Raw genomic sequence first — 65,720 nt, forward strand, 5'->3', positions numbered from 1 at the left:
TATCCACACGATCTGGATTTGTCTTTAATCTCATACTTTGGTTGAACAGGGTCTGAAAATATCGTGGACAATGGTTTCTGTAGTGGTGCAAGGTTACCTTCTGGAAATGGCCACTTGTATCCAGCGTTAGCGTTATTACTGAAGTTGAAGTTATTGGTCCTACCGGTGCCCCTGGGTAGATTATTTATCTTTTGATCTTGGGGTGTAACCGGTGCAATGACAATCTGGCCTATTGAGGTAGTAGTATTATTCTCTTTGTGATTGTTGTTATAATTGCCCTTTGGTTTAGTTTGTGATGGTACGACCACTGTCGAGTTCTCAAACTTTGCACTGACAGTGACGACCTTTGACCTTTCATAGAAAGCAACTTGATCTATCATCTATTGAAATTAGAAAGTTCACAAACCATGACTAAAGAAATTCATACACTCTGGTAGGGAATTCTCCATGCACATGCTCATTTGAGAGGTCTCAGGAAGTGCGCAATCAGTGACCTTTGATGCGGATTCCCGTAATCAATTAGCAAAGTCAAGGAATGACTCATCATTTTGTTTGGTCCCAACCAACTCCCCGAGGGTCATTGGTTGTTGTTTGGTCCCTTGATATTGTTCGACGAATTGCTGAAACAATTTGTTAAGAGTCTGTTTAGAGTACTTAGAGATTACTTCTCGAAACCACGTTAGAGGTGGCCCGGAGACAGTGTACTCATCGCTTTGAGATGGCGCGGTTTGTCTTCTAATGCTGGAACAGTCAACAAGGAAGCAGTGACGTCATTATCAAGGCCACCCACTGAACTTGTTTTCAAACTTTGGGAACATGAAACCAGAGGAAGGGGTTCGACATCCCTGAGAACATCCTTGACATAATATTATGGAGGGAGTACATTTGAAACTCCGATCTTAGCCAGGGTCTCTTTCAACGTGGCTAATTCGCCTTTTAGCTGAGTGAGCTCAACTGAATCAAGAGTCGGTTGGTTGCCCGGAGCTAATGGCATAATTTGTGGTGCAGGGATGCAATTGATATGAGTTGTACTATACTAGATGTAGGTTGGGAAAAATAAGTATGAGAAAGAAAAAGAAGCTTTTTTTAAGTCGAAAATACGTATATGAAGCTCAAGGTGGCCCACGGTGGGCACTAAACTGTTTACGCTTTGATCTGAGCCAATCTCTAGTATGAGATCTGCTAAAATCGTAACAAAAATTAATTTATTTTTAAAAAAAGGTAGATAAGTTGGAGTCGTTTGAATTATGGGCTTAGAAAACTCTCAAATCTTTACAAATCCGATCTTTTTCTTAGTCCACTAGCAGCGTCAGCTCCAAATCCATATTTTGACCTAAACAAATACTTCTAAATTTAATTAAATATAATAATACATTAATTTATGGAAAAAATAAAATAAACCATGGAACTAAATAAAGGAAAACAAACTAAATTAAGCAAAGACAGATATACTTACCTCTAGAGACCCAAAACCAAAGTTTCGGGCTTGAATCAGGCCGGTCCTCTAATTTACACCACCATCTCCTTTTTTGGATGTCTTTGCTTCTTAGAATTGGTGGATCTAGGGTTCCTCACACATGGCAAAAAGTTACGAATTTTAGGTATGGTCTACATAGGCTTTTCTAGAGATTGAAGAATAATTTCCTTAGTTTTCTAAGGGGTTTACGATCTTCTAAGGTTGAATATGAATTCTAGGATTTTATGTGATTTTTGGAGATTTGTTTAAAATTTGTTTCCTAAATTTTTAGAAATTTTCTCGGGATTTTTCCTATGTTTGGGCTATTTCCTTAATTTCAAAAATTTCTTAGGAATTTCTTGATCTCTTTTCTTCTCTTCTTTCTTTTGGGTTATGGAGGGGGTATTTAGAGAATTCAATTAGTGACTTTTGTTGATTGTTTTGGAATTTTTTCAAAATTTTTTGGATTTATCTTGAAGTTTTAGCCTTATATAATTATAAAAAATGCCTTTACTGCATCATAAAATGCTTTTTGCTGCATCATTAACCACCTCTACTACGTCATCGGACCACATCTAGACTTGCCGGGATGTGTCACAGCCCAGCTCGCGGCCCGATACTTGGGTCTCACAGGTCTTTTATCCATCAGTCCGATTCCGACGATTCTTGGACTGTTGAAAAAGCTCTCGGGCTTTACTTAAAATTAGGATAATTTTGGGCAGTTTTTAGGCAATTATATGGGATCTAGGTTTCCTATTGTCTACTAGAGTTTGTGTGGTCCTTTAAGCTCAAAATTAAGGTTTTTAAGAGCTCCCTTAGCTAGAATTTCGAGGGGGGTGTCTACAAGAGGGAAAGTGAGAAAAAGTTAGTGCTAAAAGAGAGAAAAAACCTCTCAGGCCCTAGATCGTGTGTCGCATGCTCCTCGAAGTGGAGACTAATAGCTCGAACAATCTTAGGAGTGAGAGGGGAAGTGAGAAAAAGAGAGTGATAGAAGAGAGAAGAAAAAGAGAGGAGAGAAGAAACTTCTCATGCCTAGAACCGTAGGTCGCATGCTCCTCGAAGTGGAGACTAATAGCTCAAACGATCTTGCGAGTAATTTGGTCTCAGATTGTTCTGGATGCAACGGAAGTAGTCTGGTTTTGTTTTGAAGCCCTCAGAATGGGACTATAGTTGTGAGGTATTTGTTTGATGGCATTTTTCAGCACCTTGGTCCCCAATGCAGAATAAAAGAGAAGCCGCTCAATAAAGTCATGACTTACAGTGGAATTTTTTATAGTCTCAAAATTGCCTCAAAACGAGTGAAAATATTTTGAAGGACTTCAAAAGGCCACCTGCCAAGTTTGGTTGCAATCTGACATGTCTAAGGCAGTGCAGACAAAGAAACTGTTTCGAAAAAATCGGTCTCTAGCACCCTAAAACGGACTCTATAACTGGAACCCCATTTTTAGAGCGTTAGATGGCTATAGGACTACCGCCATTGGATCTGACATTAACGAAAACCCCTAAGGGTCAAATTTTGGATTAAACAGATGTTTCAAGACAAAGTTACGGGTAAAAGACTGAAAAACGAGAGGCCGCATGCTATTCCCATGCGCCCTCCTTGCACCAGTCTCCATTAAAGGGGACTGGATTTCATAGTCACGACTAGTAACTTTTGAGGCTCATATCTCTGTCGTTACGAGTCAAATCACAATCAAATTTTGCGAGCGTGTTTGTCTCGTCAAGACGAGCATTTTTATATGTGGCACGTCTCGTGACGATATCCGAGCAGGGAGAAAAGCTAGAGAGAAGATGATGATTTGAGAATAAGAGTTGCAGAAAATCAGAAGTAGAGCATCTCACTCGAGCGGCCATATCACGGTGCTCGAGTATCCGATCGACACGAAATAAGTTGCACTACGTACATAAGATCTAGAGCTACATCTGATTTGAACCCTGCGCATGATGAACGGTTAGATTTGGTGTACGAAGGCTTTAAAATTGCTGTAGAATTCTGGCAACTGAAATCCAAATACCGACCAAAAACCCAAGGTGGTAAAATCTTCATTCGGGCACAAAATCGAGTTTTGTTTGTTACAACGCGATCGTGACGGCATGCTCAAGGTAATTCATCAAAGAAACCAAGGAAATACATCGAGAAACAAGCGCACTATCGATCGTAAGTTTTCAAGATTCATGCAAATTTAGAGTCGTATGATCGTGGCTTAAACACACGATCCATGGCTCGAAGTTAGTATCAAATTGATCGCCATGCCTAGCTCAACGAGAAAGTAATCATCTTTTGATCACTCGAGTGCTGGTGCAACCCCGAATCGGCCTAGGAGAATCGCACACGTTCCATGGATGCAGCAGGGATTGTTTTGGAATTTCACGTATTATTGGGCAAGAGCAAAACCGTAATTTTGCATCCATTTTTATGTTTTATTTTAATTCAAATAAATTGTAATTATCATCAATTAAGTTACATTTTAGGCATCTACCAATGTTTTGAGCCCAATTCTATAAATACCACGCTATATCTCATTGTAAAGGGCTTCGACTTCATGAATACAAATTGAGGGGTTCAATCTTGAGATTGTGGCACATCTTAGAGAGAGAGAGAGAGGAGAGTGAAGAAAAAGTTCGGTACCCCTCGATAAATGTAATTTTTTCTCTCCTCTCTTCTCTCTTGTTTTCTTTCTCTCTTCTCTCTCCTCTTCTTTCTTTCTCTCTCTTCTTCTTCTTCTTTCTTTCTCTCTCATCTTCTTCTTCTCCCTTTCTTTCTCTTCTCTCTCGACATGCACGGTAGTAAGTATTGGTGTGCACGTCTCACTCTGCTCTTCTTCTCTGCCTCTTGCTCCTCCTCTTCTTCTCTCTGTCTCTCTCTTCTCTACCTCAAACATGCGCAGCAGTACGCATCATTGTGCATGTCCCTCCCCTTATCTTTCTCTCTCTTCTTTATCTCTCCTTTTCTCTCTCCATCTTTTCTTCTCACTCTATTCTTTCCTTTCTCTCACCTCCCCAGTCATGCACAGTAATGCCCATCACTGAGCATGACATCCTCTTATCTCTTGGAACATGCACAGTGAGCCGTGCCTTAACTTGAGTGGAAAACCAAGCCTCTGTCTGAGTTCCTTCTCCCCAAGTTGTGCATGGCGATGCTTATCGCCACGTACAACGTTTCTTCTTCTATTCTCTGACAAGGACATTGAACCGGGCCCTTTCCCAAGTGGTGGGTCGAGTCGTGTCAGAGTCCCTTATGACATGCACGACAATGCCTATTGCCACGTGTGTCTTTTCTTTGCTCTCTCTTTTCTCTCTCCCTCTCATCTTGGACGGCGTAACCCATCGCGGTCCATGTTCTCTCTTATCCTCTCTCTCCTATCACGGACGGTGGAACCTATCGTTGTCCACGTTCTCTTACCCTCTCTCTCCTATCATGGACAGCAGAACCCATCACCATCTATGTTCTCTCTTACTCTCTCTCCTATCATAGATGGTGGAACCGATCACCATCCATGTTTTCTCTTACTTTCTCTTTCTTATCATGAATGATGGATCTTATCGTCGTCCATGTTCCCCCTCCCCTTTCTCTTTTCCCTCGCCTCTGTCATGGATGGGAGAACCCCAACGCCGTCCATGTTTCTTTTCTTTCTCTTCTTTATTCCTTCTTCTCTCTCGGTTTTACTCTCTCTTCTCTTCTTTCTTCTCTCTTTCTCTTCTTTCTTCTGTCTCCTCTTTTCTCTCCTGTCTCTTCTTTATTATTCATCTCTTTCTCATCTTTCTTCTCTTTCTTCTCTCTCTTCTTTCTTCTTTCTTCTCTCTCGTCTTTCTTCACTTCTTCGCTTCCTCTTCTTTTTTCTCTCTCTTCTCTCTTCTTTCCTCTCTCTTATCTTTCTTCTCTTTCTTCTCTCTTCTTTCTTCTTTCTATTTTCTTCTCTCTCGTCTTTTTTCTCTTCTTCTCTTCCTCTTCTTTCTTTCTTCTTTCTTCTCTCTTTTCTTTGTTCTCTCTTCTCTCCTCGCTCTCAACCTTCTTCGATCTCCTTTCATCTCTCCTTCTCTTGTCTCTCTTCTTCTTCTCTCTCTCCTCACTTCTCTCTCTTTCTTTTCTCCCCTCTTCTCTCTCTTCTTTCTCACCTATTCCTTCTTCTCTTTTCTCTCTTTTCTCTCTTTTCTTTCTTCTCTTTTCCCTCCCTTTTATCTTAACTCTTTTCTCTTCTCCTCTCCTTCTTCTTCTTCTCTCTTTTCTTCTCCTCTGTTTTTTCTTCTCTCTCCTCTTTCCTTCTCTTCTCTTCTTCTCTTCTTCTTCTCCCCCCTTCCCTTCTCTTCTTCTTTTCTCTCTTCTCTTCACTTCTCACTTATCTCTCCACTCTTCCTCTTCTTCTTCTCTTTTATCCACTCTCTTTTCTCTTCTCTTCTTCTTCTTTTCCTCTCGTATCTTCTCTCTCCTTCTCTCTCTTTTTCTTCCTTATTCTCTCTCACTATTCTTCTCTTATTCCATCCTCTCTTCTCTTTCTTCTCACTCTTCTTTCTTCTCCCTCTCTCGTTTGATCAAGGGACGGACTAAGTCTAGCACTATCATGGTAGTCTCGTCGTTGAGCAGTATTACCACCGTGTCAGTCTGAGTTTTGCCCATCTTGCTGTCATGACAAACTGGCCATCATGTCAGGCTGGTTGGTGTTGGTTCTTTCATCAAGTAGTATTGCTACTGTGCCTATCTTGCTACCACACATAATCAGTCACTGTACTGGTCTAGCCACTGTGTCAATCTAGCCGCTTTGTGATATTTCTCTTTTTTTTATTCTTGCCCTCTATTATATTCCTTTCTTCTCCTTTCATCACCCCAATCTCTATCCTCCTATTCTTCCCTTCCTTCTTTTGAATGTGCACATCTGTGTGCATTTCACCAATGACAAGGTGGGGTTCCTTGACCCACTTGTCTTGTAAATGAACCATGTGTGTGTGATCGTAGAAACATGAGAGTACATGTCAAAGGAGGTGATTTCGAACCAGTTGTAGGACTAGGGGACTTTCCGTCGTGATCTAAGAGGGCACCCGCCCGAGTTATTTCGAGTGAGTCACGGACCCTGATGAGGTGTGTCCCGCCTCACATTAAATTCCTCTCTCACCAGTTGGTGTACCTACCCTTGTTTCTTAATAAGGTTTCCGAGAGAGTGGTCCCAAGTCCCAGGTTCCCCTTGAAACCCGAGACAGGTGCCATCAAGTCATCTCGACCCGGGGGTGAGATCAAGGTATCTAACATTCTTAATCACTCCACTGGGGACACACTACCCTTTTGTCGGATTGTTTTCATTTGGCTTGTCTCTCCTCTCCTTTTCTGTATTGCACTCATATGGCTTCTGGCTTCCTTAACCCATTCATCTGGATCGGGGATTTTCTCATCCCCACATTCGCGAGCTTTCCCTGAGAATAAGTTCCTCGAACTTCGTTCTCAACTTTCCCTCTAAGTAATGACCTAGTGTCTAGAGTCTAGGTCTCGACCTAGATAGGTGTGAGAAGGGAATTAAAGGTCCCTAACTCCCCATCTCCGAGCTCTTGTGGAACCCCCACCACAACTCATAGCATGCACCCCGTCACCAGCAAGTCACTTGCTGGTCGTATTGCTGAGGTATGACGAAAGGCTACCGAATCCCTTTTTGTAAAACGCAAGAAAGTTGTTGTTGCTCTTATGGGTTGCCACAAGGCTACCCCCCACATTCTTGCACTACCTCGGGTCTCTATGCTTAGAGGTGGAGACCTAGAGCTTCCACCTCACGCACGCAACCTAAGGATTGTGGGTCATCCACTTGAGCCTCACCTCGGGGAAACCCTTGTGTTACCTCGAGTAAGTGTCCAGGGTTAGGCCTCCTTGGACCGAAAACTGTACGCATGTATGTGCATCCCACCACTTGGGGCAACATCGTTGTTGCGCCAACCTGATTACACGGGATACACCCCTCGTCCTCCCTCTAAGCACACAATTACTTACCCTATAAGGGGCAGGCTTCCACTTATTCACTTATAGACACCTGCTCGTACTTCTCAGCCTACTAAAGCCAGACCACTTGTTTGAGCCTGGGTCGAATCCCAAGTCACCCGTGACCCTTCTTCAAGAGGTGCACACGCGCCACCTTCATAGATCACCTCTCGCTCCCGACTCAGTCACCGTCGAGATTCGGTCCCTTTTCCCTCCGCCCTTTCTCTTCCCGATGGATACCTCAAGCCCTGGTACTCGAAAACCTTCCCCAAGAGTACCATTTTGAGCCAGCCCCATCAGCTCGAACATATGTCTAGAGCTCATAAGAGAGATCGGGGCAAAGACCCAATGGGAGATCTAATCCTTCATCCTCTCCGACCTAGGTTGGCCCTAGTCCTTGGCCCACACCCATTGCTTCATTTGATGAAGATGGCTCTTTCTTGTGCAAGGAAAGCCAGCCAGCCGTAGTCTCGATCGCAGTTTTGGCATGAGGTCCATCAAAGCCTCAAAGCCAAGCGCGACAGAGGAACCTAACGACAACCAAGACGAGCGCATGGACAGGTTCGAACACATAAAGCTTGTCATGATGGAGAAGATTGACCGCATGGAAAACATGCGATCCATAGCTAATTCGCCCCACTATGAGGCAAATTCCCATCCCCCGGTAGACGTAGCTCCGAAGCAGGCTTCCCCGTTGGCATCGCAAGACAGCTCTGCTCCTCGAATGTTTTCACAGGCAAACATCGATGTCATGGTAACCCACAGCTTAAAGAACAGGCAGATCCCCGAAATGCAGGGTACAAGACTACCAAAAGTCGTACCCCTCTTACATTGATCAGGTTTCGTTTCCCTCGGATTACTAAAAGGGGAAGCTTCCGTTGTTCAATGGTACAACATCCCCACATCAGCATATTGCACAGTTCCAAGCGACATGTCCAAAGACAGCAACTAATGGAAGACTCCTCCTTTGTCAGTTCGTTGAAACTCTTGATGGCCTGGCCTTTCAGTGGTATGCTCGGATTCCCCAAATTCAGTACATACTTGGGAGGAAATGGAGCGACTATTCTACCAGTGCTTCTATGAGGTCGAGAGAGAGGTCCAAACCATCGAGCTTCTCACCTTGACCCAAGAGCTAGAAGAGCCCGTGGAACAGTTCATAGAAAGATGGAGATATTTGGCTGCTTACTATTCCAAATCCATGGCTGAGAAGGAAGAAGTCCAGACTTGTATACGAAATATGCGACCCGAGATTTCCCTACATGTTGAGTTCTCTAATACAACCTCCATGTCAGAGCTGATCTCTAAGTCAACTCGCACAGAGAGCCTGTCGTGCCACCATGGTGGGTCACGTCAACAGTCTTCGAGCTCAAAAAACAACAGGGGCAATGGTAGTTCTCGGACCAATGCCCGGATCAATCAATAAAAAGGGGTAATCAGTGTCGCCGTCATCATTAGTGATCCGAAGAAGGCTGCCTCTCAAACTTTGGACCTCTCTAAAGGGGTATGCACAGCAAAGACACAGACAACGCCTCAGGGAGGCAAGCAACAGCAGTCATACAACCGGGTACTCCCCCTACGAACCTTAATCGAGACGATTATTGGGCCAAGCATAAGAAGAAGGTCTATCCTTTCGAAAAGGAATGGGTTCCCACACAACTCCGCTTATTACTGGAGTAGAATATGATTGAGCTACATGAGGCCAAGTTTCCAAATCGCGTTGGACTCAACACCCATGCAAAGTACTGTATTTATCATCAGAGAATAAGCCACCCCACAAAGGAATTCTACACACTCAAAGACTTCATCGAGGCTCTGATCCAGAAGGGCCAGATACAGCTCGAAAAACTTAAAAAGGCATTCGAGGCAGCTGAAGCCTCCCACGTGGTGACAGTACAAGAAGAACATGAAGGACTGTGCTCTTCTGATGAGCTGTCATCAAATCTCCTTCAAACTTTGTTCAATATGATATTCCAACAAGGACTCTTCACACCAAAGAAGGCGAGGCAGCCCACGCGCCTCGCTTAGGGAACTGAGAATCACTGGTGCTTGTACCATCAGATATGGGGCCACAAGTTGAACGAATGCTATGGGTTCGAAGCTGTGGTTACGAAGAAAGTGCAGAGAGGTCACATTGCTTATGTCGTTGCTAAAGAACACCCCCAAGATACTATTTCCATCTAGGAGGACATCTCAGCACAGGTCTCCCATGATGATACTTCTGATCTCGACTTACCAGCCATAGAGAGTCTATCACGGGTGGAGCAGACTTAAAAGCACCCCCTAATGGTCTAAGCAGGGGAAAAACCCAAAAGACCCCCTGTACACGTCCAATTCCGGTGTTGACATAAAAAGCTGCCCAAATCGATCCGATCAGAGGAATCACCTTAAAGGTCCCTCACATACTAAGCCCTCTCCTTCTTCTTCCTCTTCTTCTTCTTCTCCCTCTTCCTCTTTTATGTCTTCTGTAGGTACAACTCGGGAATGCCCAAACTTCAAGGCCCTTGACAGAGAACTCGAGGGAACCAATATAAGCAGGTCGCCTCGAAAGACACTAGCCCATGCGGCCAGATTCTTAACAGTTGCTGACGCAGTGGCGGCCTGGCCCAAAGCTGAGCCATCTTCTTCGACAAAGAGGTGCAAGAAGAGAAAGCCAAAGAAACCCCAGTGGCCCCCTGAGCCCAACTTTGAGCTGAGACTGAGAGAATCAAGAGGACAGAGCTTCTATTCTCAGGAAGCCAGTCATATGGTGCAGATCTTGGAAGCATCACCCAGCATGGGGCAGATGAGCCCGAGATCAAGGAAAACGCTGCAACCTCCACCTCAGAATCCAAAAGTCTTGAAGTTTCCTGGTCCACCACTCCTTCCTTGCCAAAATACCCCAAACAATCCAGCCATCCTCAAGTTCCCTGGGATGCCTCTGGTCCCATACACGTAACGACCTCCTAAGCCTCAACCTCAAACCTCCATTCCACTAAAACAAACTCTTCCGGCCCAATCCACCCAAACGTCCCAAGCCATGCTGACTGAACAGAAAAGTCAGCCAGCAACCCAAAACAAACCTCCTTCATCTAAACCTGACTCGCAACCTAACATAATACTTAAACCCATGGTGGATATCAGAGAATAGTGAGAAGGTCCTCATGAGGCACTGACTGTCTGCAAAATTACCGATTCGCAACCATCTCGGGTACCTCAAAATGAAATCCCTCGACCGAATACATCGACTAAGCTCGAAGTTGACCCTTTCATTGATAAACAAGACGAGGATGCAAGATCCATCTTTCATAGCAAAGCTTAGCTAGAAGAAGAAATGTCAGGAGTATGGGTGTCTTCACTAGAGGTTAACGAGAAGCCCTCTGAAGTCAATGATGAGGAGTTGTAGGATTTCCCAGAAGAATGGGAAGAAGGCGGTCAAGCCACAGCCAATGAACTCGAAGAGATAAATCTAGGGGATGAAGCTGACCCCAGGCCCACTTTCACTTACTGCATTCTTGCGAGAAAACCGAGATGCCTTTACTTGACATTACCATGAGATGCCTAGTTTAGATCCTCAAGTCGCAGTCCATCGTCTCGGCCTAGATCCATCCACCACGCCTGTCAAGCAGAAATCAAGGAGGTTCAGGCCTGATCTCGAAATGCACATCGATTCTGAGGTGACCAAACCCAGGCATGCAGGCTTCATTCATGAAGTCAAGTACCAAAAGTCGCTAACGAATGTTGTACCAGTCAAGAAGAAAAATGGCCAAATTAGGGTTTGCATAGATTTCTGTGCCCTGAATGCCGCTTGCCCGAAGGATGACTTCTCCTTACCATTTACAGAGACGCTCATTGACTCCACAACTCACTGTCAGATCTTATCCTTCATGGGTGGATACTCCGAGTACAATTAGATACAGATGACGTCAAAAGATGAGGAAGCCACTGGATTCTTCACTCCAAAAGGGGTCTTCTGCTACACGATGATGCCTTTCAAGTTGAGGAATGCTAGTGCCACATATGAGAGTGCAATGACGACCATCTTCAAAGACATGATGCACAAGGAGGTGGAATGTTACGTGGATGACTCGGTGGTGAAGTCTGAAAAGAAAGATGCTCATCTGCGAGACCTTGAAAAGGTGTTCAAACGATTACTCCTTCATCAGCTCAAGAAGAACCCACTAAAATACGCTTTTGGCGTGTGTTCAGGAAAGTTCTTGGGGTTCATTGTTAGACACCGAAGGCTGGAAATTGTGCCAATCAAGATCAAGGCAATCCAGGAAATGCGGCCATCAACTACATAGCGAGAGCTGCGATCCCTTCAAGGGCAGCTGGCTTATATGCGCAGGTTCATCTCGAATCTCTTATGTCGCTGTAAGCCTTTTACCCACCTGTTAAAGAAGGATACCCCATTTATCTAAGATGAAGCATGTTAGGCGGCGCTTAATGACATCAAGCAGTATTTACTCTATCCCCTAGTGCTCTCTACACCGGTGTTGGGAAAACCTCTCATTCAATATGTGACTACGCTTGACCAGTCACTCAAGGTATTATTGGCGCAAACAAATGATGAGGGGAAAGAGACAACGTTATACTATCTCAGCTGCAAAATGCAAGGAACTGAGAAGAATTATCCCCCTATTGAGAAGATGTGCTTGGCCTTAATCTTCACAGTACAAAAGCTCCGTTATTACTTGCTTGGTCATGAAGTAAATATTATATCAAAAGCAAACCCTATAAAGTTTCTCATGACATGCCCATGCTTGTCGGAACGCCTTGCTAAGTGAGCATTATTGCTAATGGAATTCAACATCACAGATTTACCACAAAAGGTTGTCAAGGGTCAAGCCCTGGCTGATTTTCTCACAGCACATCCAATATCGGTAGAATCTCGTTTGTCAAGCGACCTCCCTGACGAAGAAGTATTCTATGCAGAACTTGCTCACGCGTGGGAGATGTACTTCGACGCAGCCTTCCAATCTGATCGAGGAGGCGCTCGAGTCGTATTCATGACTTCGAAAGGAGGGGTACTTCCTTTATCCTTCTCTCTCACCGAAGCTAGTTCCCATAACAAGGTAGAGTATCAGGCCCTTATCATTGGGTTAGAGATAACCTACGATTTAGACTTGGAGCAACTCAATATCTATGGTGATTTTGAGTTGGTTATTCGGTAGCTTAAGGGGATCTATGACTTGAGAAAGGACACTCTTAAGCCCTATCATGATACTGTAAAATCGTATATGGCTCAATTTGATGATGTGTCCTTAAGTCATATCCCCAGGTGGTTAAACTCACAGGCTGATGCACTCGCAAAGCTCGGAGCTACCATTCAGTTATCCTCACCATGGCCCACTTCCATCTAGGTAGCAAAGTGGAGACAGATTGAATTGAGAACTGAAGTGGACACGGATGATGAGAAATCTCTTCATTATCAAGAATTAGATGTGCTCGATGAAAAAAGGTTAGAAGCTCAGCAGAATCTTGAACTCAACCAGGGGAGAATGAAAAGGGCCTTTGACAAGTCAATCAAAGTTCGTTCATTGGCTTGTGGGGATCTGGTTCTAGCTATCAAAAGGCCGATTGTTATGTATGAGCGGCACTAAGGGAAGTTTGAATCTAAGTGGCAGGTTCCCGTCATAGTCAAGAAAGTCTCGCCAAATGGGGCTTACATACTGGCACATCCTGCTGGAGAGGAGGCGATGCCCCCCATCAATGGGCGATACCTAAATAAGTAATATCCTTGATACGCTTTCAAAAGACTAAATATGCAGCACAAAGGAAGTAAGAATAAAAAGAAGGGAAAAAAGAGGAAAAGAAAAGAAGCAAGATAGTTCAGACAAAGTTTAACTCTTTTTATTTTATTAGAAGGAATTACAAGTCAAAAAGCCCATTATAAGGGAGGTCACATGCAGTATTGCCCTCGCATCAGAAGGAAAGAGAGTAGCTCAGCGAAGTGTTGCTCTTGCATTAGAAGAAAGGAGAACAGTTGACCCCCAGCACTGCTCTTGCTTTTGAGGAAAAAAGGACAATTACAGGATAAAAAGCGCTCTCGCATCAGTGGAAGGTAGAAGGGTTTTAGATTGAGTTTATCAGACATACAAAGTGGACTCTTCTGCCAAGGAACTGGCCGACGATGGAGAGCATGCCCTCTTCACAATGAATACCCTTCCACAGAACAACATGGAGTTCACATTTGTGCTGGAGGACTTGACTTCTAACAGACTTCATAAGCTACGCCTTACCATTGGTCACCGCCCTTTGCCAACCCAAGTCATCGTTGTGCATGATATCGTCGCGCATGACATAGTCTTGCACAAGACTCAGCACTGTGCGTGATCATCGTCGTGCATAACTCAGCACCGTGCGCGATAATCGTCGCGCGCAACTCATCGCCAAGCATGACCACAGTCAGGCACGACTTGCTACCGTCCATCAAGGGATCACCAAGAGGGCATGGGGGCATATTTACCATTGTTCATGACAAGCTCCATGTGCAACCTATCGCCGCACATGGTGGCCTGCGACTGTTCAAATTCCCTGAGGCCCTTCATCTCCCCAGTGACTATCCAGCTGCTCGCGACCCTTTGGTTCATGTGACCATTTGGTTCATGTGACCCTTCGGTTCCTGTGACCTTTTGGTTCCTCTTCGGTTCATGTGACCCTTCAGTTACTTGTGACCATACACCTCCCTGAGACCCTTTGTCTCCCCTTTTGCGGTTGTTCACTATCCCACGCCCCTTCGGCTTCTCGCCTGGAAAATATCACCCTTCACTATAATCCAACTGCTGGACCTTCCCTCTCCTTTCCAGGTGAAAGAAAACTACCTAAAAATCCTCAAAAAAGGGGGACCCTGTTGAGTTCTCAACCCCTTTCCCTCTCTTTTTTGATGTCCTAGAACCACTACCAAAACCCAACAAACCCCATGTTTTCTTCTCCTTGGCAACAGAGACTCACCTGGCCACTAAAAACCCCTACGAGTGTTCTTCCGGAGTTTCTCGCTGCTTGCCAAACTTCCAGCAATTGCGTTCTAGCAGGAATCTCACTGGAAAGCATAGTCACAGTCAAGAAGTCTCTAAGCATTTTACCTTCTGTAAAATGATGAAAAGGGGGTTTTACCTTCTGTAAAACGGTGAAAAGCATCGTTCCCTTGAAGTGCCTCAAACAAATTGGAAATGCCAATTAGGTCCTCAAAGGCCAAACAACAATGGGCCTGCAGCCAGACCGGAAGCCCGAACACAGGTCACCGCCTCCCATGTAGTGTCGAGCATCCAGCGTCAAATGGATCAGGACCAGGTCGAGCTCAGGCCCGTAGCTCGAACACAGACCAACACTACACGCCACTAACGTCGTGTGTGAAAGTCAACCAACACCGTGCACGGCCAACGCCGTCTGCGATGAATGTTGAGCGTCATTTGTGCAACTATCGCTTAGGTTAGTGCTACGCGTGTTACTGCCGCCCACGCTAGCACCATGTGTGTCCAAGCCTGGCTATTGCTTTGAGTGTTTTTTCACTACCTCCAGTAGGGTTACACAGGTGCCCTAGCCTATCAATCCCCACCAGAGCTACAAGCATATCACAGCCCTTCACCCCCAGGGAGTCACAATCACCCCCTAATCCCCAATGAAGTCCGCTTCCACTTCCCATCCCTCGCCGGGCTACCATCTCCATATGAGCCTTCTGCTTGTGTATGGCTATAACCATTTCAGCCCCTGAGAGTCGGATTGCCATCCACAGACTTATTCCCCATGGAATTTCACCTACATGACGACCCACACAATGGTCTAGATGCACGACCCTAAACTGCATGGTCCAAACTATATGACCTTAAACTGTTGCAAAGATCTAGTTGCACGACTTTAAACTGCATGATCTTAATTGCATGACTTTAAACTGCATAGCTATGGTCCAAACTACACGACCTTAAACTATAGCGGAGGTCTAGTTGCGCGACCTTAAACTGCATGGTCTTAGTTGCATGACTCTAAAACTGCACAGCCATGGTCTGTGCTGCATGAACATAAATTGCACAGCCACAGTCTAAATGCACAACCCTAAACTGCATGGTCCAAACTATATGACCTTAAACTATAGTAGAGGTCTAGTTGCATGACCTTAAACTGCACGGCTCTAGCTGCATAACTTTAAACTTCATAGCCAGGGTCCAAGATATAAAACCTTAAAACTGTAGTGTATGTCTTACCGGCACCACGTTAAACTACTTCGCACAGGTCTCGAAAGCAGGACTTTAAACATGCCTCCATATACGTGCACACACCTTTTGCACGTACTACCCCCATAACCCCCCCAGTAAATCCATTCTTCTTCATCACCAACCATCATTCCCCAGTGCATCTTACCCACGCTCATAAAATAACGGTAAGCCATCCCACTATCCATACTTGCCGTCGGTGGATCACCAGTTTCTACTTTCCATCCATACACCATCCATCTTTCATAGGCAGTCTCATGTCATCTCCCCAAAGTCAGTCGAACCACCATCATACTAACTCCATGGCCTCCACAGACTGCCATATATCTCCACAATTGTCTAGCTGTATGACCTTAAACTATAGCACACGTCCTTGCCGCATAACGTTAAAAGGCTTTGCACAGGTCCCGGAGGCATGACCTTAAACATGCCCTCACAAAACAAGAATAACGGGCATGGTGTATACCTGAACAAGGGAACGCCATGAGTAAAAATGACGGATGGTCATGGCCATTAAACCATGAGTAAGAGAGTTCACGAAAATAAACCCCTGGCACGGTGAAAACCCGAAAGGGCACCGTGAGTAAAAATGGAAGAATAAGGTTGGACATAGCCTTAAGGTCGTGGGTAAAAGAGCCCCGAATAAAAGGAGGTAGGTGAAAACCATCTCTATGGCGCCACTTCCCAAGTCCAAGTGAAAAGGCACTTAGACCAAGAAATCAGGATGATGCAGTGCTCACTTCCGTAGGCAGCTTCAGTCAGCACTCCCTTCAACATAAAAAATATCGTCTAACAAGTTGAGCAGACTTAAAAAGCATTCCTCAATATCTCTCTTCGGAACTGGGCGAACACATAGCCCAGTCGCCATTCCTTGTTCAATGCTGGGTGAACACGTAGCCTAGTCAACATCCTCCTTCGGTATTGGGTGAACATGTAGCCCAGTCGTTATCCCTTCTTTAGTGCTACGTGAACACGTAGCCCAGTCGACATCCAACAGGTGTTGGGTGAACACATAGCCCAATCATCATCCTTCTTCGATGCTGGGTGAAAACATAGCCCAGTCACATCCTTCTTTAATGCTGGTTGAACATGTTGCGCAATCATTCTCACAAGGCCGTCACAGGTACCGTCTGACAGGGTGAGGACTTAAAATACTAATCCGTCCAAACAAACAAAATAGTCAACATGAGCATGAGGACTTCAACAGGATACCTCAAGACTTTTTATCTCTCTTCCTCTTTATCTCTTTCTCTATTTCTCTATCTCTTTTTATATTTCTCAATCTCTTTCTCTTCTCTTTCTATTTCTCTATCTCTTTCTCTATTTCTCTATATCTTCCTCTATCTCTCTTTCTATTCATCTCTCTTTCTCTCCTTATTCCTCAATCTCTTTCTCTCTCTTTCTCTATCTCCCTATCTCTTTCTTTTTTTCTCTCTATTCTATCGCTTTATTTCTCTTTCTCTATCCCTCATCTCTTTCTCTTCTTCTCTTCTTCTCGCTCTTAACATGCACGGAAGTGGCAACACTGTGCATGACTTTCTTTCTCTCTCCTTTCTACCGCTTTGATCTCTCTCTTTTCTCCGCCTTCGTCTCTTTCTCCCTTCTTCAGTGTTGGGTGAACACGTAGCCCAGTCATTCTCTTCTTCTCTTCCTCTCTCTCCTGACATGCATGGTAGTGGCAGCGTCATGCATGCCTCTCTTCCTTTCTTTCTCTCTCTTTCTCTCTCCTTTTTATCTCTTATATCTCTATCTTTTCTCCTCCTTCGTCTTTCTCCCTTCTTCAGTGCTAGGTGAAAACCTAACCCATTCATTTTCTTCTTCTCTTCCTCTCTCCTGACATGCACGGTAGTGGCAATGTCATGTCGTGCATTCCACTCTTCCTCTCTTTTTTCTCTCTTTTCTATCACTCTCTTTTCTTCTCCTTCATCTAGGTGAACATGTAGCCCAGTAATCCCTTCTTTGGTCTTGGTGAACACGTTGCTGAGTCATCATTGCAAGGCCGTCAGGTACCGTCCGACAGGGTGAGGACTTAAAATACTAATCCCTCCACATCACAAAACAGTCCACATGAGGGTGAGGACTTCAATAAGATCCCTCAAAAGTCTCTTCTCCCCCAAAGTCTCGACGAATGGACCTACAACAAATGCATTCAAACGTCTGAGCATCTTAGTTACATCTTTGCGTGGATATCTCCTCGGTGTTCACGTGGTCCTGTGGCTAGGAAGAAAAAAGTAATAAAGCAAAGGAAATTTTTCGAATTTTATCCTTCTCGCTTCTATCAAAGTACAACATTTGGTGGGGCAAGCTATTTGAAGGCATTTTCAGCACATTAGTCCCCGAAGTAGAATAAAAAAGAAGCCGATCAATAAAGCCCTTACAGTGGAATTTTCGACAGTCTCAGAATTACCCTAGAACGGGTGAAATATTCCCAAGGACTTTGAAAGGCCACCTATCAAGTTTTGTCACAATCCGACATGTCTAAGGCAGTGCAGACAAAGAAACAATTTTAGAAAAATCAGTCTCTAACCCCCTTAAACAGACTATATAATTGGAACCCTATTTTTGAAGCGTTAGAAAGCTATGGGACCACCGCCATTAGATTCGCCATGGTCGAAAAAAACTGTCAGTGGTGCGCCCTCCCTGCACAAGTCACTACTAAAGGGGACTGGATCTCACAGTCATGACCAGCAACTTTCAGGGCTCATATCTCCCTCGTTACGAGTCATATTGCATTCAAATTTTGCGAGCATGTTCGTCTCGTCAAGACGAGCGTTTTGATATGTGCCACGTCCCGTGACAATGTTCGATTAGTGAGAAAATCTAGAGAGAAGATGACTATTTGAGAACTATAGTTGTAGAGAATCAGCAATAACACGTCTCACTCAAGTGGCCATATCACGACGCTCGCGTACCCGATCCATACAAAACCAGTTGCATTGCGTGTGTAAGGTCCATGGCTATGTCTGGTCTGAATGCCACCTATGATGAATGGTTAGATTTGCGTACAAGGGAATTAAAGTTGCTGCAAAATTCCAATCGCCGGAATCCAAATTCCGGCAAGAAACCCAAGATGGTAAAATCTTCGTTCGGGCATGAAATCGAGCTGTATTTGTTGCAACGTGATTGTGACCGTATGCTCAGTGCAATTCAGCAAACAAACCAAGGAAATACATTGAGAAACATGCGCACTATCGATCAGAAGTTTTCAAGATTTGTGTAAATTTCAAGTCGCATGATCGTGGCCTAAAAACATGATCCGTGGCTCGAAGTTAATATCAAATTGATCGCCATCCCAAGCCCAATGAGAAAAAATATATATTTTGACCACCCGAGCGCTGGAGCAATCCCGAATCGGCCTAAGAAAATCACACACGTTCCATGGATGCAATAAGGGCTGTTTTGAAATTTCGTGTATTGTTGGGCTGGGGCAAAACTGTAATTTTACACCCCATTTTAGATTTTATTTTAATTCAAATAAATTGTAATTATGATCAATTAGGATAGATTTTAAGCATCCACCCATGTTTTGGGCCCAATTCTATAAATACCATGCTATATCTCATTGTAAAAGGCTTCGACTTCATGAATAAAAATTGAGGGTTTCAATCTTGATATTGTGGAACATCTTGGAGAAAGAGAGATGAGAGAGAAGAAAAAGTCTGGTAACCCTCGGTGAAGGTAACTTTCTGTCTCCTCCTTTCTTCTCTCTGATTTTCTTTCTCTCTCTTCTCTCTCCTTTGCTTTCTTTCTCTCTTTTTTTCCCTTTCTCTCTCATCTCTCTCGACATGCATTGCAGTAAGCATCACCGTGTACGTCTCACTCTCCTCTTCTTCTCTACCACTTTCTCCTCTTCTTCTCTGTCGCTTTCTCCTCTTCTTCTTCTCTATGTCTCTCTCTTCTCTACCTCAAACATACACAACAGTAAGCATCATCGTGTATGTCTCTCCCCCTCTATTTCTCTCTCCTATGTCTCTCATTTTCTCTCTCCATCTTTCCTTCTCTCACTATTCTTTCCTTTCTCTCTCTTTCCCAGTCATGCATGGTGATGCCCATCATCGAGCATGACAGCCTCCTTCTTTCTTATCTCCTGGAACATGCATAGTGAGCCGGGCCTTAACCTAAGTGGCGGGTCGGGCCTTTTTTGAGTTCCTTGTCCCCATGTTGTACACGATGATGCTCATTGACATGTACGACGTTTCTTCTTCTATTCTCTAACAAGGAAATTGAACCGGGCACTTTCCCAAGTGGCGAGTCGGGTCGAACGTGCCTTTTCTTTTCTCTCTTTTATCTCTCTCCCTCTCGTCATGGACTATGGAACCCATTGTCGTCTATGGTCTCTCTTACCCTCTCTCTCCTATCATGGACGGTGGAACCCATCGTCGTCCATGCTCTCTTATCCTCTCTCTCCTGTCATAGATGGCAGAACCCATCGTCGTCCATGTTCTCTCTTACCCTCTCTCTCTTGTCATGGATGGTCAAACCCATCGTCGTCCATGTTCTCTCTTATTCTCTCTCTCTTGTCATGAAAGACAGAGCCAATTGCCGTCCATGTTTCTCCTCCTCTTTCTCTTTTCTCTCTCTCTTTTGTCATGGACAGCAAAACCCCATCACTGTCCATGTTTCTTTTCTCTCTCTTCTTTTTTCCTTTCTCTCTCATTTTTTATTCTCTCTTCTCTTCTTTCTCTTCTTTCTTCTCTCTTTCTCGTCTTTCTTCTCTCTTTTCTTTCTTCTCTCCTCTCTTTTCTCTCTTCTCTCTTCTTTCTTTTTCCTCTCTTTCTCATCTTTCTTATCTCTTCTTTCTTCTTTCTTCTCACTCATCTTTCTTCTCTTCTTCTCTCTCTCTTCTTTTGTTCTCTCTCTTCTCTCTTCTTTCCTCTCTCTCGTCTTTCTCTTCTTTCTACTTTCTGCTCTCTCGTCTTTGTTCTCTTCTTCTCTTCTCCTTCTTTCTTTCTTCTTTCTTCTCTCTTTTCCTTCTTATCTCTTCTCTCCTCGCTCTCTTCCTTCTTTTATATCATCTTTCATCTCCCCTTCTCTCTTTTCTCTCTTCTTTCTCATCTCTTCTTCTTCTCTCTCTTCTTCTTCTCTCCCTTCTTCTCTTTTCTCTCTTTTCTTTCTTCTCTTTTCCCTCTTTTCTCTCTTCTCTCTTTTCTCTTTCTTCTTATCTCTTCTCTTCTATTCTCCTCTCCTTATTCTTCTTCTCTCTTCTCTTATTTTTCTTCTCTTTTCTCTTTTCTTCTTTTTTGGTTCTCCATTTCTTCTTCTTCTCTCCCCTCTTCTCTTCTTTTCTCTTGTTCTCTTCTTTTCTTCTCTTCTTCTTCTCCCCCCTTCCCTTCTCTTCTTATTTTCTCTCTTCTCTTCACTTCTCTCTTATCTTTCCACTCTTCCTCTTCTTCCTCTCTTCTCTCCTCTTTCTTTTCTCTTTGCTTCTTCTTCTTTTCCTCTCTTCTCCTCTCTCATTCTCTCTCTGCTTTTCTTCTTTCTTCTCTCTCACTATTCTTCTCTTACTACTTCCTCTCTTCACTTTCTTCTCACTCTACTTTCTTATCTCTCTCTCGTTTGATCAAGGGACAGGCTAAGTATAGCACTATCATGGTAGTCTCGTCATCGAGCAGTATTGCCGCCGTGTCGGTTTAAGTTGATGTATCCATCTTGTTGCCACGAAATACTAGCCATCATGCCAGGCTAGTTGGTGTTAGTTGTGTGGTCGAATAGTGTTGCCGTACTGGTCTGAGTTACCATGCCCGTCTTGCTACCACACATAATCAGTCACTGTACTGGTCTAGCCACTGCGTAAGCCTCGCCGCTTAGTCAAATTTCTCTTTCTTTTATTCTTTTTCCTCTATTCTATTTCTATTATCTTCTTTCATCACCCCAATCTCTATCCTCCTATTCTTTCCTTTCTTCTCTTGAATGTGCACATCTGTGTGTTGTCGACCAAAGACAAGGTGGGGTCCCTTGGCCCACATATCTTGTAAATTAACCATGAGTGTGTGATCGCAGAAACAAGAGAGTATAGGTCAAGGGAGACGATTTCGAACTGGAGAGCTTTCTGTCATGATCTAAGAGGGCGCCCACATGAATTAGCCCAAGTGAGGACCATACCTAGGTGAGGTGTGTCCTGCCTCACATTAAATTCCTCTATCACTAGTTGTTGTACCTGCCCTTGTTTCTTAACAAGGTTCCTGAGAGAGTGGTCTCAAGTCTCGGGTTCACCTTTAAACCCGAGACACGTTCCATCAAGTCATCTCGACCCGGGGGTGAGATCGAGGAATCTAACCAATATTTTTTTGTCATGGTAGGAACTGGTCTTTGAGAACTGAATTTCAACATGATCGGGTCAAAACTTATCTGAATGCGACGAAATTTTGGGAGTGTCCTTCGGGTATCTGAAACTACCCTTTTCATTTGTTTCATAGCTGTTTATCACATTTTTTAAGGTTGCCCAAATTTAGGCCTATTTTGCAGTGTTCCCTTGGTCTGGCGGTGTCTTGCGTACCGACAGAACCAGGTTGTTACTGGCTCTCTTTTTATATGTTCCAGATATTTAAGTACGTAAAAAATAACGTACAACAACTTGCCCTGACGAATGCTGCACTTCGAGAGAAGCGGGAAGTGAAACATTCAGAAAAAGATTTTGTTTGTTGAAGTTCATCTTTCGAATCCTTACTAAGACATTTTTTATTGACTCTAAAAAGAAAACTTCTTCTTCTCCACCATAGGCGTTAGCACAATCCTTGAAGGGGAGATCATACTAAGCTTCGTTTTCAAGGGGTGACCGAAGTGGACTCTAACGATCAAGGGCCTTGCTTGAGGGCTTCCTTCCCAATGCTACTGGAATCCTTTTTCTTAGCAGAGCACATTGATAAGGTGCATCGTGAAGGGCTTGTCATTCCATGTCAACAATGCCTACTAATCGCCCAGCTAGTGAGTTCCCTTAGCAGGCTTTGCCCTAATCTAGTTGGTGGTGCGCTTTAGCTCTCGGGCCTGACTAGTGTGTGCCCTTGGTGGGCCATTCATCCCAATCTAAGTGTTGGTATTCTTCGGTTCTTGGGCCTGATGATCAGATGCCTCGATCTCACTTCCTCGAATCTAGGTGATCGAGTGACACATGTCTCGGGTTCAGAAGACCCAGAACTTAAAATTGCTCTCTCAATAACCTTGTTCACAAAACAAGAGAAGATGCACAATTAGTGAGAGAGGAATTTTATTTGTGAGGTGGGGACCAACCTCACCTGGGTCCGTGACTTACCTAGGCTGACTCATGCGAGCGTCCTCTTAGATCACGATGGAAAGCCCCCCAGCTGCTTCAGCTGGTTCGAAATCACCTCCCTTGACCTGCAATCTGCTTGTTTTCTGCACAACACTATCATGGTTAACTTGCAAGAGCCGAAGGACCCACTCTTGTCTTAGGCCAATGCACATTCATATGGCAAAGAAGATGAGAAGTTATGGTGATGAGGAAGAAGGTTCGAGTAAAGAAAGAAAAGAGAAGAGGACTTGATAAGGGGACGAGACTAGCATGATAGCTAGACCAGTACAACGACCGACTCGAAGTGGTAGCAAGACAGGCACGGTAACTCCACCGGCACGACCGCAATGCTACTCGAAACCAAGGTCAATATGACTATCCTAATTTGATGTGGTAGCAATACCGGCATGGTACTCAAGATCAGCACGAGAGCAATACTGCTCGACAGCCACACCGTTATGACAATGCTAGACTGAGTTTGTCCTTTAGTCAAGTAAGAATGAGGAGAAAAGAGAAGAAAAGATAACAAAGAAAAGGCAGTCGACGACAAAGAGGGACGGTCCCGACGGTGTTTAAGATCGCCACACACGGCCGTGGTATAATAGTCATGCGACCCTTAGCTCATGGCGAAAGGGACAGGCAGCGAACTTCTTTCGGCATTAGGCATCACCGTTGGCAACATGAGAAAGCAGCACATCCCTCCTCAGGTAGCGATTACTTCTTGTGAAGCATACGTCGATAGGTGTGGGACTAGAGAGAAGCCTGTGGACGGTAATAGGCACCTAGCTCACGAAAGAAGGCACCGAGTGCACAAAAGAAGCCTGCAAACAGTGATAGGCTCCGAGCGAATGAAAGAAGCTTGCGAACTGCGATAAACATCACCTCGACCATTCCCAGGAGGTGATAGGCACAGGGCATAAGAGAGAAGCTCGCGGACGACGATAGGCATTGTCGTCTATGACAGGCGCAGGACGCAATGGCGATAGGTATTGCTGCAACCCTACATGGGCGGCGATTGGCATTGCCGTCTACGATAGGCGCGCAATAGGATGAGACCCCTACGGGCGGCAATAAACATCACCGTTTGCGCTTATGCTGGACATCGAGGATACGCCTGCAGATAGCGATGAGCAGCGCCATTTGCGAACTTTGTTGAGAGATATAGACGAATGAAGAGAGGAGGAAAGAAACTCGTGCATGGCGCTGCCATCGCCATGCACGACCTACGAAAACACAGAAAGGAAAGAAAGAAAGAGGCATGCATGGCACTGCCACTGTCGTGCATGGCCTCAAAGAAAAACTCTAACGAAGGAGAAGAAAGAGAAGAAGAGAGAGAAAGAGATTTCCCTTAAGCCTAAGGGTATCGACCTAAAAGTTTCTCTCTCCTTGTCTCTCTCAAAACATAACCCAACAATAAAAAGAGATGGAAATTTTATTAAGAAAAGTTCGGTCCATGTACAATGATAGTACGTGATATATATAAAGTTTTGCCCAAACATGGGTGGATTGATCAAAATTAAACCTAATTGATGAAAATTACGAATTAATTGAATTAAATAAAATAAAAAAATAACGTGCAAAATGACTGATTTGCTGCTTCCTGATAATTGGCGATATTTCAAAACAGTCCCTCCCACTGCCTAGAACGCGCGTGATCTTTCATGGATGATCTGGTGTTGCTCTAATGCCCGTTTGCCTAAAATATTATTGTTTTCTTGTAGGGCTCGACATGGTGATGGATTTGATCCCAACTTCAAGCCATGGATCATGTTTTTAAGCCACGATCATACTACTTGAAATTTAGATGAATCTTGTAAGCTTCGAATAGATAGTATGCTTGTTTTTTGACATTTTCCATGATTTCTTCACTGGATCACACTAAGCATGCCTTCACGATTGCATGGCAACAAATGCAGCTCGATTTTTTTCCCAGACGAAGATTCGTAACTTTTGAGTTTTGGCCGCAATCTGGAATTCTAGTGCAAGAATTTGCAGCCACTTCATCGGCTTTGTGTTCGAAATCTGACCGTTTATCATGCGCGGGGTTCGGACCAGTGATAACCATGGACCTTATATACGTGATGCAACTAGTTTTACATTAATCGGGTTTGCGAGCGCCATGATTTGGCTGTTCAAGCGAGGCATGCTACTGTCGATTTTCCTGCAACTTTCTTCACAGAACGGCAACTTCTCTTTAGCTTTTCTCCTTGCTCGGGCATCGTCAAGGGGCGTACCACATATCGAAACGCTCGTCTCGACGAGATGAACACCCTCCAACACATTTGATATCGATCCGACCTCGAATGAGTGAGATATGAGCATTGCAAGTTACTTTTCATAACTGCCCCTTTAATGGAGTTTAGTTGTAGGGTGGTCACACGGGAAAAGTGTATGGCTCCACCTGTTTTGATCTTTTACCCTTAACTTCTCCTTGGAGTGTCTGTTTAAGCTGAAATTTGACCCCAAAGGATTTTCAACCGTACCGGATCTAATGAAGGTTGTCTCATAACAGTTTGATGCTTTGAAAGTAGGGTTCCAGTTATAGGCATCCGTTTTAGGGTGAAAGAGATTGATTCTGCTGGAACTGTTTCTAAGTCTACATTGCCTTAGATATGTCAAATTGTGATAAAACTTGGTAGAAGGCTTTCAAGATTTCTGATGAAGATCTTGACCAGTTTTGGAGCCATTCTAAGACTGTCAAAATTTTCACTGTTTGTCAGGCTTTATTGACTAGCTTCTTTATTTTATTCCGCATCGGGGACCCATGGTGCTGAACAATGTCTTCAAACAGCATGCCCCACCGATTGTTGTACTTCGAGAGAAGCGCGAAGGGCAACATTCATAAAATTTCCTCTGGCTTTATTTCTTTTTTCTTCTTAGCCACAGGACCACATGAACGCCGAGGAGATCCACGCAATGCTGTAATTAGGATGCTCACACGTTTGGATGCAATGTACAGGTCCATCCGTGGAGACTTTAGCGGGAGAAGAGACTTTGAAGGTTCTTTTTTTCATCTTCCTCACCCTCAAGGGACTATTTGTGATTCTGACAATTGAAGATTTTGTATGGACCTCGATGGTCAAAATCAGGCCTATCTGGCGGCCAAGTGATATGAGCCTTTGGTCGGCGTTGTTTGCGGCTACATCAAGTTTTCTTTTGACAATTAAGGTGCCTCTGTGAGCTCCATCCTCTCGTGTCCAAACGTGGGCTTTTTGTTGGTCTGTCTCAAAGGTCTGGACTTGTCGGCTAGAGGGATTTTGGTGAGGCGGCCTCATAACGAAGCATCACCCTGAAGTCTTTGGCGGGTTCGCCCTGGCTTTGTCAATTTCTAACCTTCGTAAGCATCTTTAGCATTTTGGAGGGATCTTTCAGTCATCGTCCTCACCCTTTGAAGGATCTATTGTTCATGGCCCCTACCCTCAAGGACTCTTTTTTATTTTGAGGGATCTATTGTTCGTCGCCCCTACCCTCAAGGACACTTTTTTATTTTGAGGGATCTATTGTTCATCGCCCCTACCCTTAGGGACCCTTTTTTATTTTGGTTTTTGGTAGATCCTGTGAGGCTCTCACTCCCTGACGAGCCATCTTGTGTTGTAATTGGCTCTTGATAGCTGAGGATTTTGTTTGGACCTCGTTAGCTAGGATTATGCATGTTTGACAATTGAGTGTCGGCTGAGGCTGTGATGCTACGTCAACCTACTTTATTGGTCCAACCACCCTTTGTGGGTTTTCGCTTAGTCTGGGGAAGTGGCGCCGTAAAGATGGTTTTTACCAGCCTCCTTTATTTTTGGGCTCTTTTACCCATGACCTTGGGGTCATGTCCACCCTTTTTCATCTGTTTTTTCTCATGACGCCATTTTGGGGCTTTCATCATGCCCGGGTTTTTATTTTCATAGAACTCTTTTACTCAGGACTTCATGACCATGCCTGTCCATCATTTTTACTCATGGCATTCCCTTATCCAAGTATACACCATGCTCGTTATTTTTCTTTTTCTCTCTTTTTTTTTTTTTTTTTTTTTTGTGAAGGTGTGTTTAGGGTCATGTCTTCGGGACCTGTGCAAAGCCTTTTAACGTCATGCGGCTAGGACGTGCACTATAGTTTAGGGTCATACAGCTGGAACATGGTGGGGATGGATGGCAGTTTGTAGCAGCTATGGAGTGAGTGTGGTGATGGTTTTGACTCACTTTAGGGAGATGGCACGAGGCTACTTAGGAAAAATAGAAGATGTATAAATGGAAGAAGAAAAGTGGTGACCCACTAGCTTATGACTAGTATGAATGGCGGGATGGTTTGTCATTTTGTGAGCATGGGTGAGGGTCATTGGGAAATGATGAATAGTAATGATGAAGTGAATAGATTCACTAGGGAAATGATAAAGGTGGTGCACGCATACAAACGGGTTGATTAAGGAAGGCGTGCGTGAAGATGCACGTAAAGGGCATGTGCGCATGTGTGAGGGCATCTTTAAGGTCATACCTCTTGGACCTGGAAAAAGCAGTTTAACGTCATACGGCCAGAACACGCCCTAGGGTTTAAGGCCATATAGCTTGGACCGTGGTTATACAGTTTAAAGTCATGCAACTGTGACCATGAGGTTTAAGGTCGTGCAACTAGACCTCCACTACATTTTAATGTCATATAGTTTGGACCTTGCAGTTTAGGGTTGTGCACCTAAACCATTTAGGTGGGTTGCCGTGTAAGAAAAGCTCCGTGAGAAATAAGTCTGAGTCGCAATCCGACTCCTTGGGTATAAAATGGTTAAGACCAGTAAGGGGCTTAGATGGAGAAGCAAGCTTTATTGGGGATTAAAGGACAAGTATGACTCCACAAGGTGAAAGCTGGAACTCCATGTCTCATGGAAAGTAACCCGATTCTTGGGGATAGGATAGTTTGGTATGCGACTGACCCAAGAAGATTGAAGGGGTAAGCATGCCTCCATGGGGATAATGAGCAATATATGCATGTAACTCCGCTAAGAATGATAGGATGGAGCACAGGTGCAACCCACTCGGGATTGAAGAGATAAGAATTACCCTAACTGCAGTGGGGATAATGGGCTGCAGTACGGATGTGACTCCTACTGGGGATGAGGGACAGTGGATTGCTTGTAGCTCCACTGGGAATGACAGTCTGTAGCATGGGTGGAACCCTACTGAGGATAGTAGTAGGATACACTCAGTGGAGCGGTGGGTCTATTTCACAGTTTAAAGTCATGCGCATCGACTATTTGTCGCGCCTTTTAACGTCTTACTAAAGGGACGTGCGTTACAGTTTTAAGGTCTTACAGAATCGGAACATGGCTATGACGTATAAAGTCATGCGACTAGGACCATGCAGTTTAAGGTCATGCAACTAGACCACTACTACAGTTTAGGGTCATATAGTTTGGACCATGTAGTTTAGGGTCGTGCAACTAGACCATAATGTGGTACGGGAATGTAACTCCATAGGGAAAGAGTCATAACTGAAGACTTGACTTCCTAAGGATATGATGGTTGTGGTGCCGAGAATGAATTTCTTGGGGGTGCAGAATGATGATCAAGATGAGAGTGTCATAGCGCACGCATGACACTAGGTTTTGACCAACGCACGTGGCGGTAGGCCCTTGATGAAGCGCATGGTGATAGCACTTGGTGAAGCACGCGGCGATAGCACTTGCTGAAGCACGCTGCGATAGCTACTTTAGTGAAGCTCGAGGCAATAGTTACTTGGTGAAGCAAGCAGCAATAACACTTGGTGAAGCACACAGCGATAGCACATGGTGATAACTACTTTAGTCAAGCTCACGACGATAGTTACTTGGCGAAGCACGCGGCGATACCACTTGGTGAAGCACACGGCGATAGCACTTGGTGAAGCACGCAGCGATAGCTACTTTAGTGAAGCATGCGGCAATAGCATCAAAGGGACGCGCGACAGCTAGTTCATGAGGCACAGGCCGCAACAACTCACATTCGGGCCTCGGGCTTGACCCGCCTCGGCCTGGACGTATCACCACTTGAAGACAAGGACTGGAGCATCATTTTGAACTTGTGAGGGGTACTTTGCGTAACCCTTAATTATAAAAGGGGGGCCCCATTTTACTGTTTTACCTTCGATAAAATAGTGAAGAGAGTTTAGAGCAAGAGAGAACTATGGCGAGAAACCTCCGACTAGGCCACAACGCACATGCATTCAGGAGCTTTTCGGTGAACTTCAGCAAGTCGTGAGCCTTCGTAAAGTGTTTGCGAACATTTTCAAAGAGTGCCAAGATATCTTGAGCAGGGAACAGCGAGCTTCCCAGGGCTTTACCGAGACTCTGGCGAAACTGTGAGGGGTCACAACGGTAGTCTACCAGAGTTTCAGGGCTAGTAGAAGAGGACAAACCAAGGGTTACCGGCTACTTCCAGGAGTCCATAGTGACTTTCTAGAAGTTCTGTGGTTACTGGCAGGTTGTAGACACCTCGAGGACACCCGAGAGGGAAACAGGGACTGCTGGTTCATGCTCAGGGCCATACAACTTAGGGATAAATCATCAAACTGGGCCATATAAGATTTGGCCCTACTATGATAAGGCTTGAGAGTATCCTTTCTTACCTCATAAATCCCATTAAGCTGCAAGATGACTAGCTCAGAGTTGCCAAAGATGTTCAGCTACTCCAGGTCTAGCTCCTGGGCAGTCTCCAATCCTATTGTGAGGGCATGATATTCAGCCTCATTATGAGAAAATGCCTCTGCGAGTGAGAAGGATAGAGGAATCATTCCACCATCTGGAGTCAGGAACACGACTTTGACAACCCCTTTATCAGATTGGAATGCCCCATCAAAGTACATTTCCCACGGCTGAGTTAGCACCGTACAAAAGACTTCTTCATCCCGGAGATCGCTTAACAGGGGAGATTATGAAGGGACTGGGTGAGCTACGAGAAACTTTGTTAAGGATTTATCTTTGACGACCTTCTGTGGGACATACATGATGTCGAACTCCATCAGCAATAATGCCCACTTGGCCAAGCGTCCTGATAGGCATGATCGGGTCATAAGGAACTTGATCGGGTCCACCTTTGTGATTAGTTTGACATCATGACCAAGCAAGTAATGGCGGAGCTTCTGTACTGCAAAGATCAAGGCTAAGCACATCTTTTCGATGGGAGGGTAATTTTTCTCAGCCCCCTGCATCCTGCGGTTGAGGTAATAGAATGTTGTTTCTATCCCCCCATCATTGTTTTGTGCTAGGAGTGCCCCAAGGTACTCATCAAGAGCAGTCACATTTAGGATGAGAGGCCCTCCTAACACTGGTGTGGAGACTACTAGAGGATTCAACAAGTACTTCTTGATGTCATCGAGTGCAGCTTGACACGCCTCATCCCACATGAAGGGAGTATCTTTCTTCAGGAGGTGTGAAAAGGTCTTGCATCGTCTTGAGAGGTTTGATATGAACCTTAAAATGTAGGCCAGCTACCCTTGGAGAGACTGAAGCTCACGTAGGGTTGTAGGCGGTGGCATGTCCTGGATCGCCTTAATTTTGACCGGCTCAATCTCAAGCCCACAATACCTCACAATGAACCCTAAGATTCTTGAGTGTACGTCGAAGGCACATTTCAAGGGGTTCATCTTGAGTTGGTGTCACCATAGCCACTCAAATACCTTTTTAAGGTCCTTCATGTGAGCGTCCTTTGTTTTAGACATCACCACCAAGTCATCCACATAGCACTCGACCTTGTGCATCATGTCTTTGAAGATGGTTGTCATGGCTCACTGGTACGTGGCACCGACATTCTTTAACCCGAAAGGCATCACAGTGTAGCAAAAGACACCTTTTGGGGTCAAGAATGCAACGGCCTCTTCATCCTCTGGTGCCATCCTGATCTGATTATCACCAAAATATCCATCCATGAAGGAGAAGATATGATAATGACCTTGGGAATCGACAAGCATCTCAGTGAACGACATGGAGAAGTCATCCTTTGCGCAGGCAGTGTTTAGGTCGTAAAAGTCATTACAAAACCTGATTTGGCCATTTTTCTTCTTGACTGGGACAACATTAGCCAGCCATCTGGGGTATTTGACTTCACGTATGAATCCAGCCTGCCTGAGCTTGTTCACCTCAGCATCGATCCGTATTTCGGGGTTGGATCTAAACCTTCATGATTTCTGCTTCATGGGTTTGATGGTTGAATCAATACCAAGACGATGGACAGCGATTTGAGGGTCTAAACTAGGCATCTCATGATAATGCCAAGCGGAGACGTTCTGGTTTGCTCAGAGGAGGGAAATATAAATTTCTTTCTCCTCTGGGGACATTTTTGTCAAGATAAAACTTGGCCTGGAGTCGGCATCATCTCCTAAGTTTAACTCTTCAAGATCGCCAGTTGTGGCTTGACCGCCTTCTTCGCACTCTTCTGGAGCTTCTTGCAACTCTTTGTCAGGGCATTCAGGATGCTTCTTATCAATCTCGAGTGCAGAGACCCAGAAAAAGAGATGGAAGCAGAGGGAGGAGAATAAGAAGAAACAGAGTTAGAATGTTTTGGGCAGCTTTTTACGTCGTCGTCAGAATTGGATGTGTGCATGGGGTATTTTAAGTCTTGCCCCAGCTCCATCCTTTGGGAGATGCTTTTAACATCATCAGCCATATTGGACGAGTCCTTAGCAGTTGATGACTCGGGGACATCCACTTGATCGAATGAAGGGATAAGGAAGGTTGCGCTTGGGATGAAGTCTTATAAGGTCGACAGTGGAGGAAGGACCTGAGGAATACTTCCTCTACTGGTGGCTGAGGAATATGATTCCTTCGCTGAGCCGACCTGGGTGCTCGTCTCCTTTTGGATCCCTTGGGAGATGTTTGGTTTGTCCTATCGAGCTGATGAGTAGCCCTGACTTGGTGGACTGCCTCACGCTTCAGGGACTTGACTCTACTTCATCCATGGTAATCTTCTTAGGACTGAGCAGTTGAGGGCTTTGAAGAGTCTTGTGTAGGTTCATAGGGGACCTATAGTGGGATTTCCTCTTGAGCAAGAGTGATGGCTTGGAAGCGTTCTTGGAAAACGACAAAACAATGTGGCCTTCACGTACCTTCTCTGCGACTACAACTTCGAAACCAGAGCAATCCTTCAGCTCATGGCCCCATACCTAGTGATATGGGTGCCAGAGGCTTTTGTGCCATGGGTAAGACGCTTAAGTTGCCTGACATGTTTGGGAGTGACAAGACTCTGTTAGAGCATCGCCTCGAAGAGAGCCTGTAGAGGATCTAGCTCGGTACTTCCCTAAGCTTGTGGCGAGAGGTCTTCTTGTACTAGTGGAGCAAGGACTTGAGGGGGTCCTTCTGGGTTACCATGAACTTCTTGGTGCTGCTGCATCTTCTTTGCCAAGAGCTCATGGAAGCTAGTGCATTTACTCAAGCGTGGCTCGCATCAGATGATATTGACACCAGAGGTTCTCAGTTCCTGGAGGCAAGAACTTGGGCTGCCTTGTCGGCTTCGGCCTTATGAGAGCTTCTTCGAGCATTACGAAGAATAGTGCACGGAGGACAGCAGGTACCTCGTCATCCTCTTGGATTGTCACTATGTGGAAAGCCTCAGTTACGTCGAATGCTTTCTTTAACTCTTTGTGCTTTATATGGCCCTTATTAATAAGGGCTTCAATAATGTCTTTGAGCATAAAGCACTCTTGAGTGGGGTGGCCTACTCTCCTATGACAAGCACAATACCTCTCATGTGTCTCCTATCTAGCCTGCTCTGGGGTTTGGGCCTCCTGTAGCTAGATCATGTTTTGCTCTCGTAGTAGTCAAAGCAGAGCAGGAACCCATTCCTTCTCGAAGGGGTACACGTTGTTCTGGTGTCGGATCCTGTAGTCACTTCAATTTATATTGTTAGGGGGTGGGACCTTGTTATAGGACTACTTCTGGTTGCTTCCATCCTGAGGTGTTGTCTGTGCCTTGGAAAGATCCAAGGTTTGAGGGGCGGCTTTCTTAGTGTTAGTCACGGTGACAGCCACACTAATCACCCCTTTTTGGTGGTTGCCCTGATTATTGGAGTAAGAATTGCCATTGCCCCAGCTTTTTCTTAAGCTAGAGGGCTGCTGGTGAGATCCACTATGGTGCTTGGATAGACCTTTTATGCGCACCGCTTTAAAGATGAGCTCTGACATGGAGGGTGGATTGGAGGCCTCAACATGCAGGGTGTTCTCTGGCAACATATTTCGTATGAAGGTATAAACTGCTTCTCTTTCAAATGATAAGTTGCCAACTCTCTCCATCGGGTGATGAACTTATCGACTGGCTCACCAAGGTCTTAAGTAAGAGCGAGGAGCTCGATGGTTTCCACGTTTCTCTTGACTTCATAGAAGTGCTGGTAAAACAACTGCTTCATTTCTTGCCATGTATGCACCGAGCTTGGAGGTAACCGAACATACCACTGGAAGGCTGGCCCTTCAAGAGTTTCGACGAATTGATGGAGGAGGAGTCACCTGTCAGTTGCGGTCTCTCGACAGCCCGCTCGAAAGTGAGCGGTATGCTAGTGCGGGGATGTAGTACTATTGAACAGGGGGAGCTTCCCTTTTTGATAGTTTGGGAGAAACGACACCTAGTTAATATACGAGGGGTACGGCTTTTGGTAAAGCAATGCCCTTGTATGCCCGGGACTTTATTATTAAGACTGTGGGTCACCATGGCATCTATGTCAGTTTGGAAAACCATGCAGGGAGCAGAGCTATCTTGAGAGGCTAGTAAGGGAGTTTGCCTCGGAGCTGTGTCCTCTCCAGGCTGAGAGTTGGCCTCATGGTGAGGAGGGGAAGAAGGGGAGCTGAAGGTCTCTAAGAGATCCATCTTTTTTAGAATGGACTACATCATCACCTCGGACCTGTTGATCTGCTCTTCTTGAGCGTCATCCAACTTGTTGATCACCGTGAAGCTATCGTTTCTTATGGAAGGTCAGAGCCAAATGGAGTCGTGGACTGTCGGGACTGGTGAGTCATACGTGGCAAGTCAGTCTGTAGGGGCTTAGCATGCCTCGACTGGACCTGGGCCTTGTATGCTGAGCGTGTGAGGACCGGTTCTTAAGGGTCTTAGGACCGTGACTTCTTGGCAGCTCGATCTTTTCCTGTGACGATAACCACCGAGCAATCTTGGACTTCTTGCTTAGGTTCTGGAATATGAAGAGGGAAGAAGGGATTGTGAGGTAGGAGGTCATCAAGAGTGGTAACTTCAACTGTCTTAGGAGACTCTCTAGTCGAGAGTTATAGGTCTCTCTATTGCTTGATCTTGAGACTGTAATAGATTTCAGTCAAGAGTAGAGCCTGAGACTTGGACTGCCCTGACTTTCTTGAGCATGTGAGGGTTGTGTTTATTAGCTGGAGCAGAGAATGAGGTCCTAGGATAGAGGGCAATCCAGGCTTCTGCTTAGAGTATGTAGGCTTCTATCTGCCATCAAGCATTTGCCCTGGATTCCCTTGTGAGGACCGGGTGCATGGCTGACCTGGGGTGGCTGACTCAAGATGGTACTCTTAGGGAAAACCTTTGAGTACCGGGTCTCGAGTTGTTTTCCTAACAAAGGAAGAGCGATAAAAGAAGGAACTGGCTCACGACTCCGCCAGAGTCGGGATCGAGGAGGAACCTATGAAATTAGTGTGTGTGCACCTTTGGAGGTAGCCATCCTGGTGACTCGAGAGTCAGCCCAAGCTCGGTCATCTGGTTCGCCCTTAGGAGGCCGAGACCTACGAGCTCGTGTCTGTGAGGTACCGGATAGGAGCCTATCTCTCACAGGATGCAGTCGTGTGTGCTAAGAGGGAGGATGAAGTGGTTAACCCTCGTGTGCTCGAGTTGGCACAGAATTGGCATTTCCCCGAGCTGTGGGATGCAGATGCTGACGCGTGCAGGGTTCAGCCCGAGAAGGCCTAGCCTTGAATGCTAACTCAACGCAACATGAAAGTTGCCCTGAGGTGTGGCTTGAGTGGACGGACCATGAGTCTTTAGGTGTGTGCGAGAGGTGGAGGCCCCAAGATCTTCACCTTGGTGTGTCAAGCCTCTAAGCATAGAGGTTTGGGGTGATGAAGGAGTATGAGGGACACTACTGCTCAGGATGAAAGGGGCAGGCAGCGAACTTCAGACAGCGTTAGGTATCATCGTTGGAAACACAAGAAGGCAGCACATCCCTCTGTGAGCGGCGATAGCTTCTTATGATGCCCATGGTGATAGGCGTGGGACGCGAGAGAAGCCTGCGGACGGTGTTAGGCACCAAGCGCACGAAAGAAGCTCGCGGACGGCGATAGGCACCAAGCACACAAAAGATGCTTGCAGACAGCGATAGGCACCGAGCGCAAGAAAGAAGACTACGGATGACGATAGGCATCACCGTGACCCTTCGTAGGCGGTGATAGGCATTGCCGTCTGCTATAGGCATAGGGCATAAGAGAGAAGCTCGTAGAAGGTGATAGGCATCGCCTCGACCCTTCGTGAGCGATGATAGGCGTCGCCATTTGCGATAAGCGCATGATGCAAGAGAAGCCTACGGATAGTGATAGGTATTGCCACAATCCTTCGTGGGCGGCGATATGCATCACCATCTGCGATAGGTGCGCAACATGAAAAGACCCATGCAAGCGACAATAGGCATCGCCGTTTGCGCTTACGCGGGATGCCGAGGACACGCCTGTGGACAACGATGAGAAGCGCCATCTACGAACTTCGTTTAGAGATAGAGACAAATGAAGAGAGGGGGAAAGAAACTAGTACATGGCGTTGCCATCGCCATGCATGACCTACGAAACCACGGGAAAATAAAGAAAGAAAGAGGCATGCACGGCACTACTACTGTCGTGCATAGTCTTTGAGAAAAACTCAGGCGAATGAGAAGAAAGAGAAGAGAGAGAAGAAGATAGGAAAGAAGAGAAGAGAGAGAAAGAGATTTACCTCAAGCTCAAAGGTATCGACCTAAAAGTTTCTCTCTCCTCCCTATCTCTCTCAAACTTGACCCAACAATAAAAAGCGATGGAAATTTTATTAAGCAAAGTTCAATCCATGTACAATGATAGTACTTGATATATATAGAGTTTTCCCTAAAAATGGGTGGATTGATCAAAATTAAACCTAATTGCTGAAATTAAGATTTAATTGAATTAAATAAAATAAGAATATAGGGTGCAAAATGACTGATTTTCCCCTTCCTAACAATTGAGAAAATTCTAGAATAGTCCCTACTGCTGCCTTAGATCGTGCGTGATCTTTCATGGATGATCCGAAAATGCCCTGGTGCCCATTTGTCCAAAAGATGATTATTTTCTTGTAGGGATCGACATGGCGATCAATTTGATACCAACTTTGAGTCATGGATCGGGTTTTTAAGCCACAATCATACGACGTGAAATTTGAATGAATCTTGCAAACTACGGATCGATAGTGTGCTCGTTTCTTGATGTTTTTTCCTGATTTCTTTACTAGATCACACTGAACATGCCATCAAGATCCCGTGGCAACAAATGCAGCTCGATTTCATGCCCGGATGAAGATTTCGTAACTTTTGAGTTTTGGCCAGAATCTAGAATTCCAGTGCCAAAATTTACAGTCACTTCATCAGTTTCATGTGTGAAATCTAACCGTTTATCATGCGCGGGGTTCAGACTAGTGATAGTTCGTAGACCTTACTCACGAGATGAAACTAGTTTTACATCGATTAGGTTAGGAAGCGCCATGATTTGGCCACTTGAGCAAGGCGTGTCGCTGCTAATTTTCCTACAACTTTTCTCATGGATCGGCAACTTCTTTCTAACTTTTCTCTATGCTCGATGTCATCGTGGGTGCCACATATCGAAACGCTCGTCTCGACTAGATGAACACACTCCAACAACTTTGAGCAAGATCCGACTTCGGATGAGTGAGATATGATTGTTGTTGTCCCTTTAATGGAGTTTCGTTGCAGGGTGGCTACACGGGAATAGTGTGCGGCTCCTCTTATTTTGATCTTTTACTTATAACTTCTTCCTAGAATGTCCATTTAAGCTGAAATTTGATCCCTAAACATTTTCAACCGTGTCGGATCTAATGGCGATGGTCTCACGACCATTTGATGCTCTGAAAGTAGGGTTTCAGTTATAGAGATCCGTTTCAGGGTCCTAGATGTTGATTCTGCTGGAATTGCTTCGCAGTCTGCACTACCTTAGACAAGTCGGATTGCAACGAAACATTGTAGGAGACTTTTAAGAGTCATGATGAAGATCTTGACCAGTTTTGGGGCTATTTTGAGACTATCAAAATTTCCACTGTTTGTCAGGCTTTATTGACTGGCTTCTCCTTTTTATTCCACATCAGGGACCCATGGTGCCGAAAAATATCTTCAAACACCTTACTAGTGGGATTTGGTCCCAATCTAGTTTGTTAACAACTGAGGAACCTTTTTAGTGGAGTCGATATCAGCGTTGTATGATCTTGATTTTGGCTCAAGGACAAACTAGTGGGTTCCCTTGGCGAACTCTTGGTCCCAATCTAGTTGTTGGTGTTCTTTGGCTCTGGGGCCTAACTAGTGAGTGCCCTTTGTTGGCATTTGATCCCATCCTAGTTGTTGGGAAATTTTGGCTCTAGAGTCAATTAGTGGGTGCCCTTTGTGGGCGTTTGATACCATTCTAGTTGTTGGAGATGGACTGGTCTAGATTGCACCGGGTACTTTTCAGTTTTCAACTTGTAGATGGCTGAAGTCATCTTTGGTAAAGAAGCAGCATCAACTTGTTCATTAGTTCATGCGCCTTTTTTTTTCCTTGGGTTTTCACCTGAACTGGATAGGAGTGGTGCCACAAGAGTGCCTTTTTCCAACTGCTTCTATTGAGGCACTTTTACTCGTGACTTCGAGGTCACTGTTGGAAGATATTTTTCATCACTGCTCAATAAAAGCTTAGCAAAAAGTGAAAATTCTGACAGTCTCAAAATATCCCTAAAACTGGTCAAAATCTTCATGAGGACTCTCAAAATTCTCCTGTCAAATTTCGTCACATTCCGACATGTCTAAGGCAGTACAGACTGAGAAACAGTTTCGACAGAATCAGCCTCTAGCACCTTGAAATGGACCCTTATAAATAGAGCTACATTTTTGGTGTCTCAATTTACTGTAGGACCATTGCCATCAGATCAAGAATGGTTGAAAACCCCCAAGGGTAAAATTTCAGCTAAAACGGACACTCCAGAAAAATGTTATAGGCAAAAAAGCGAAACAGGAGGAGCGGCACGTTATTCCCGTGTGGCCACCCTGCAACTCCACACCATTAAAGGGACAGTCACGAACAGTGACTTTTGATGATCATATCTCTTCAGCAGTTTTACCCTTCGATAAAATAGCAAAATGAGGTTTTCCCCCTGTTAATACTCAACAATGCCGCAAACTGCCCCTTACAAGTTCGAAAAGACGTTGCAGTCCCTATCTTTAAGCGACACTAAGATAGGGACGGGGCGGGTTCAAGCCCAAGGCCCGAAAGGGTTATCATCGTGCACTGCATAAGATGCTATTGCTGCTCGACTTCGTCAAGGGCTATCGCCGCACACTTCACCAAGAGGAAATCGTCGTGCACTGCATAAGGGTTATCGCCGTGCACTACGTAAGATGCTATCACTGTGTGCCTTCGTCAAGGGCTATCGCCACGCGCTTCACCTAGAGGAAATCATTGTGCGCTGCGTAAGGGTTATCGCCATGCCTTGTGTAAGATGCTATCGCCACACGCCTTCATCAAGGGCTATCGTCGCGCGCTTCACCCAAAGGCAATCATCGTGAGCCTTTGTCAAGGACCATCGCCGTGCGCCCTCGCCGAAGGCCATCGCCGTGTGCCTCACTAAGTGGTTAACACCGTGTGCCCTTCATCAAGAGCCTAAAACCATGAGCACCATCGAGAACTTAGCATCGTGTGCACGTCACGACACTCCCATCTGGACCTTCGTCCTACATCCCCAGGAAGTTCATTCGCTACACCCTAGTCTCACTCCTCCAAAAGTCGAGTCCTCAATTACGACTCTATCCCCCCTGGAGTCACATTCTCCCCAAAAATTGGTCTGTGCTGCATGATCTTAAACTACACAGCCTCGAACCATGTTGCATGACCTTAAACTGTACAGCCACGGTCCGTGCTACATGAGCTTAAACTTCACATCCTCGGTCTGCACTGCATGACCTTAAACTGCATAGCCTTGGTCCGAGCTGCATGACATTAAACTGCACAGGCTCGATCCATGCTGTATGACTTTAAACTGCACAGCCTCGGTCCGTGCTGCATGACCTTAAACTGCACAGCCACAATCCATGCTACATGACTTTAAACTGCACAGCCACGGTCCATGTTGCATGACCTTAAACTGCACAGCCACGGTCCGTGCTACATGAACTTAAACTGCACAGCCATGGTTCAGATGCACGATCCTAAACTACATGATCCAAACTATATGACCTTAAACTGTAGCAAAGATCTAGTAGCATAACCTTAAACCGCATAGTCCTCATTGCATGACTCTAAACTATAAGATAATGGTCTAGCTGTATGACTTTAAACCATAGTGCACGTCCTGGCAGCATGATGTTAAAAGGCTTAGCACCATGGCCCAAAGTACATGACCTTCAACTGTAGCGGAGGTCTAGTTGCACGACCCTAAACTACATGGTCCTAACCGCATGACTTTAAACTGCATAGCCATGTTCCGAGTTACAAGACCTTAAAACTATAACGCACGGCGCGACAAATAGTCCATACGCATAAATTTAACTGTGAGATGGACCACCTCTTCACCAGGTTTATTTCATCAACATCCCCAGTAAAGTTAGATGTATGCAAGGGTCGTGCCTACCCCTTCAATCCCCGATGGGTTTGTGTCGCAACATCCCAATGAGAGTCACATCGTACTGTGACTCACTATTCCTAAGGAGTTAAGGTCATTCTAATCTTCTCAACCCCTAGTGGGGTTACACCTGTGCTCTAGCCCATCATCCCTAGAGGAGTTACATGCATACCATTACTCATTATCCCCTTGGAGTCATACTAGCGGTCATAATCCCGGTGAAGTCTGTTTCTGCTTGCCATTCCTCATAGGGCCACCATATTCATCTAAAGCTCTCTGCTTATGTATAGCCTTAACTATTTTTATCCCCAGGGAGTCAGATTGCTATCCACAACCTATCCCCCATGTAGCTTTACCTACATGGTGACCTACACAACAGTCCGTATTGCATGACTTTAAACTGCACAGCCACAGTCAGTACTGCATGACCTTAAACTACACAGCCGCGGTCTGTGTTGCATGACCTTAAACTGCACATCCTTGGTCCGTGCTGCATGACCTTAAACTACACAACCGTGGTTCAAACTACATGACCTTAAACTGTAGTGGAGATCTAGTTGCACGACCTTAAACTTTATAGTCCAAGTTGCATGACTATAAACTGCATAACCACGGTCCCAAATATGACCTTAAACCATAGTGCATGTCCTGGCCACATGACATTAAACTGCTTGGCCCAAGTCCAAGAGGCATGACCTTAAAGACGCCCCCACATACCCGCACATGCCCTTTACGTGCATCTTCATGCACGTCTTCCCAAACTGACATGTTCGTCTGCGCACACCACCTTCATTACCTCCCCAGTGAGTCCACATACACTCACACGCCCTTCACGTGCATCTTCACAAACATCTTCTCAAACCGACCCGTTTGTGTGCGCTTACCACTTTCATTACCTCCCCAGTGAGTCCACATACGTGCAAATTCCCTTTACGCGTGTCTTCACGCGCACCTTCCCTAATCGACCCGTTCGCGTGTGCACACCATCCATCATTCCTGGTGAGTCTTACCCATGCTCACAAAACGGCAAGCCATCTCGCCACCCATACTCACCATCAGCTAGTGGGTCACCACTCTTCGCCCATCATTCTTCTTTCATAAGGTAGCCTCATGTTATCTCCCCAAAGTGAGTCAAAACCATCACCATACTCACTCCATAGCCTCTACAGACTGTCATGCGCCACTACTACGGCCCAGCTATATGACCCTAAAACTATAGTGCACATCCTGACCGCATGACGTTAAAAGGCCTCGCACAAGTCTCGAAGGCATGACCCTAAACACGCCTCCACAAAAATTGGCAGTGTACACCTCGATAAGGGAATCCCATGAGTAAAAATGACGGACGAGCATGATCACGAAACCATGAGTTAAAGAGTTCCGTGAAAACAAAAACCCAAGCACGATGAAAACCCCACAAGGGCACCGTGAGAAAAAACAAATGAAAAGGGTGGACATGACTACCAGGTCATGGGTAAAAGAGCCCAAAAACAAAGGAAGTTGATGCAAGCCATCTCTTCGGTGCCACTTCCCCCCTGTTCATGTGAAAACCCACAAATGGGCACTTGAACCGATAAAACAGGTTGACGCACTACCACAGCCTCAACCGGCACTCAATTGCCAAACAGGCATAATTCCATTGAGGTCTATCTAAGACCCTCAACTGCCAGCACCCAATCATATCACAAAATGGATCATCCGAGAGTAAGAGTCACATAAGATTTCCCACAGTTTAACATCAACAAACAACAAGAGTCCTTGAGGGTGAGGACGACAGTCGAAAGATCCATCCAAAATTCTAAAGACAATCACGAAGGCAAGAAACTAACGAAGACAGGGCCTAACCTGCTATAGACTTCAAGGTTATTCCTCGCCATGAGATCACCTCGCCTAAAGCCTTCCTTAGCCGATAGGCTCAAACCTTCTTGACCTGAAAGGATGGGGCCTACGAGGTCACCTTGCCAAAATTCCCCTAGCGACAGGTCTAGACTTTCGGGATAGGTCAAAAACCCCCGATTGGACCCCGCTATATGGGACCTACAGAGTTACCTTGAACATCAAAAGCAAATCTGGTATAACAGTGAATAATGCTGACCAAAGGTTCATAGCACTTGGCCCCAAATAGGCCCGATTCTAACCAATGAGGTCCCTACAAATTCCTCAAGCTATCAGAATTGCAAATAGTCCCTCGAGGGTGAGGACTTCGATAGGATCCCTTAAAGGTTTTTTTTCCTCAAGTCTCCACGGATGGACTCGTACATTGCGTCCAAAAGTCAGAGCATCCTAGTCACAACATTACGTGGATCTCTTCAGCATTCGCATAGTCCTTGGCTAGCCAGGAGAAATTTCCTGAATGATTGCACTTCTTGATTCTCTTGAAGCACAACATTTGATGGGGAATGTTGTTAGACGATATTTTTCATCATCATGGGGCCCTCACTCAATAAAAGCCTAGCAAACAGTGGAAATTCTGACAGTCTCATAATATCCCCATAATTCGTCAAAATCTTCATGAAGACTCTCAAAAGTCTCCTGCCAACTTTCGTAGCAATCTGACCTGTCTAAGGCAGTGTAGACTGAGAAACAGTTTCAGCAGAATCAACCTCTAGCACCCTGAAATGGACCCCGATAGCTAGAGCTACATTTTCAGTGTCTCAATTTGCTATAAGACCACCACCATTGGTCCGGTACAGTTAAAAATCCCAAAGGGTCAAATTTCAGGCTAAACGAACACTCTTGAAAAACGTTATAGGCAAAAGAGCAAAACAAGAGGAGCCGCACGCTATTCATGTGCGGCCACCCTGCAACTCCACACCATTAAAGGGACAATCATGAACAATGACTTTCGATGCTCATATCACGCCTGTCCCAAGTTGGATCACGCTCAAATTTGGTGAGCATGTTCATCTCGTCAAGACGAGTGTTTCGATATGTAGCACACCTCGCGACGATGCCTGAGCGTGAAGAAAAGCTAGAGAGAGTTGTTGATCCGTAAAGAAAGTGTAGAAAATTCAACAGCATCGTGCCTCACTTGAGTGGCCAAAACACACCGCTCGCAAGCCCGATCGATGTGAAACTAATTCCATCATGTGCGTAAGGTATCAGGCTATCTCTTACCTGAACCCCATATATGATGAATGGTCAAATTCTTCACACGAACCCAATGAAATGACTGCAAATTTTGTCGCCGAAATTTCAAATTCCGGCAAACATTCCAAAGTTACAAAATCTTCGTTTGAGCACAGAATTGAGCTATGTTTCTTGCCCCACGATCGTAACGGCATGCTCAGTGTGATCCAGTGAAGAAATCAAAGAACAACATCAAGGAATGAGCACACTATCGATCCGAAGTTCCAAGATTCATTCAAATTTCAAGTCACATGATAGTGCCCTAAAAACACGATCCATGGCTCAAAGTTGGAATCAAATCGATTTCCAAGCCAAGCCCTACAAGAAAACAATCATCTTTAGATCAACTGAGCATTAGAACAACCCTGGATCATCCATGAAAAATCATGCACGTTCTAGGGCAACACAGGGGCTGTTTTGAAATTCTACTAATTGTTAGGAAGGGGCAAATCTGTCATTTTACACCCTATTTCTAATTTCTTTTAATTCAATTAAATCTTAATTTCCAACAATTAGGTTTAATTTTGATCATCCACCCATGTTTGGGCCTCGTACCATCATGGTATGCAAAAAGGCTTGAACCCTTCACAAAAGGGATAAGTTTACTTAGTAAAGTTTCTCTTTCTTCTCATTGTTGGGTCACGTTTGGAGAGAGAGTAAAGAGAGAGAAACTTATGAACCGATACCCTTAGGCTCAAGGCAAATTTTCTCTCTCATCTTTTCTCTCTCATCTTTTCTCTCTTCTACTTCTTCTTCGTCTAAGCCTCCCTTATAGGCCATACACGGTAGTGGCAATGTCGTGCATGACTCTTTCTTCCCTTTTTCTCCTTCCTTTAATTTCATAGGTCGCGCATAGTGATGGTAGCTCCATGCACAAGCTCTGTCTCCTCTTATGTTTCCTCATCTCCATGTCTCGGTGAGATCTGCAAACGGTGCTGCTCATCGCCATCCACAGGTGTGTCCTCGACATCTCAGCGAGGAACACGTGTAACGAAGCATATTGCCGTCCGAGAGGGCTTCACCCTGCCGTGTGACTATTGTAGGCGACGATGTCCATCGCCATCCGTGAAGGGTCGCAACAATACTCATCGTCATTCTGAAGCTTCGCTTTTACGCCTGATGCCTATTGTCGTGCGTAGGTTTCTTTCGTTCGCTCGGTGCCCATCGCCGTGCGCAGGCTCCTTCCTCGCCTCTCCACATCTATTGTCGTGCGGAAGCTTCCCTTGTGCCCCACGCCTATCGTCATGCGCTCCACGAGAGGTAATTGCCATGTGACTCATGAGAAGTTATAGCCGTGCTCCTCGTCAAAAGCTATCGCCATCTACAAGAGATGTGTGGCCTTCTCACATTTCCAATGGCGATGCTTCTTACTGTCTGCAGGTTTCTCTCTTGTCCCACGTCTAGCGTCGTGTGCCTCATGCGGAGCTATCACCGTGAGCCTCACCAGAAGCTATCGTCGCCCGGACGCAGTGTCTTCTTATGATGCTAACGACGAGACCCATTGCCGTCTGGATTCTCCCCCCCCATCGTCGTCTCTCTTTCACTCTCTTCATTCCCTTTTCTTCTCTTCTTGCTTTTCTCTTCTCACATGATTGAGGGTAGACTTGGCCCAACACTGCCATATCAGCCTCGGTTTCGAGTAGCATTGTCGTCACACTGGTCCTGAGTACCATGCCTGTCTTGCTACCACTCCAAGTCGATAACTTTACAGCTGTCACGCTAGTCTCGCCCCTTCATCAATTTCTCTTCTCTTTTCTATCTTTATTTGAACTTTCCATTTCATCACTCTAACTTCTCACATTCTTAGCCATGTGATGTGCGTTGCCCTAAGATGAGGGTGGGCCTTTCGACATACTTTTCTTACAAATTAACCATAGTAGTGTTGTGTAAATAAAAGGCAATCGCAGGTCAAGGGAGGTGATTTTGATCCAGCTAAAGCAGCTAGGGGGCTTTCTTCATGATCTAAGAGGGTGCACATGCAAGCTAGCCCAAGTAAGTCCCGAACCCATCTTAAATTCCTCTCTCATCGATTGATATACCTTCTCTTGCTCTTGAGCAAGGTTCTTAAGAGAGCGATCTCAAGTCCCGGGTTCACTAGAAACCTGAGATACGTGCCACCAGATCATCTAGATCTGAAGGGCGAGATCGAGGCACCTAACCAGTCACGTCCGCCTTTTGATTTCCATTTTGACTCATGGTGCCCTTTTGGATTTTCGCCATGCCCAATTTTCTTATTTTTAGGACATTTTTACTCATGGCTTCATGGTCATGCCCCGCCTGTCATTTTTACTCATGGAGCGCTTGCAGGATTTTACCATACCCATTTTATTTTATTTTTTGGTAGTTTTTTTTTTCGTAGCTTCATGGCTATCTCCACTTGAAGCTTCTACTTGTACTCATGATGATTCTCATCATGCTCAGCTTCTTTTTTCTCTTTTCTCTTTTTTATTTTTCTAAGGGACTCCCCTTTGGAGGGGTCTTGCTTGGATGGGGCTCACTGGGGCAGTGGACATCGTGGGTGAGCTAACTGCGGATAGAGGTATGACATAGCCACATGTTATGCAGGGAGGCACACCAGGGCCGTGTCGTGCATGCGCACGTTGAGCACAGGGAAGCTCATGAGCCGCTGATTGTCGAAACGACACTTGAGAGATGAAACAAATTTGTGGGGAGGCAAAATGTCATCGAGAAGGCAGTCATTTGATGACAGACCTGTGGATAAGGGAAACGTTGCCTGGGAGGAAAAACTTCTCTGTGACGAGCTCGCAAATAGGGAAGACATCGCTAGGGAGGCGAAACATTTCTGATGGTCTAGTGGATAGACATGTCAACATCTGGGGATGCGAGATGTTTCTACGACGAGCCTGCTGTCCGGAGTGGCTTATAAGGGGTACGGTAGGTGGAGACTTTGATGGAATTGTAGGCATATGTGGCGTCGTCAGAAAGGCGAATCGATGGGAGATTTGACTTGCGATCAAACGAGGCGTTATCAGGGAGGTGAAGCGGCGGGAGAATGACTCGTGATCAGTCGAAACATCGTCAGGGAGGCTAAGTGACGAGACAGAGCATCACCAAGTTGGCGCCATGTTTTCGTTGCCAATTCGTGGATGAAGTGGCCTATAAAAGTAGGGCTAGAGGGAGAGTGGGGCATTTTTTGGCTTGGAATGCCTATTTCTTCGGCCTTCTTCCTTTTGTAGAGAGAGAAAGAGAGTTTTCTCTCTTAGAGCATTCCTCTATGTTTCCATGGCCTTAGCTACCACTGGCATTAGAGTTTTGAAAGGTTCTAGCGATGATCATGTGATTGCTGGTGAGCTTGTGCCTCCTGACTTGCATGGAGTTCTAAAAACAGAGTCTAAGGCTGTGCACAGGATTTTGAAGGTCATCTGGCCTAAACCCAATCTCGTTCATCAAAACATGATGACAGATTGTGAAGGTTTTTGCTGGCTCGTCATCTTCTTCATGATGGTTAACCAAATGAGTGATTTGGTCAACTTCAATGTTCAATGCTTGGGTGAACTATCAATATGTCGAGCAGGACATTTTCTGCTCGAATTTTTGCTCGTTGCTGCTCCCTTAACCACCATCTGGTTCTTTGCCTTCACTCGACAGTGAAAGAAGAATGGGGTCCTTTTCATTCTTTTCAAGCTCCCTTTGAAGAGAATGATCCTACCTCTTAGAAGATACTACCGTTTAGAAGGCGGCGGTGCATTTGGAGGCTGTATCTCTGGACGGGAGACTTATTTCAGAATGGATCTATCTTTGTTGTAGCTACAGATTATTGTAACCATAGTTTTGTAATCCTTTTTATTCATGAAAAAACATCTTCCTCTAGTTTGAATCCTCCTTGATCTGTGGCTTGTGTCTCTTCTTTGGCTTGTGTCTCTTCTTTTTTTATGGTTTGCTTGCCCTTTTTTTTTTTTTCCTGTGTTCAGTTCTTATCCCTCTTGATGGTGGGGATAAGAAAAGGGCTAGGAGACTTATTTTGCCCCGGGGGCATGCTAACTATCTGTCTTTGAATGGATCGAATGCCCTCTCAAGTTTTCATTCGAGCCTTTAGGGTGTGCGCCATTTTTGGTTTTTATAAGGACCTCATTTTTTTTTTCTTTTTTTTTTTTGGGACTTGACCGTTGAGGTTCCCATATGTGTGGATAGCCCAAGGAACACAACTCGCTTGTTTACCCATTGTGGTGGTGCACAATGTGTGCTAAGCCCTTGGGTAGGCCAAAGGTTCGTGTGGGTCTTCGGGTAGGTGCGTACCTGAGATTGGTGGCAGAGAAGAGAGTTTTCTGATGATGTTGTGTTTACGCACAAGAGTTAGAGCCGCATAGCCTTTGCGCTGAGTGACGGGATCGCAAAGTGTTTGTGTTTAGCTATGTCGTGACCGCCCGTCGTTTCGCTTGCATGTTGCTTGTGCTTCCACTCGATGGAGTTGCACAACGTTTCGCTCATGTGTCGTTTGTGCTTCCACGTGATTGGGCCATGTGTCATTTCATTGTCATGCGCGATATGCTACCCTTCCTCAGTATAAAAACGTGGGTAGAGGTACCTTTTCCTCATTTTTACCCTAAGTTTTTACCCATGGTAAAAATCCCTAATTCTTTTCTTCGCGCCCCTTTTCACCACTGTCCTCGAGCGAGATTTCTCACCATTGAGTGATATTGACAACAATGGTGAGTAAAAGCGTCGCCCCTCCTCAAGGTAGGGTGTTTTTTTTTTTTTTACTTTTTCTTTTGTTTTTTTGATTTGGTCTTTATTTTTGCGAGATCATGCTTGTATTTGCATGTTGTGGGTCTTCCAGCCAAGCCTTGGCTCGATTCAGCAAGATTAGTCGTGAGCAAATCTAGCTTTTGGTCTGGAATGCCTACACATGGCATCTTGCGTGCTCTTGATTTTGGTGTTTGCGCATTGAGCCGGGCTCATTCTTTGCGTGTGGTCTGCTCTACCCTTGCACATTCTATCACGCACTTGTTCTTGCACTTATTCGGGTTTAAGCGTACATGAGCCTGAGTCAGGGTATTATTGCAGTTTGTGCATCTTGGCCTATGCGGATTTTCCCCTGGGTATGCTTGCCTTTTACGCAGACATGCACCTGCTCTTGTATATGCCTCGATGAGGCATTGCTTGAACTTGTGTTTTAGAGTCGCACACATGCGCACAGTGGATGCACTGACTACGCGGACATGCATCCTGAGTGCTTCTTGAGCTCTTGTGCCTGCATGCCTTGATCGGAGTACAAGTTGCAAACCTATCTATAGCTTACTCTTTCTTTTGTTCTTTGCACTGAAAATCCTTGATGTAAACTAGCTACCCCGTGCAGAGGAACTGGGAACCAATTCCTACATAGGTGCTTCTTTTGTCAGAGGGACCTCGCTTGGTGTCCTTGAACTTACACTAGAGAAAGAGTGGCCTTTGAGCATCACCTACGTGGGAGAAGACACTCTGCTCTGTAGGTACGAAGGTGCTGGTGGTGAGCCTAGCATTCAAAGGGATGGTGTGCCCCTTTGATTCCAGCAAGGATTTTCCTATGCTGGGGAAGAGAATGCTGGCCAAGATGAACCTTCACTGGGCCCTTAGTGCCCTTTGTTTTGAGGGAGAACCAATATATGCCAAGGTACAGCACTTGGACATTTGACGTCCTCAATTCACATGCTAATACTCTGGGAGAATGTGGGTTAGCCACGGCATGCTAGTGCTCAGCGAGTTATTATAACCGCGGCTCCAACACCATCAAAGCTCTACTGAAGATATGGTGTTGTAAGAACAATTGCTGGCATTTCGATGGAGGGGAGGCGGGAATCACCCTCTTAGACCTGTACTTCATAGGTGGCTTGCCCATGGTGGGGGATATGTATGAAGAGTTTGTACTCAGGAACGGGGCAGGTTTGGGGATCAGCCCATTAACAGCAAGCCAGCCCCTACTGGTCCGCGAGTTGTTTGAGATTTACCAACTCTTGTACTCAGAGACCAAACTCAAGTCTGGAGGGCCGAATTTTGAGGCATGGAGAGATTACTTCCACAGTGACCACCAAGATGGCGAGGATACTAATTCAAGTGCCCTGTGGGCAAATGAGGCATTAAGAGCAGAGGCCTCAAAGAGAATAGTTACTCCTCCCAAAAGAGAGAAGAAGGACCATGTGTACCTAGCCACCTAACTGGTCCTTTTCTTATGTAAGTTTGCTTTGCCAGTGGCATGGGGCTACGTCATCTGGTCGGTTGCTTCTATGTGGCTTGCATGATAGCTCAAGGGAAGGATTTAGCACCGGCTCAACCTATTATGTGTAGCATCTACCATGGGTTGGGGGCTATTGCGCGTCGCAACGCTCCCCCGATGGATAGCAAGAATGAGATCCTAGCTGGTGAAGGCTTTCCCCGGCATTTCACGATGAGCTTCCTGATCCACCATGTCTTTGGGTGGCTCTCGACGTATGTCCCTGAGAGGAACACCGTCCCACGTACCGTTGGTACGTACAAGATAAACTAGAGCCTTACGGAGGCCGCCTACCCTCACATGCTAAAAATTGTCGAGATGAAGGCTGTGTTTAGGGGGCCGAGGGAGGCTTGCAAGCTTCTGAATGATGTCTCTTTCTTTATCAGTAGGAGCACCTTTCCGGTAGGTGCCCCTACTGATAATGTATATATGGATTCTTTTGGTGAGGTCTTCAATGGGTTGACCACAGAGACAAAGGAGGCCATGTACCTCGTAAGTGTGAGGGGCAGCATCCTTCCATACAGAGGCGTTGGAGATAGAAAGCTGGAGGGCTATTTCCCTCATCTTTTTGAGCGTCAGCATGGCCTGGACTAAGGATGTTGTTTTACCATACTCTTCGAGAAGAAGTATGGAAGAAGGGGGTATTGCATGATCATGAGGCCCTTAGAGTCAGTCGTTAGGCCTATAACAACCATATTATGAGAATGGTGTGGGAGACTTGCCTTCGTCTCACGGGGTTGAGCAAGTTTATGATCCTGCATTACGGTCATGTGGTTCACGCAACAAACATTTATTGACGGTGGTGGAACATGGCGCTCCATGCACCCATGGAAGTATATCAACAACGCCAAGCACGACGGCAGGGTTGGGAAGCGTTTCACTCATCCTTTCTTCTCTAGAGTTTTTGAATTAAACTACTACCTTGTCAACTGGAGAGAGCTCGTTAAGCCCCATTCTTTGAACAAAGGCGATGCTGGCATGGAGTGTCCATCTCTAAAAGATGAGACAACGTCTTTGTTTTATGACCTCAGTTCCATCTTCGGGTGGACCAAGAGAGGTGCAGTCCCGGGTCATGAAGGAAGGCCTAGCCAGGACCTAAATGCCTCGATAGGGAGTGGGTCGTACTCTAGCCTAACTGCTAGGTCTAAATGTGGTCAGAAAGCTCCCACTGTTACTGAGCGGGGAAGTGAGCCCCTAAGAGAAAGGGAAGAGAAGCAAGGGGGAAGAAATAGAAAGGCGACTAAGGGTCCCAAGTCTGTCCCCACTGTTTTGAAGAGAGGCGCCCGCATGAGCAAAAAGGTCTTGTCCATTGTGGGCACGTCACTGCTGCCTCCACCTATCAAGAAAGTGAGAGTTGAAGCATGTACATTCTCGACTCCACCTCCCGCAACATCTACTCCGGTTTCGAGAGTAAGGCTGAAGACTACTATGGCTCGGCTCGAAAGGTCAAGCTTGACCTCATTCATCTTTAGGCGTGAGTTAGGAGGGACCTCTTCTAGAGTAGAGGCGGTAGCGACACCTACTGTCGGCAGTCCCTCTCAGTCTCCTATGGGTTCTTCCATGAGTCCAAGAGATGTTCTATGCACCTTCACCAAAAAGGGGGATGGTGAGGTTGTCGATGAAGTTTCAAGTGCTAAGACAGCATATCCAGGAGTTCCTGCCCCAATCCCTCATAAGTGGAGGTGGAAATAGAGTCTCCTTTGGATTTTCCTCCTTTTAGAGTTGGTAATGACACCAGGCTTGGAGACGTCAGTTTTAGAAGTGCAGGCAGAAGAGCCTTCATCCGAGCGTCTTGCCACCTCTAATAAACCTTTGGCTCTGGTGATCAGGGATCGGTCTGTTGAAAGACATTTTTCATCATCAAGGGTCCTTAATCAATAAAGCCTAAAAAAACAGAGTAAATTTTGACAGTCTTAGAATAGCCCTAGAATTGGCCAAGATTTTCATAAGGACTCTCAAAAGCCTCCTACCAAGTTTTGTCGCATTTTGACATGTCTAAGGCAATGCAAACTAAGAAACAGTTTCGGTAGAATCAACCTCTAGCACTCTGAAACGGACTCTATAACTAGAGCTATATTTTTAGTGTCGCAATTTTTGGTGGGACCACCATCATTGTATCCGGAATGGTTGAAAACCCCCAGGGGTCAAATTTCAGCTTGAACGGACATCCCAAGAACAAGTAATAGTTGAAAGAACGAGATAAGAGGAGCTGCACGTTGTTCTCATGCGGCCACCCTGCAACTCAACTCCATTAAAGGGGCAGTCACGACCAATGACTTTCGATACTTATATCTCCCCCATCCAAGATCGGATCATACTCAAACTTGATGGAGCGTGTTTGTCTCGTTGAGACGAGTGTTTCGATATATGGCACGCCCCACGACGAAGCTTGAGCACGAAAAAAAGCTAAAGAGAAGTTGTTGATCCGTGAAGAAAGCGTAGGAAAATCAGCACCATCGTGCCTCGCTCGAGTAGCCAAATCATGCCGCTCGTGAGCCCGATCGAGGTGAAACCAATTACATCATGTGCGTAAGGCCTAGGGAAATCCCTAATCTGAACCTTGTACATGAGGAACGGTAGGAGTCCGCACACAAAGCCAACGAAGTGACTGTAAATTTCATCGTCGGAATTCCAGATTTCGGTCAAATTTCAAAGTTGCAAAATCTTTGTTCGGGCATGGAATTGAGCACCGTTTATTGCCCCATGATTGTGACATCATGCTCAATGTATTCCAATGAAGAAATCATAGAAAAACGTCAAGGACAGAGCATGCAATCGATCCAAGTTTCAAGATTCATTTAAATTTCAAATCACATGATCGTGCCCTAAAGACACGATCCATGGCTCGAAGTTGGTATCAAATTGATTGCCACACCGAGCCCTACAAGAAAACAACCATCTTTCAATCAAATGGGATTCAGAACGACCCTGGATCATCCATGAAAAATCATGCATGTTCTAGGGTAACATAGGGACTGTCTTGGAATTCCATAACTTGTTAGGAAGTGGGCAAATCTGTCATTTTGCACCCTATGTTCTAATTTCTTTTAATTCAGTTAAATCTTAATTTCCAATAAGGTTTAATTTTGATCAATCCACCCATGTTTGGGCACAATTCTATACATACCACGTTTGGAGAGAGAAAGGAGAGAGAAACTTTTGGATCGATACGCCTAGGCTCAAGGTAAATCTTCTCTCTCTTCTTTTCTTTCTTCTTCTTCTTCTTCGTCTAAGCTTCCTCAGAGGCCATGCACGATAGTGGCAGCATAAACCATAGCTGCATGACATTAAAAGGTTCAGCATCATGGTCCAAACTATATAACCTTAAATTATAGCGAAGGTCTAGTTGCAAGACTTTAAACTGCCTGGTCCTAATTGCATGACTTTAAACTGCATAACCACGATCTGAGCTATATGACCTTAAATCATAATGAACGTCCTGGCCGCATGATGTTAAACTGCTTTGCCGAGATTCAAGAGGCATGACCTTAAAGACGCCTCCACACATACGCGCACCCCCTTATACATGCATTTTCACGCACGCTTTCCCTAACATACCCATTCATGTGCGCGCACCACCTTCATTGCTTCCCTAGTGAACCCATTCACTCCAATACCACTTCATCATGCCTGTAAAGATGGCCTATCCTCTCAAACAAGTGACAACCGTAAGAAATGGAATTGCCATGGCAATTGAATTTCACTAAGTAGGGCTTAGATACGGTCCCCGGGACTGCCACCTTAAAGGTAGCAACCTGTTCATTGTCTTCAACTGTCTCCCTCGTAAAATTAAAGCAATTAGCCACTTCTTCCTGAAATATCTTAAAAATATTTTGAGTATAAATTTTTTATGCATGTGACTCAAGGCTGGAGTAGTTTGAATATCTTTCAAGTCATTTTCCCTCTCTTTTCGCACATTCTTATCTTGGACTTTTGCAACAATTTCTAATAATGTATGCAAGCTTGTTGTGGGTGTCAAGTACATCTTGATGTGTTTATTCATCCCTTCACTCCTTTGAGTAGAGGTCATACCCGTAGTGAACATGCCAGCTAAGTATGCATCAACCCATTACATGCGACAACCATAAAGCCTACTGAGCCATTCATTGTCTTCCAGCTTATAATTCTCAATCATTTATTTCCACCCTGATTCAAATTCTTCAATTATTGGGCTAGCTACACACCGCCTAAAGGTATTTGAATAAGAAGGATGCATATGCAAGACATTGACACTTTTTTTTTTTTTTTTCTCGCAAAAATGTGCCACTTACAATAATGATATTTATTTTGGAAAAGAGCTTGTCTCACTGCATATAAAATTGCTGGATCTTGATCAGTGCGAATAATACTTGGTTGTTGTCTACCCATTGATTCCAACCAGTTTTCAAATACCCATATAAATGATTTTATCTTCTCGTCAAATATGAGTGCAAATCCAAAAAACGTAGTACTGAAATGGTGATTTACACCTAGTATTAGTGTAAAGGGCATACCAACATATTTGTCTTGTATGTGGTATCAAAGGTAACCACATCAAAAAAGCACTTGTAGGAAACTTTAGATGCAGAATCTACCCATAAGATACTGTAAATGTGATCTTCATCATCTAATCTCAGTATATAGAAAAATGATGGGTTCGATTGTTTCTTTTTATTGAGCCATTGCAAAATTAAATTGCCTTCTTCTTCTCTAAGTTTTCTTCTAACGCTCGCTATTTAATTTTGGATATCCTTTTGTGTACAAGGGACATTATCAATCCCTCCAACCATTACCAAGCCGTCTTCTTGACTACTTATGCACATCCTAACATTGCACACACACCTTAACTCAAGGTAAACATTTCCACTTTTATTAGGTTTTTCTTGTTTAAACCCTTCCTGTGAGCAAATATAAACCCTATCGATCCATTTACCTTTCTTGTTATGAGTACTCCTCTTGCGAATACCAAAACATTTGATCAATACATAAGACTTAAAAAACTCATAGGCATCATCCTCTGATCCAAACATCATTCTTACACATGGTTCTTCTATTTCATTGCCTTTGTTTTGTGAGCCACAACCACCATCAGGGATTTCATCAATGCTGCCTACATTTAGGCATGTGCTAGATGTCACACCAACTGAATTTGTGGGATCCATCTTAGTTTTTTTACTTACCCAATGTGAAACTGCAAACTACAAAAATACAGTTTCAAACAATCATCCATAATATACTTTTAACCCTTTGGCATAAATTTTCAAACAATCATCAATAAAAAATGAGGATTTTGGTTACATCCAAACTAGCCCTTAATTTTCCCTTCACATACTTCTATGTATTCTGTAAGGGATAATATGATGCATACTTAATCATGTTTCAATAGATGGTTCTATATCAAGAGAAAACTAACTTTGACAACTAGGATATTGAAATTGTAATTAAATTGCTAAAAATAATAATTTATGAAGGTTAGTGGTGATTTCTAGATTGAATTCGAACACATAAGGCTTACAAACATGTGATCCAAAAGCATGAGTTCCACCAACTGAAGCTTCAAGTTCAAGAATAAAAGGAGAAGTGGATTTACTGGGCAAGTCTTGTTTCCTTTACGGATATAAACTCCAAAGCTTCAGACCATGTAAATTCTACATGAAATCCAAGTCCAACATCAACAAATATATGTCGTGTATCAGGCCTAAAAGGACAGAAAAACCATGGCTAAAATAGGCCAGTGCTCATTGTGAGGTTGAATATGCCAACAAAAACAAAATTAATCATTGAATGTCATAAAAAATTCCAATGTAAGAGGCTATATAATTGGGTGCATGACATTTCCTGTAGTTTGGTAAAGACCATCCAGCTGAATGCATTCTTTGGAAAATCCAAATATGTAAATGTTGGGGGCAGGGGCAGTTTAACATAAGAAACTATAAATTTAGGCATCCAACCACCTAGAACCACAAGATTCTCTCTTACAGTACAGTAAATTAGTAAAATTTTGTTACAGCCATTGACAAATATGATGAACCATGCGAACAGTCCTGCCCAACAGAAGAGGTTAAGCAGTCAAAAGAACTATACCTGGACTTCTATATGCCGTGGTCGAGAAATGTATTTCTCCTCTAGAACAGTGTTTACACCAAATGAAGCAGCTACCTCACATTGCTCTCTCAAAAGAAACTCGACAAATTCATCTGAACTTTCCACTATTCACATACCCTGTATGTGACATTTGCATCAGAAAGAAAATTTGAGGTGGATTCCACCAAAATTGTTTGGGATTCCACTAAAAAACCTAAACTCCCCCAAATCAACGATGGAAATTGCTTATAATAGAATGTATGAGTCAAATACAGAGAGAGAGAGAGCACCTGCGCAAGATGGTGCTCGAGGGGTAGGGACAGTGCGCGAGCGGCCTTTGGTTTTTCGTTAAGGGACGGTCCTTTGGACAGGGAAGACGTGGGGCCGATGGGATTTTCTGAGTGATTAGGTGAGCAAGAGGCAGAACGGTGGGTGCGTCAGTGGCATGAAAGGCAAAGAGAGCGAGGAGGGGCTTGGCACAGGGAGCAAGAGGCAGAGAGAGCGAGAGGGACTTGGCACAAGGACCAAGAGGCAGAGAGAGCGAGAGGGGCTTGGCACAGGGAGCAAGAGGCAGAGAGAGAAAGAGAGGGGCTAAGTGCCAATCAATGGGGTGCGCGATTTCTGTTAAAGAAGTTACAGGGAGCCAGAGGCAAAAAGCCAGGGAGGAGAATCTTGGCACAGGGACGAGGAAGAGGAAGAAATCCAGGGAAGAGAGAAGAGAGAGAAAATCTCATGATTTCGAAACGAGAGGGTTGCTCGTGTTTTGAGGAGAGAGAAAAACCCTTGATTTGGAAGAGAGAGAGCCGCTCACATTTTTCTGTGTCAGCGGGTTAGTACTGTGTGTCAGCGGGTTATTAAAAAAATAGTTTTTGAATTCAACGGGGCGAGACCTTTGTGAACGAATCTTGACCATCAATTGCCCAACTTTTGATCACAGCCGTCGGGCGCATATTAATGGGGTGCGCGAGTGGGATATATATATATATATATATAAAAATAAAAGGTTGCAACTTTAAAATGTAGAATTACATATACAATTCAAAAATCCATCCAAAATGTTGTTCTAATATTTTTCAACTCTCTAATTAATCATCTCAATATCAAGATGTGTGAATATAAAAAAAGTTGATTTTTGGGTTTTTTTAGGCTACACCACTGGTGGTGTATACCCTTAAAGTGCTCAACATTTTTAGACGTTTAGATGTCATTATCCTATAGTATAGTAACTTTTTGTTTAAGGGTATTTTAAGTAAATAACCAAAGGTAAAATAGAAATTCCTAATAAAAACAAAAATATTTATTAATAATAGTGGACAATGACATCACCGATATGGTGTGTGACATCACCCATAAAATGCATTAATTGTTTTTAACTACGAATAGAATGTCACTATTTTTTATAAAAATACCTATTTTACCCTTCTAAATAATAAAAAATGCCTTTACTTAAAAAAAATTGTATTACAATTCAAAGGTATTTTAGTGTCAAAAAATGTTGAGCTCTTTAAGAATCTATACCACCAAGTGGTGTAGCCTAAAAAAACCCTTTTGAGTCCCAAAAATAGTGCATCTTGCAATACACTATCTAGACTGTCTGTTTTCAAGATTTTCATATGTTTATAGATCTACTTGATTTTAACTATTTTTGGAGTTTAAAATTTTTTAATTAGAATGAAAATAGCTTTTCATATAATCTTAAAAAAATTTTACACCAAAATTACATGTTTGGAGGTGCGCCTTAATTAGATTGTTTAAAGTTGCAACCTTATAGAAACCGCATAAACGCAATATATTACACCTACCTTTGCATATACATTTTCAATGAAGTATAAATGTGAAACATACTTTTTCTCACAAACATATCCACGATACACACTTTCTACAACATGATTAATTTAAATCAAAGTATTAAATCTCAGTCGAGTGGACAAGGACTTCGCATCTTGCTTGTTGTTTCTACATACCTCGTAACAAAGAAAACCTTTTTTTTTTATGCTAAAGAAATATATGACATTTTAGACATAGTTTTGATATTTTTATTCAAGCATTTCTTATCGTATTCTATATTTTTTTTGTTTTTACTATCCTTGGACTATTGTGAATATTTTCCTGCTATAAATCAATATTTGAATTTCCTTTTTATTCTCGAGCGAGTCCACCCTGATTAACCTTGGCTTTAGTCATAGAAATCTAAGGGCTAACAGCAACCATCATTTACATTAAAATAAAATAATAATTCCTAATTTTAATCTCCACCGTTTGTTGTGAGGAACAACTGGTGCCTGATGGGTATTTCCGTGGATACATGGTCTAGAAATGTGCTTTTTAACGTCCGGAAAGAAAGGTAGGATTCCAGGGTTCTTTTTTTTTTTTTTTTTTTAAATACGAGCTTCATTGAGATAATAAATGGATTCCTACTTGTCGTTGGTCCAAATAGGTGAGGGCCTTTCTCCATAATGAAGAAATTGTGTGAAATAGACCAAATGCCATGACAGATGAAACGTGGTGTGAGTTTAAATAGCGGTTTGACTTGTCAACAATATCTTAAAATTGGTCAAAACTTTATAGTACCTTAGAATGACTCACAAAGATTCGTTGAAATTTAGAGACATGTTATAGATCTAGTTTCAAAAGGAAAGGGCAATGAACTACAAAAAGATTACGTGCTCTTGTGGTAGACAAGTGTAAAATTAGTCCCTGACGCAAAAACCTTCAATACGTTACTTAGCAACACAAAGCGTGATGTCAAGTACTTATACAAAATGTGTTATATTTTAAGGACCCGGTGTTTATGTGGCCAACTCCGCATATCTAGAAATGCAGGCCTCTTAATAAATTTATTTTTAATATAAATTTTAAAATTTAATTTTTAAAGACATGTAATCTCTAACATAGAGATCATGAATATAACAAAATAAATAAATTTTAAAAGCTAAAAATAATAATTCTAGTAAAAAAATATTTGGACGGTAAGTTTTAATTGTTTTTAGATAGAAGACTTGCTTGCATCCATCTTTAAGATGGATGTTTTACACTTTATGGATCGCATATGTAGAAATGTGGTCCAGACTGCCGAAACAATTTTCCATATTTTAATCTAAGAAACTAATATGGCAAGACAATTTCCTATTCTTTATCATTTTACAATGAAATAATGGAACTTCATGTTTGGTATGATAATACTTTTGTGAAAATATTTCTACGTGAAAAAATTCCCTTGTGTGATTCGGTTTTGAAGTTCTTCACAACAATTGCCTGCCAATTGAGGTGAAAAATATACTGGGACAAGGTTTGCCAATGGTCTAAGCCGGGCCTCGAGTTGGGATTCGACCAGACCTGTTTCGGGCTTCGGACAAGGCCCTGGCCAAGTCACAAGAAAAGCACTATTAGTCAAGCATGGTCGGGCCTTTAACATGCCAACCCGAATGGTCCCAAAAACCTCAAAAACTTGCCAACGTGCCGAATTGGCCCTGTAAGCCAAAAAATATTATCTTTGGGCCCAATAGGCCCGACCCAATCAAAATCCCAGCTTGAACCATTTAGAAGTTTTTTTTTTTTTTTAAATAATATATATATATATACTTTTCAAATGTTTCTTGTTTGTAGTAAGTCAAAACAAAACAAAAATAAACAGATGCTAAAATTATTTTTTAGAAAATTTAAAATCCATTTTCTCTCACTAGAAACCTAATCTCTCTTTTTCTCTCTAAAGACACATTCTCTTTCTAGAAACCCAATCTTTCCTTCTAGGTCTAAGAACTCATTCCGTCCCTAGAAACCTAATTTTTCTCTCTAAAAGCCCATTCTCTATCTAGAAACTCAATCTTTCTCTCTAAAAACTCAAGATCTCTTTCTCTCTAAAAACACATTCTCTCTCTAAAAATCCAAACTCTCTTTCTTTCTTTAGAAAGCCAATATCTCTTTCTCTATCTAAAAACTCATTCTAGTCTCTTTCTAGAAACTCAAATTCTCTTTCCCTCTCTAGAAATCCAATCATCTTTCTCTCTCTAAAAACCTATTTTGTCTCTCCCTAAACAACCAATCTCTCTTTCTCTATCTAAAACCCATATATCTCTATCTCTCTCTCTAAACTTCTCTATTCTCTATCTTGAAACCCAATAAAGCATACGTTTTTTTTTTTTCTTGCTTGCTTGCTACAAACAAGAAAAGTTTGAAGAGACATAAATAAGAGATTGTTTAGGAAGAGACTATTTATCTTTTGTACATAGTGGTTACAATCATTTTTGCCCCTTAAATTTCAAAAGGATTATGTTAAGGTACTCATACTATCGAGTAATTTATCATCGTACTCAACAACTTTTAGACATTTATATACCCTTGTTAATGAAATTTTTTTAAGGGTATTTTTTGTCATTAAGATGGTGTGATGTCATCTACATGGAATGTAACATTATCCACATGGGGCATTAAATGTCAATATTGTACTCCATGTAGGTAATGTCACACCCCATGTAGATAAATTCATATTCTTCCTAATAACCAAAAGTAGCATTACTAAAAGAGAGCTCCATGTACAAAGCAATGGTATATAGGTACCTAAAAATTGTTGAGTATAATGATAAATTACTTTATAGTGTGAGTACCCTAACATAACGCATTTCATAATGAGCAGTTGTAAGAGTGTCATTGAATACACAAAGTTCTAAAAAAAAAATTTTAGATTTCGTAACTCATCCCAAACCACCCAATTTAACATCTAATGAGTGTGAATTATTATGACCTCCAAATACAAAAGATAAATAGTCCCTTAGTAGACAATCTCATAAAAATATATAAAAAAAAAAATATTAAAAAAAAAAGTCTTTTAATGGACCTAGCCGGGCCCATTCCAAGCCCAAATGTTATTTTCAGGCCCGGCCTAGCTAGGCTTTGATAGTGTATTTTCAGGCCAAGCTGGCCCGGGCTTTAAACCACAATATCGGGGTCAGGCCTTGCAGGCTAGCCGAGCCATCCCCACGCTCAACCCATTGGCAGCTGTAACTAGGACCAATTGGCTTGAAAACACTTCTACACTCAATCACTAGAGAGAGCTCTTTCGCTGAAAATACTTCCACAAAAGTATATATACCCATATCAACTGTGCCACTAACTAGTATCATTTTACAATGTTTAATATTTTAACTTTCCATATTTAATTATGGGATTATCTACAAATATGTCATTAGTCTTTTTTCCATTGAAGTCACTATCATTCCTACTCATTGGATGTCGAGTGAGTCACGAAGTCTGAGAAAATTTTTTTGAAACTTTCTGTTTATTTATTTCCGGTCTTACAGCTACTCATTTTTAAATTTAACAGACAAGAATGATTGTAACATCTATGTACAAAAAATAAAAGGTGTGACATGTATAAGATTGTGACCTTGAGCAATCCAATTAAGGTACACCTCCAAATTGTATTTCTAAGTATTATCTAAAAAAATTTATTTTCATATCTAATTATAAAGTTTTAACTCTAAAAATATTTAAAATCAAGTAGATCTATAAATATGTGAAAATCTTGAAAATGGAAGGTTTAAATAATGTGTTGCAAGAGCACTATTTCTGGGACTCAATTTTTTTTTTTTTCACATTCATACATCTCGATGTCAAGATGACCATTTCAACATTAAAACAACCTTTTTCCGATAAGTTTCTGAGGTGCATCATCTATATTTTAAATTGCAACCTTCAATAAACTTTTTCCAAAATTACATTTGTAGAAAATCCCTTTAAATATTGAGTATTTTTATTTCATTTTAATTTGGTCACATGGCCGTAGATTCCATAACTCGGCACAACACGTCATGGATTTTCCAAACCGACCTTGCCTTGTGCTCTATTGAAGATGCAGCGTAAATAGCCTAAAAAGAATCACACACTAACGCACCCCAATTCCACATTATTTTGGCTGATCTGGACTATTTTATAATTGGGTGCCGTTTGTATAGATCGGAGGCTCTAAACAATCAAAGTAAAACACATCTTCAAATAGTATCAAGAAATTAGCTTCAATACTAGGAATCTTAGTGAAAGGCTTAAAGTATATTTTGATATTTAATTATAAAATTTAAAGCTTAAAAAATAGTGCAGATCGAGTAGATCTATGAAAACTTGAAAATCTTAAAAATAGATGGTCCAAAAATGCATTATAAGCTGCACTATTTTTAAAACTTGAAATCCATTTTTTTTCTCATGTCCATGCATCTTGATGTCGAGATGATCAATTTGAGGATATTTGGGGATCAAAACCTCATCTAGTGAAATATTTTAGATGGGTTTTACTTTGATTGTTTAGAACCTGGGCTCTATATAAACTTTTTCTTTTATAATTATAGTATTTATTTCGTAATTCTAAGGTGATTATCAATTGATTTTCCGTATGGTATAAGTCCTTCAATTTGCTCAGGTCAAATCTAGGTATCCAGGAACCCAATCTTTGTTCTTAATTATTTTTTGGGCAAACTTTTTGTGCTTCCTCTATAGCATAAAACTTATATATTTTCCCTTATCCAACCGTCCATATTGAATGGAGGGCTAAGATTGTCCCAATCGCAATGTCACGTCTCTACACTATTTTATTTTTATTTTTTTTCTATAAACTATTTTGACACCAAATGTTGGACGTCCAATCTTCCGTTAAACTCGCACTAGCGAAAAATATTAAAAAATATTTTCAAATAAATAAAATAACCAAAATACTTGTGAAATTTTCAAGGAGTATTTTGGTCATTATATTTTATGAAAAATTTATTTGTAATATTTTTTATAGGTGTGCCCCAATGAGAAGACGGCACGTACCAAATTTCATATTCATACAATTTGTATAAGAAAACTAAAAATAAAATACTTTGAGACGTCGAATCTAAGATTGAACGGTGAGTGGCTCTCTTGATCAAAATTAGACAGATGGATGATAAGCGAAGCATAAATCTTCTATGTTGTAAAGTTGCTCCACCAACCATGATCACTGTTCCAAGAGACCCGATTCCCCTTAAGTGCGGTTGTTCTCCCTATGGAGCACGTCTACAGTTTGCTCTAGTAATTAGTAGGCTGTGCGCATTCAAACAAAAAAAAATTAAGAAATTTTAAGAAAAATCTGTTTTACTTTTGAAATTTATAAGCTATATTTTACATTTTACACACTGTCCTACTTTTTGAAAATAAAGCGTAAAATACTTAAATTTCATCATTGTTATCCATACGTCATATTAAACTCTAATATGGTAATATCTATAACACACCTGTAAGAAATATCCAAAAAATAAAATCACCAAAACACTTTCCTAAATATTTTGGAGTTATTATTTTCATTTGTTATTTTTAGCAGATCCAAGATGTTAAAAAGTATACACTACCAAATTTGAGTTGAATCAAATGTATAGAAAAAATAAAATTAAAATAAATTTTGGACTTTCAAAACGTAAGGACTTGTGCCTAATATATGAAATACATGAAACTATTTAAATTTATAAAATAAAAAACCAAAATTTTCTATAAATTGACAAATTTCTTTGTCTTGTTCAGGCTTCACTCTTTTTCTCTTAATATTGAAAAAAAAAAGAGACAAAAGCTGGTGGAAGATGTAAGAGAGAAGGGGTTGCAAGAAACTCACATCCACCCTTTCGCACGATTAACTGACACACACATACTACATGTCTACTACTACTTTGTGGAGAAAAAGTTTTGAATTTTGTGGGTATGATTTTCAGGTCATGTTAGGGTGCGGTTTGTTTAGAGCCAACGCTCTAAACAATCAAAGTAAAGCACGCCTTCAAATAGTATCGAAAAACGTGGCTTTAATATTGAAAATTTTTGTTATTGTCTTAAAACATATTTTTATTTTTTAATTGTTAAATTTTGAAGCTTCAAAAATAGTGTAAATCAAGCAGATCTTCAAAAATTTGAAACTTGAGGTCCAAAAATGCATTACAAGATGCACTATTTCTAAAACTTGAATTCCATTTGTTTCTCATGTCCATACATCTTGATGTCGAGATAATTAATTTGAGGATATTTGAGCATCAAAACAACCTCTTCTAGTATAATTTTTGAGGTGGGCTCTAATTTGATTGTTTAGAGCCTAGGTTCTATATAACTTTTTTATTATTATTATGGATTAAGACATAGATCAAATTGGGGGCTTTTGCCGGATTGCTAACTGAAAAAAAGTTTTCCAATAGGGGTGGCAACAGGTCAGGCGTCCCAACCCACTCTAAAAAGCAAGGGCCTAGGCCAAATAATTTTTGTCAGCTGGGCTTGGGCCTAAGCCAGCCTAGTCTATAAATCTATATAGTTTTATTTGGCCATGCCCACCTATAGAGCTAGGGTTGGGTCTAGGCTAGGACCTCTTTGGCCCGGTCAAGGCCACTCTGGTCCCAAGCCGAGGCTGGGCCGGCTCCTTGGGGACTAGGGCTTGGGCTAGGGCCAGGACTGGCTCCGCAAATTGGCCGCCCGACTTTCCGGCACTCTATCCTCGTTTTTGTTTGTGTCAAATTTTTGGGAAATGCAAGCGAGACAGGCAACGGACCAGTTTTGGGGTTAAAGTCCACACCATTTTCACCGCCCCGAAATAATGAAGGGCAACTTTAATGATCGACATTGCATGACCCCTACGCTACGATTTCTCAAACCTGTTTTCACTAACGACTTGTTTTGTACATACATACTACATGTCTAATAATACTCATATAACTTAACAAACTTAAAAAAAAAAAACCAAAAAAGTAGAATCAAAGAAAAAAAAAAACAAAAATAGGGTCTTCTCCAAAAAGCATTTCCCCTGAAGCACCAATTTTTCTCGATCGAGGTCATCAAAGTCTAGGAGTTGTTGCTCCATTTCTTATGTCCAGGCACCCACTTAGGGCACTTAGGACTAAAATATTTGCCGACAACCCTAGAGTCCAGCAACTCCACTATAGGCTTAAACTTCACACATCTTGGTGCTTTATATTGGTTTATTGATGCACCACGGCTAAGGGCATAGTCCATGAGTTTATCAAAGGTCCCTGACTCAACAACCCTAATTTCAAGAGGCCCGATCGATTTATCTGAGGCTCGACTTTGTCGATAAACACTATTTAGAGACTCTTCAATGGTTAAGCAACAGTCTTCAAACACAAAGGGCGGTACATGGGTTTGGCCATCACGTAGCTCCCAATATAGCACATAATGGCCAGGTATGGTAGTGGTGTCGGCATGGCTCGTGTACTCGACAAGTGATGCATCGAATGGCTCAAGGTGGATCGAGGCTCGAATCACCGCATTGTGGAGCTCGACCTCATCCGTCTTGTCGGACTCGATACTTAGGGCCACGTTCTTGCGACAAACGAAGTTGAATTGGGGCGCTTTGTTCTTGAACCCAGCAACTCTTAGCACATCGCCCACCCTGTAGCGGTACAATCCTGGAACAACAACCACCATGTAATTTTAACTTGCAACTAACGAAAGCAATGGTTGATGATTGGTTATTTACATGTTTTTAGGATTTAATTTGAAGTAATTTTAAGCGTTTCTTGAACCTCTCTCTCCCTAGTTAAGTAACTATGGTTTTTCTTTTTTACAAAAAAAAAAAAAAGAAAAAAAAAGATTAAGGTGAGAAAAGGAGAGGAAAAAAATTGGGTTTTTGTTGCTCTTTGCCCTTGTTAGTGATAGGGGATATTGCCAGAGAAGTTTGATTTTCATTGTATTCACTTAGGCATTCTCCATTAAAGAGACTTTCTGGTGGACCATTCGGCACCTCTCCTAGAGATACTGAGTTCGAACCAGAATCATAGCGATAAGAAAAGAAGAGAAAACACGTTTCTTACTACCCTCAATATTTGAGCTATTTAACATCTTATCCATGCCCATCAAATGTCCCATCAATATGGGTAGTTTCGAAATTTAAGGGAAAAATGCACCTTGGGTAAAATGACAAATTTTACAAATAATTAAAGCCAGAGAGGAAGCCAACCAAATGTAAAATCCTTAAAATAATAAAAGAATAGTTTAAGCACAAGTTGTATGAACACTGGAGAACAGAGGGGAAGCCAACCAAATGTAAAATCCTTAGAATAATACCTTGGGTAAAATGATAAATTTTACAAACAATTAAAGTGAAGCCAACCAAATGTAAAATCCTTAAAATAATAAAAAGAATAGTTTAAGCACAAGTTGTATGAACACTGGAGAAAAGAGGGGAAGCCAACCAAATGTAAAATCCTTAAAATAATACCTTGGGTAAAATGATAAATTTTACAAACAATTAAAGTAAAGCCAACCAAATGTAAAATCCTTAAAATAATAAAAAGAATAGTTTAAGCACAAGTTGTATGAAACTGAAGCAAAGAGTTATGTTCGAGGCTCAGTTCTTACCAAGGTAGGGGCGATCTTTGACGATTTGCATCAATATGCTCGAGGCTCAATTCCTACCATTGTAAGGCCCCTCTCCCTAATTACTTAAAAATAAATCAATAAATAAAATAAATAAATAAATAATAATAATAATAATGAGTCAGACCTGCATAGAATAATCCTTAGAATAATACCTTGGGTAAAATGATAAATTTTACAAACAATTAAAGTGAAGCCAACCAAATGTAAAATCCTTAAAATAATAAAAAGAATAGTTTAAGCACAAGTTGTATGAACACGAGAAAAGAGGGGAAGCCAACCAAATGTAAAATCCTTAAAATAATACCTTGGGTAAAAT

At 43.2% G+C, this 65,720-nt stretch overlaps 1 protein-coding gene and 1 long non-coding RNA gene across 2 annotated transcripts in view; both read right to left on the minus strand.

The window, feature by feature from the left end:
* Positions 1-54,699: 54,699 nt before the first annotated feature.
* On the minus strand, positions 54,700-55,880 carry LOC148783238 (uncharacterized). The gene is made up of 2 exons (XR_016050628.1): positions 55,318-55,880; positions 54,700-55,165 (listed from the first exon to the last, which is right to left on the minus strand). It is a non-coding gene; the product is annotated as an uncharacterized LOC148783238 (long non-coding RNA).
* A 7,770-nt stretch (positions 55,881-63,650) lies between these two features.
* Positions 63,651-65,720, minus strand: part of DFL1 (Auxin-responsive GH3 family protein) — a 4,649-nt gene continuing 2,579 nt past the window's right edge. The window contains exon 3 of the mRNA XM_006851142.4: positions 63,651-64,431. Within this exon, the coding sequence (XP_006851205.1) occupies positions 63,848-64,431 (584 nt within the window). The 3' untranslated portion in view covers positions 63,651-63,847. The remainder of the gene's footprint in view (positions 64,432-65,720) is intronic.

This window comes from Amborella trichopoda, chromosome 2 (assembly GCF_054954075.1).
Source record: "Amborella trichopoda isolate Santa Cruz 75 chromosome 2, AtrichopodaSantaCruz75HAP2 v2.0, whole genome shotgun sequence".
Classification (NCBI taxonomy): Eukaryota; Viridiplantae; Streptophyta; class Magnoliopsida; order Amborellales; family Amborellaceae; genus Amborella; species Amborella trichopoda.